This window comes from Odontesthes bonariensis, chromosome 9 (assembly GCF_027942865.1).
Source record: "Odontesthes bonariensis isolate fOdoBon6 chromosome 9, fOdoBon6.hap1, whole genome shotgun sequence".
Classification (NCBI taxonomy): Eukaryota; Metazoa; Chordata; class Actinopteri; order Atheriniformes; family Atherinopsidae; genus Odontesthes; species Odontesthes bonariensis.
The window spans coordinates 27,793,001-27,865,089 of record NC_134514.1 but is presented as its reverse complement, the minus strand read 5'-3'; the positions used below and the strand labels follow the sequence as shown (position 1 = coordinate 27,865,089).

Sequence of the window (72,089 nt, the reverse complement as noted above, 5' to 3'; positions counted from 1 at the left end):
ATCCTAACCAAGGGGCTTTGTGACTGTTGCTTGAAATGCTGAGGACAATGATCTAGCATCCTCCTATTCCTAGCCACGCTTTGAAAGCATATGAACATTTTGAACTGTCACTCATTCTCACTGGCGATTGGCGAAATGAACTCACCTCCTTCTCTCTTTCTTTCCCCCTGGCCAGTTGGCTTTCCAAAGCTGAGTTCAGTTTGTTTAGTAGATTTCTTCATCTTGCTTCCATTTCCTAGCTGACTTTCGCGTCGAAGCTGCGTGATATGATATACATGTTTCCAATGTCGGGTGGCGTTTTTCCGCTCAGTTTCAAAATATAACGTGATAATAAAGGGATTATTTTGTGGACTTTATTTTCAGAAAAACAAATGAGAATGCATCCTGATCTTTCCACCAATCAAAGTCAGAACGATTTCATCATATAGTAATTTGACATTTCTCTGAATAAAAATAAAAAAATATACCGAGGTCATGACCTGTGTGTCCTCAATGCGGGTTACGGCACTGCCCAAAACCACCAATCTTTTTGACCTTGTGTCTACTTAATTATGGAATATTTTTTTCAATGACAACCAGTTCAGTGATTAGCTAGTGACATTGTAATATCTCAGTAGAAAAAAAAAAATCTATTCCTACGCAACAGTAGTGAATGCTGACACTGAAAATTGGTTTCAAGTACTTTATGTTGGTAAGATTATTTTATTTATTTATTTTTCTTTCAAAAAAGGAGCTTTTGGACACTATTGGCTCTTATTCAAAGACGCTTGACAAGAAGAGGGTTGGAAACAGACATGTAGCAGACTGAACTGCTTTATGAAGTATCTATTTAACTTGTTGAGCTACACAATACATCTGATGTTGCTCTCATGGAAAACTATTTCTCTGATCATTTTTACGGCTTTACAATAAAAAATAGTATTATCATTTGAAGTCAAATTGCTTTAAATACTTTTGGATTGGTATCTTATCTTCAGTTACCATTGTGCCTAATTATAAGGCTCTGAGTATGCAAGGGCACTTACTGTTGATGAAAGAAGTAAACTGCAAAATACATCTTCAAATCTCAAAGTGATTATCATTCATAAATTGGATTTTTAAAGGCGATTGCCAATGTGCTTACAGAGAATGTCACTAAACATGCATGTACAAAGCAGTAAAGTGATTGGACAAGCAAACTTGATGTGGCTACACAGCAGTTCTAAAATCATTTTTAATCTGAAGTTTTATCATATAATTTTTCGTCTTTGAAATAATACAAAAAGCTTAATAATGGAAACACTTTATGACAGTGCTTCCTTACCCCAGTCTTCAAAGCACACAGCCATGCATGTATTCCATGTGTCCTTGCTCCAACACGCCTGATTTAAATAAATGTGTCAACTCTTCAGCAGGTTGCTGAGGACCCACTCATCTGAATCAGCTGTGCAGGGAACATGGAAAAAATGCATATCTTGGCATACATATGCAACAATGGTTTACAGCAGATGGGCCAAAGCTGAATATTTTGATATTTGAATGGTTGAAATAGCTTAAAGCACATAGGAGTAGTTAGAGTCCAAAATAGCCAAGCGATTGTGAGGTCTGACTTTTTCTGGCTAACTATTTTGTGATGCAAATGTATTACTCTTTTCAACGCATATTGTTTTGAGAAGCAAGACGCTTTATTTTTCTAGCCCCAGCCAACTACGGGTAACGGGTCCCACCTTCAACCCGCGGTGGAAAAGCTCCCAATCAGGGTAGAGTGGGACCGTGTAGAGCTGTGTTGATACAAAAATGTTTGGTGGAAAAGGGGCATTAGAGCCAATTACCAAAAACTTGTTATTCTACAACAGTTTTGTGGTAGTGATTGTAGGTATAAAATGTAGAAAATAGTTTTGAAAGGGCATCTAAATAATTGACATTTTTTTCATTCATTTTCTTTTTTTTTTTAATTTTCGCTAAAGTATTTCAATTTCTTTCCAGCCAGAAGCAACTTATGGAAAAAAAGAATTTGAATAATTTTTCATTGACGTTTTCCCCTCAGCTTCAGTGATTGTTGTTAGGTGATTCAGATATCATCCTCCTGCTGATAAACCTTGTGATTTTTCTTTGTTTGTAAATTAAAGCACAAGATTTGATCTTAAGCCAGTAAAAGAGAGTAAAAGAGATGGCCGTTTAATGCAACGGCCTCATATTAAAGGGATAGTTCGCCTCTTTTGACATGAAGCTGTATGACATCCCATATTAGCAATATCATTTATGAACATTTTCTTACCCCCTGCTGCGTCCTGTGAGCCGAGTTCCAGCCTCGTTTTGGCATTGATCAAGGTAGTCCGGCTAGTTGGCTGGGGTCCCAAAAATAAAGCGTTTTGCTTCTCAAAACAATATGCGTTCAAAAGAGTAATACAGAGCTGCGCTGCTGTTGATAATGCCACGGATCAGTGATGTTTTGTGTTCCGCAAAGCCTGTAGGAGGATTAAGCGTCCTCGCGGCTTGCACCGGTCCTCTATATAAAGTTTTAGTTTCCCCCCTCATGGTCGATTTACTTTTGCAATCATTACTATAGGTTAGGCCAAATTAGTGGTAGCCTCAGTTTATGCGCCTAACATTTTTGACCCAGATTTCCTCCACTCTATAAATGATAAACTTTTGGGACTGCCAGAATATAACTTGATTATTGGGGGAGACTTTAATTGCGCTATATATGATATAGACAGAACCACATTTTTCACAGATCATCGCCTCTCTTCAGCCTTGCAGAAATTTGTCACGGACCTACAACTCATAGATGTTTGGCGATTCCATAACAAATCCACCAAGAATTACACTTTTTTTTTCAAATAGGCACAAGTCTTTCTCCTGTATTGATTACATATTTTTAAGCCAATCTCTAGTTCATCATGCAAAAACAGACATCTTGTCCATTCTATTGTCAGATCACGCTCCAGTATTGTGCCTCATTTTCCCAAAAGGTGTTCCTCAAAAGGCCACTAGATGGCGCTTTAATGACTCACTATTATAAGACAAGAATTTTGACACCCGGATCGGCGAAAAACTGGTTGAATTCATTGAGATTAACAAACAGGGATGTGAGAACGCACAGATTCTTTGGGAAACAGTGAAATGTTTTAAAAGGGGTTTTTGCATTTCTTTCTCTGCTAGTCTGAATAAGGCAAGAAAAAGACGCCTTGAGGAATTGGAGTCCAACATCCAAACATTGGAGTTAGAATTAAAACAAAATCCAACCAAAACTACAGTCTGTAGACTTAATGCTTTATGTTCAGAATACAAACAATTAAATCTAGTTAAAGCAGAATTCATCCTTCAACGCACCAGGCAGAAATATTATTCTGAAGGAGAGCGGCCCAGTCATCTTCTGGCCCTAAGACTAAGAGAAAATTAATCAAAAGCCAATATTTTTGCCATCAAAGACCCAAATGGATCTATCCTTACGGATCCTGTGTCTATTAATGAAGTTTTTAGGAAATTCTATTAGGTCTATATTCCTCAGAAGTCAAATGGGACCACACCAATAGCAGATCCTTTTTGGATGAGCTCGAGTTACCTAAGCTTTCTCAGGAGGAAGCCGAACAATTAGAATCTCCCCTTACCCTCGATGAAGTTACAACAGCTCTTAGGTCTCTTAACAGAGGGAAGTCACCAGGTATAGATGGTATACCACCTGAGCTACTTTTGTTTGTGTGGGACATAGTTGGTCCTCTCTTTTTAGATTACATTAACTATGCACTGGAGACTGGCGTTTTTCACAGGGATCAAAATAGGGCTCTTATCTCTCTACTACTAAAGAAAGGGAAGGATCCACTGGATTGTGGTAATTTTAGACCCATTTCCTTGATTTGTTGTGATGTGAAAGTTTTTGCTAAGGTGCTTGTGAATAGGTTAAATGCATATGCAAGTAAATTAATAAATCATGATCAGACAGGATTCCTCAAAGGGCGCACAGCTTCAGACAATATACGTAGGGTTTTACACATCATAAATACTGCCGACACCTACACTGAGTCTACGTCTGTTTGTTCATTAGATGCTATGAAAGCATACGACAGACTAGAAATGCCATATATGTGGGCTGTACTGGAAATTTTCGGTTTTGGACCAACATTTTTGAGTATGATAAAGGTCCTGTATAATTCGCCAACAGCATGTGTGTTAACAGGTTCCAAAATTTTATCACCTTTTCAGCTGGAGAGAGGCACACGCCAAGGGTGTCCCTTCTCTCCTATTTTGTTTTGTCTTTGTTTGGAACCCTTGGCGCAAATGATTAGGCAAAGCAGGGATGTTAAACCTGTCACACTCTATGGCGTGGACCACCATATATCACTTTTTGCTGATGACATACTTTTGTTCTTATCAAAAATAGAATCATCAGTCCCTCGAGTATTGAAGCTTTTTGAGCAGTTTGGTCAGCTTTCAGGGTACAAGATGAACTGGGATAAATCCATCTTGATGCCACTTAATAACATTGGCAAGAGTAAAACCCCCCAGTGCATTCCGACTAAAGACTTATTCACTTACTTAGGTGTTCACGTTTCTCCAACAATTCTACAAATTGTGAAGGAAAACTTTGTCAAAGGTCTACAAAACATTCAAATAGATATTAAAGGAGCACTAGGTAGCATTTTCACCTAAAATTATAGCCTTCAGGAGTTTAACAAAGGTTAAACAAGTCAATGGTAAGCGAATGAAGCCTGTCTCGCTCCCAACAGGGGTCTGTATGCTGAAAATCCCATATGTAACTTTGGCAGGAGCGACCCGCTTCTGAAGTGTCGCGATGCGCGAGAAGAGTCGTTTGTGTTTACGGCACTTAGCTAGGTACTGTATGCTAGCTGTAGTTGAATGCTATGTGTTCGCTTGCGTTGAAGAGCCAACACCAAGCGTTTCATATTCTGCCTTTCACAGACTGAATATGAAACGTTCGATGTTGGCACTTCCCATCTTTGTGAAATTTTTCCAAGCGTGATCTTGTTCATCTACCATAGTGATCTGCGTTTTAGATCGTGAAGAGACAGGTGATGAGGTGCTCTAATTCCCCCCTGATTTCGAGACGTAGCCTAGCTTCAGAAATACACGGACTGACCTGATTAGAATAAGAATAGCGTTTTGATCCGAACAAGAATTGTTGTCTACTCTGCGTTTATTGCGGCGTGTGTTGGTAGTGCCTGCGCGCATCTGTCTAAGATGTAATTTTTGTAAGTGTCTGCTAATACAAAGGAATCACTCCACGAATACACCATGATGAGGGAAGAATCCCATTCAAGATCAGCAACAGTCCATCCATACATCCATACATCCATTATGTGCCGCTTGTCCGGGGATCGGGTCGCGGGGGCAGCAGCCTGAGCAGAGAAACCCAGACGAGCTGTCCCCGGCCACTTCCTCCAGCAACAGTATTATAGCATATTATCTTGAGTTCTCTCTTCAGAAAATCTCTGATTATAGTATCTTACGTGGGCAGTCTACACTTGTGAATCAGATGACCTAACTGCACTGACTAAATAACACAACGGCAGCATTCGCCACGATGGTTAGTTAGTGGGTGTGTACAGGTGGGCATTTTTACGACAGTGTAGAATTTCAGTTTGACCAATAGAGATCGCTATACTGCCGCTAAACTACCTTGTATCCCTTTAAAAGATGGAATAGGCTACCACTATCTTTGCAAGGAAGAGTAAATATAGTAAAAATGAATGTTCTACCCCGAATCAACTTTTTGATTTTTATGATCCCCTTAGCCCCCCCTCCCAATTACTGCAAAGATATCCATTCATCAATCTCTCAATTCATTTGGAATGGTAAGCGCCCCAGAGTAAAGCTAACAACATTACAGCGACCTAAATTATTGGGGGGGGTCTTACTTTGCCAAATTTCCAGTTTTATCATTGGACCTTTCAGATAAGAGCGCTACATGTCTGGATGGACCCCAGCTCAATGGTCCCCTGGAGATCTATAGAGGAGGCCATGGTTAAGCCCCATAGATTACAAGATTTTCTTTTTACTGGACTTGGAAGATCTAACACAAATATTAAACTTGGTTGTATAAATGCACACTGATTAAAGGTTTGGAAAGAGGCAGAGAAGTGCATGGGTGTCCTGCTCCATACAGGTGCACTAACTCCTCTATGGCATAACAGGAGATTCCTGATTCGTGGCAAGTCATTCCACAACTCACACTGGTCCGCACAGGGCATAAATACTGTAAATGATATGTTTGACGGTGATGGCCTGCGTTTATTTCAGAATCTTAAAATCACATTTAATCTACCCGTTTCATCATACTTTGTCTACCTCCAGCTACGCTCTGCTCTCAAAGCATATAGTGTGCCATGGGACCGTCCACCTATAATTCATCCACTGTTTAAATGGGTTCAACCCTCTAACAATTTAACAGGAAGAGTCTCTTTGGTTTACAATGCTTTATTACATAAGTCTGCTGGACAGCTAGCCATGGAGAAAATATGGGACAGAGAACTCTCCACATACAATCAAGAACTGGACTGGGATGAAATATGGATAAATCTCTCTCAAAGCTCAAAGAACCTAGCTCACCAACTGATCCATTACAAAACTATCCATAGAGCATATCCAACCACTTACAGAAGGTTCCAGATGAACCGTGCCCCAAGCTCTATTTGTAACATCTGTAATGCTCTACCTGGCACGTTTTTACATATGTTTTGGGAGTGTCCTATAATTGCAGATCTGTGGTCTAGTGTAGTAAAGGACCTCTCGAAACTGCTGGACATCAACTTCCCAAAAATACCACACATTTGCCTTTTGAATGATCTCACCGATCTAGAGTATTCCATTGTCCAACAGAGAATGCTGATGACATGCTTTACAGCCGCCAAAAAGGTAATTTTGCATTTATGGATTAATACCCAGGTTCCACCTCATAAACTTTGGATTAACTACTTGGACAATTTTTGTTCATTTAGAATATCACACAGCTAGAGTAAACAAAGCCATGCCTTCCACGTTACAAAAATGGCAAACATTTCTTGTTAGAATTCAAGATTTAAATGGTCAATCTTACCTTCAGTGAGTTTACATACGTGTATGTGGTGTTGTGTGTGTTTTTTGGTTGTATTTTTTCTAATGTTCTTCTTTTTAGTTCAGTGTGTTTTATTTCTATGTCACTGCATGTCTTGTTTCCTGTAATAACCTTGCGTGCCAAACCTTGGCATTTGGACTGAAATGATGGACTCTAAAGGACTATATGGACTCAAGGGGCTATATGCAGTTATTCACATGTACCAGAGCTTATTATGAATGTACCAAGTAACCGTCTACACCCCCCCCCCCCCCCCCCCCCCAATAAAATCAATAAAAAAGTTGATCACAAAAAAAAACAAGAGTAATACATTTGCATCACAAAATCGTTAGCCAGAAAAAGTCAGACCTCACAATCGCTTGGTGCTATTTTTGCCTACCTTCATATCAATGCGTTCAGCCACCTAGCGATAGCCACAACTGTCACGGTGTTAACTGCTCGGTCTGCACTTCGGTCTGCACGGTTTACACAGCCCGTAGTGATATTTTTGGGACCCCAGCCAACTACCTTCGTCAACGCCAAAACGAGGCTGGAACTCGGCTCACATGACGCAGCGGGGGGTAAGTCAATGTTCATAAAGGATATTGCTAATATGGTATGTCATACAGCTTCATGTCAAAAGAGGCAAACTATCCCTTTAACTTCAACCTTGTGATGTTATTGCCTTAACCAACCAGAAAATATTTTGTGCTGTTGTGTTTAGGTTTGTCAAAGAAAACACAAAAAAGGATACTCAGAAACTAATTGATAGCAAAAATGCATGTGTAAGTAGACAGCGGCACCTTCATCTCCTGTAGTTGACAGACAACTTCACAGCACCGCCCTAGATATACAGTTTCTACCTTTCAAATCAGCTAAAGACTGTTGAGTTGACAGATCAGAGCTGCTGTTGTTGCCAGCATAAAAGTAACTTCACATTGCATTTATTGTTGAAGGAGGTACAGACTCAAACCACTTAAGTGCATTTGTAACCATTTTGGAGACAGCCCAACGACAAGGCGCATTAGTAGATATTTCAGATTTTGTTTGTTTTTTTTCCCTGTCATTATGCAGCTGACGAAAAACCCAAAGGAAGCAAGAATCTGTTGGGTCGCTCTTGTATCAGTGAGTGTCTGTCTCACTCTCATCATAACTGTCTTCCTCTGCCTTTTAGCTCAGTTAGAAGCTTACATAAGGAAAAAACACTTTTTTCTTTTGTCCTGAAATGCCAGAAATTTGTTGTCTATTTAATAGTAAGAGACCAGAAAAGCACCTGGAAGTCAACAGTTGCCACCGACAAATTTAAAGGAATTAGCACAACTTTTAAAGCAAATTATCTTCTGGCACCTGGGACCAGTGGTAAGGAGGAAGATGACATCTTTCCCACTTTGGGATAGAAAAACACACTCCACTGAACATGACTTCAAGTAGCTTCTCACCACATTTTGAGTTGTGTTTAATGAGGACATATTATAGAGGGAGAAAAACATTAAAACAATTCCTTATTTTCTCTGTTTTAGTGAGAACAAATGTGGGTGTTGGTCCCACACCAAAAAAAAAAAACACACACATACACACACGCACGTACACACAAGTTTGGCATTTTGTTTTAGGCTGCTTTGACCTAAAAAAAAAATATGCCATTCTGTGAGTGGTTCAAATTTGCAGGAGAGAAGTGTAGCAGTCACAGTGTTGGATTAAGATGCCTGGCAGCCTCTGAAGATACCAACATTCCTATCGGGGAATGTTTATTTTCTGGGCAAGAACAGATCGGAAATTCTACACAAGTAGAGAGACAAAAAACTAATTTATAACGACCTTCGTCCCTTTGAAAGCTTTTGGGAGTGGGACTAGCAACAGACACTTGCCATAAATTGGAATAAGCTCAAATTAACAAAGAACCCTTCTTTTGGAAAAGTGGGAGGCTTCTATCTTATCTGGACCAATAAATCGAAGTTGACACTACCCCCATTTCTCCAGATAAGGGGACCAGATGGCTGAAAAGACCTTACTAAAGACTCACTCTTAGTCGAATCTTAAAACTGTATTAAATGTGTTTGATAACCTTATTCAAGTTCTTTCAGGTTTCCAGCTAGATTACAAGACGCATATAGAGACAATTTGTACGATTCTGGCTTAAATATTGATGGAGAAATAATCTTGTTTGAACATGACCAACCCGCCTATGGAACCACATTGCCCCCTAGTGGTCTGTAGAGTTGAACATTTAAATCCCCACAGACTCAGTAAACCGGACAGTTATATGCAACGATGTAACTTCTAACGATGTCCCTTCGGTATCTATTTGTATTGTTTGGAATCTCCATTGTTAACACAGAAAAATAACATTGTGTGGTTCGCTATTCATATGTCACGACTTTACAGATATTCATCTGAATTGTGAGACTCATAATCGTCTGTATCATGTTGTGTTATTTGATGTCTTTATATCACAAGTCTATGTTATATCTTTAATCTGCATATCTTAACAAGTTGTGGTGTTTCCAGAATCACCGAGACAAATGTTCTGAGACGGAGTAATGGAGAAATAGAGTTTCTTTGTTTTATCCATGAATCCCCAAATGCTGAGCAGATCACCTTACACAGAGACACCCAGGCAGACGTCACCACAGTTCAGGCATATCACTGGCTGAAAGAGTAGTGTAAGCTTACGTCATGACCCGCCTCCGCGAGTCAAACCACGGACCCTGCAAACTCAGATCAGAGTTGATTTGTTCTTCAGTTGTTCAGTTTTTCAGATTTGGAGAGATTTGAAGAGAGCGGAAAGATGAGAGGATGAGCTGTGCAGAAGACGACAGGAGAGAGGAAGAAGATGGCAGAAGGACCCAAGGAAAGACGAGAAAGAAAGACCCGAACAAAGAAACAGAATGAAGTAGTCTGAAGATACACGCTTTCTGTGTTTTGTTCGTCCATCGTCATCCATGTCCTTTTTACGTCGCACGTTCTAACCTCCGCTGTTGCACGCCATCACAGTTTTTCCTACCAAGAAAGCCAACTCCAAGCAACTTTTTTTTAATCTTCTGTAAACTTAAGTTCACTTCATCAGAGGCATCAGCAACCGACCAACTCTGACACTCGGAGGATTTTATCATCCTACAGTCCTTGGCACCAGCGTTCCTGTTTCCCGGTGAAGAAAAGCAACTACAAAGTCCGCTTAAATCAGCCACAACCAGGCCCTGAGAGCGGAACCCAGAAGAAATCCACTCGGACTGCGTGGCTACTACCTGCTGTGTTCCGACCTGACAAAAAAGGGACTTCAGTAAAGTAAGGCCGACCCGTTTTTCACCTTAAAGTGGTTTGATGGATGTCTCGAGACTTATTAGAATGATAAATGAATTCAAGATGTCAGTTTTTAGCTTCAAATAGTAAGCCAACCTAAACTATTTGAATAAATCCAGTACCCCTCCCATAATTTTATTTTCCATTCACTAAGCGTTTTATATAACCACCCATATTCAATGCATCTCCTGTTTGTTTAAGGTTCATGTCTTTGGTCATATCATTTTAATAAATAGTTCATATATCTATATATGTTATAATCACAGATTGTGTCGTATGCTTTCTTTACGTAATGTCTGTCCAACCAAACGAGAACTTCACGAAAGTAGCGAGATATGAGACTGATTATTAATTGAAACATTAATTTAACATACCAGGATCGTAAGATTTTGTTTTTCCTTCATTCGAAGGTGGTGCCCTACATTCGAGGTTTAAGGTTTATTGAGACAGTGAGAACGTCTTATAAATCCTTATATTTGATACATATAAATGCCCAATATCGCTACAGAAGTAATGTCACTTTCCCAGGTGATCCAGCCCATTTTCTTATTATCTCCAGCTAATTTCAACTTCAGATGAAGCTGAGTTATCAGTGCTTCGAAGTGGGATGTTGAAACTCTTTTACTGTTGCTTTTTTCTTTGCTATTAATATCCCATTTCACAATTAATTATAAAGCTCACTTAACTGAAAAAATGAATTAGCTAATAACGCTCTACCAGTAGTTTGTTGACTGTTTTATATCCTGACTAGGCAGTCAGACTTTATAGTGGTGTTCTTTCAATTTTCACCAGTCAGAAGCTAGACATTCTGATTTCTCCTTTGTCATTGAATGCACCTTCAGTGAAGCGCCAGTAACACCTGTTACAAAAGCAAACACTGGATGTCTATGGTATAATATTCTCATAAATAATATCAAATTTAATTAAAGGGATAGTTTGCCTCTTTTGACATGAAGCTGTATGACATCCCATACTAGCAATATCATTTATCAACATTGACTTACTCCCTGCTGTGTCCTGTGAGCCGAGTTCCAGCCTCATTTTGGCGTTGACGAAGGTAGTCCGGCTAGTTGGCTGCAAAAATAAAGCGTTTTGCTTCTCAAAACAATATGTGTTCAAAAGAGTAATACATTTGCATCACAAAATCGTTCTCCAGGAAAAAGTCAGACCTCACAATCGCTTGGCGCTATTTTTCCCTCCCTTGATATCACTGCGTGCAGCCACCTGCCGATAGCCGCGCCTGTTACGGTGTCAGACATCCCAAGTCTCCCGGAAGTTCCGGGAGACTCCCTGTTTTTGATAGTTAATCACGGATGCCCGCGAGTCGGATAAAATATCCCGGATTTTAGATTTCTTTTTGCGAGGGAGTGTTTTTTTTTTTTTTTTTCAATGCAAGTGAGAGCGTGCAGGCAATACAATAACTCGTGCACCATGCGCGTTTCGACTGAGCAGGCACGAGAGAGAGAGAGAGAGGGGTGTGGGGAGAGGTGTGAAACCTGTGCGTATCTGTCCAAAGCGATGCTCTGTTCAACGAGCGTTCAAGGTGACTGCCTGTCAGATGGCGCGCTGATTGGTTTAGTCAGCAAAATAAGCCAATAACGTTCAGTGTTGGAGGGCTTCAATTTACTCTCTGACAGTCACCTAAGTTACCACTCAAAACTGTGCATCCTGCCAAATGGCAGAGGGTAAAAAACAAAAATATAAGACGCATTTCACAGCAGAATATACTAAAGTATATCCCTGTCTGGTAAAGGTGAAGAATGATGACACCGTGGCGAGGTGCACTGTATGCCATAATGACTTCAGTATTCCCCACGGCGGACTTAAGGCTCGTGTATACTTCGCAGCAGTGTGTCGCAGTGAGCTTGTCGCAGACACGACGCAGTTATTTTTGATTTATGCCTTGAAGCGCTGTCTGCGCTATGTTAATCCCACGCCACAACGCAAGAGGGACAATCACGAACAAGCTAGGATTGTGGGTGTTACGGTTACGGAGGTCATTCAACAACAATGGCGACTGGACGAATGCGCACTTTGATTGAGATGCAGCTGATCGATCTAGAAATAGAAGAAATATTGCTACTACTGGAGCTGGCAGAGAGGCGAAAGAATCGTCACGGTTAGCACGGTTAGCGTCAGCCGGTTAGCAAACCGGAAATACGCTTAGTGTAGAGCGGATGTAGAGTTGACCAATCAGAGGCCTCCTTTCTCTCCTCCCTGCGGCGATGTCTGCGGCACTGTCTGCGGTGAGTTACAATTTTGAGGAGGTGCACCAGAGTGTCTGCGTAGTGTCTGCGTAGTGTCTGCGTTAACTGCGACACACACGCAGACGACCTGGTTTCTGAGTATAAATCAGGCTTTAATAATTGTAAAAGGCACGTGGAGGTAGGCTAAGTTGAACGCGCCATCATCTGCATTTTATTTCTGTAGGTTAAATGCTGTTATAAAATGAAGCAAAACGTATGAAAGACTTATTTAAAGTATCAATACACATTTAGTTACTAAATTGTGTAGGCCTATATCCAGCTACAGTATATAACTATCTATAGCCAGCCTGTCTTAGCCTTTTATAAAATCCCCAATTTAATATGTTGATAAATAGGCAAAATAAATTAAGCGTGAATTAATTAAAGAAAATATGTAGAAATGATAGGCCTAATTATCTGTTTTATTCTTTAGGGACCACACCATATTAGGGAGGCAAAGCGCAGGGAAGGCTGCTCCAATACATCTCAGTTCTTTTCTGCAGAAAAGCAAAGTCTTACTGAGAAGGTCACTGCAGCTGAGGTGTATTTCACTTCATTTGTTGTCGAACACAATGTGCCATTCAATGTCTGTAGGAAGATGTTTCCAGATTCAGACATAGCTAAACATTATGCCTGCTCCTCCACCAAAGCAACAGCCATAATGAATTTGGCCCTGGAACCTGAATGTTCAGAGGATATGTACAAACTACTTCACACAGAAAAAAAGCCATACAGCATTTTGGTTGATGAAAGCGATGACATCATGTGTGAGAAGGAATGTGCTATTTTAGCCAGGTACTACAGTGAAGCACAGGATAAGGTTGCAGTTGGATTTATTGATATGCCAGTATGCAATGATGCCAAAGCTGAAAATATATTCAACTGCATTGCATCATCCATGGAAGAGAAGGGCATTGAATGGTCCAACTGCATGGGATTCAGCAGTGACAATTGCAATGTCATGATTGGCAAAAACAACTCTGTCTTGTCCAGAGTGAAAGCACAGGCCCCTCACATATATAGTGTTGGCTGTCCTAGTCACCTGGGTAACATATGTGCCAAAACTTCTGCAAAAGAGCTGTCAATGTCACCTGAAGAATTGATCATTGACATTTACTACTACTTTGACAAAAGTTCAAAAAGAAGAGAGGAACTGAAAGAGTTTCAGGAGTTCTGTAATGTAGCCCAACAGAGAGTACAGAAGCACTGCCCTACACGATGGCTTTCTTTGGGGAAAAGCTTGGACCATCTGCTAAACCAGTGGCCCGCTTTTAGTTCTTACTTTGAATCCCACAGTGAAAATCAGAAGTCCCGTGATATTGAGAAGAGGCTGACAGACCCCATGATGAAAATCTACACTTGCTTTCTCCACAATGCCACACAGTCTTTTGATAAATTTAATTAGATATTTCAAAACAAGGCACCCATGAGAGAGCAGAATGTGCAGGAGATAGATGTGAGCAACCCTGAAGTCCACTGTCCAGATGAAAACCTTTTTGTTGGGTTCTTGACAAGGAGACACTTAGTAGGCGAGGAAGAAATCCCTTCTGACAAGACAAAGAAATTCTTCAAAGATGCAAGATCATTCTATGTCAAGAGCTTCCAAAAAGTAAAAGAAAAGCTCCCAGTGAGAGACCAAGTCTTGACAAATATGTCAGTTGTTGGCGTGACACCAGAGCAGATTTTGACTTTGGCAGAGAGATTCCCAAATGTAGTGACGGCAGAAGCAAAGGAACAACTACACTTGGAGGTGCTGGGTCATACCTCAACCAATTTGGAGAAATTACAGGAATTTGTCAGTAGATGAGTTCTGGGGGAAGCTATCAAGAATCAAATCAGTCAGCACTGGTCAGGTCAGATTCAAAGAGCTCTGCCAACTAATGAAGCTGTTGCTGGTTCTGCCCAATTCCAATTGTGATGTGGAGAGAGCATTCAGTTTGGTGCGTCACATCAAAACAGAATTCAGGTGTCAGATGTCTCACCAAACTCTTATGAACCTGATGTCCTGTAAGATTAACAAATTCAATGATTTTGAGTGCTATGACCTTGAAGTGTCAGGGAAATTGCTCAAGTCTGCAAAGGAAGCAGCATGTACATACAATGAAAACCTGAAGAAGTAGAAAGCATGACAGATGTTCTCTGCAGGCTGGAAGATTGAAAGGACATGCACATATATAAAAACTAAGACTGTTCTGTTTTGTGTTTGATTAAACAGTTGGTGAAAAGTGGCTGGCCTTAAGTGTGTATGTACGGGGGGCGGGGGGGTGATAACCATCTCCCTGAAATGAGTTTTTGGAACTTGGGATGTCTGCGGTGTTTAATGCTTGGAATCAGGGGACTGCTCGATCTGCACTTCGGCCTGCACGGTCTACACAAAACAAAGCTGGAACTCGGCTCACAGTACGCAGCAGGGGGTAAGAAAATATTCATAATTGTACAGCTTCATGTCAAAAGAGGCGAACTATCCCTTTAGATAATAATAAGTTTGGTGTGTCATCTGAGCTCTCAGGCCATTTACTGTATGCTTTCTTATACCATAATGATATTCTCCAACGGTTATTGAGTACTACAGATCTCAAAAGAGGAGGAGAGGAGTGAATTGGAGTTGAGTGTGTCACTTCTTGCTGAGGTTTAAATAATTGGAAGAAGTAGTTACTGTAGTCTCTCTGTCTTTTTTGACATTTAATCAACACCTCAAGTTTTCAGCTTGTGAAAAAAGGGCAGAATATGTCTCCTCTGAAAAGGGAAGACAGGATAATGAGGATGTATACAAGAAGTAAATGAACTTTCGAGTGCATCTGACTTTGGGCAAAGCACTGATTCAAGTCCATTTATTCCCGTGCCCCTATGGCTCTAAGATTGTCAGTTGCCAATGACGAACTGTATGGGTATAATTTTGTTGCAAAGCTAATCAAGCTGATGCCAGTGATGTTTGCTGCTGCAGCTTTTTTCAACATCCAAACTGTCTTCCATGACAAATTCAAAGTCAAGCCCAATCATAGGCTTTGCAGTGAGATGCACACTGTCACTCTCCTCATGAAGCAATGGCTCTTAGAAAATATAAAAAGGGTTAAAGAAAAAGGTATAGTGTGAAGGATTACGAGATATAGTGGGAGGTTTATGCGTAAAAAAATGGACGAAAGTTAGAGGACACTAAAAATACTTGATGACCCACTGGGAATAGATTTACTGTGAGAGGCATTAGATCTTTTAAGCATTTTTGTGACATTTCTCTCCTTAACAGCTCAATTCTGCCAGCAGATAAGAGATGAGGTGGTTATTTAAAACTGTCTTAAATATAAAAAAACCTAAAATAAATGTAGTCAGAATTTAACCAAAAACAAGACTAAGTAACTGTCAGTGCCAACTTTTAGTAGTTTACAGAAGTTACTTGTGTAAGTCACTTAATCATAAATACTAAATATAAGTGCTAACAGGCAGTTCATGGCAGAAACAATTCAGTAAGGCACCAAAATTTCCAGTCTTCCAGGGATGTATTTTAAAAGAATACAGCGATACTTTGTTTTAGTAGAAAAGTAATTATGAGAAACACAACGTACTCTGAAAGGCTATACATCCTGACAAGGACAATGAGCTGCCTCTGCATGATAAGCCCTGGATCACCAGTGAGCTGAAAAAACTGCTGAACACAAAGGAGAAACCCTCCAGGGAGGAAGACGGGGAGTTATTGAAGAGTGTACAATAAAAATTCAAATTAAACAGAAGATAAGAGAGAGCAAGGGGGTCTACATACAAAAGAGGGGAAATCAAACTTCAGGAGACAACACGAGAGATGCGTGGTCATGGATGAAAGATCACAGGCTTTAAGGAGAAGGGGCATCAGACTAATGGAAGTCTGGACAGAACCATGTGAACCAAACAGTTTTTCACTTGGTTCAGTTTAGAACAAAGGGTGTTCACCTGGACAACAAACTGAACTGGAAATGTAACACTGAGCCTGTCCAAAAGAAGAGACGGTGCAGATTAGTTCTTGAACATGGAAGCTTAGGTACTTCCATGTTTGCGGCAAGATATTCCATATCTTCTATAAGGACTGTGCCAGGTAGTGCCATCTGCTTTGCAGTCACCTGTTGGGGCAACACTTTCAGAGCCAATTACTCAAAGAAACCGAACAGACTGATAAAGAAGACTATGCTGCAAACCCTCTACATGACATGGTGCTCAAACAGAAAAGTGCCCTCAGTCAGAGGCTTCTTTAGTTTCGAACCAACAAAGAAGGGTTTAAGAGTTCAGTCCTGCTAACAGCAGTGCCTCCACACAATAACTTCCCTTTTTTTATTTTTTTTTTACAATCAATAGTAACTATTATTGACTCTTTATGCTGCAAAATTATTTCACTTATTGTATTATTGTAGTATTAAATTAGAAATATATGAAAACTGCAAAAAGGTGTTACTATAATTTTTACTTTCTTTAAAGGCACAATGTGCGATTTTTATGTCATTTTGAAGTGTATTGCATACAAAAAACACCTATACATACCATAAGAGTGTGCAGAAATAATCCTACTGGCATGTCCTAACCAAAGTTGATACGCAGCATAGCTGAGTTTTACTGCATAATTAGCAGGCTAAACTGATAGCGCCGGACCGGCAGTTTTTCTGGCCAGGAGGTGGCGATATAGAGTAAAATCAACCTCCGTTCAACCCCAGGCAGGAGAAGAAATCGCTGGTCTGGCGCTGGCCCCGCCCCCGGCGGCCCACCCCGCCCCCACCCCACTCACTCCTCCTCAGAGCAGGTGCTAGTGGCTTCAGAGAGGCTAACGAGATGGCAGATGCTAGCGGAAAATCCGAAAGAAGTTTGTCTAAAAGAATATCAGACAAAAAAAAGGGGCAAGCCCTCTTTTAGGCATTGCGATAGGCATTTGGGATGTATTATAGGCATTGCAATAGGCATTGCGAGAGCAAACCTCTCGCAATTGAACGGAGGTTCATTTTACTCTATATCGCCACCTCCTGGCCAGAAAAACTGCCGGTCCGGCGCTATCAGTTTAGCCTGCTAATTCTGCAGTAAAACTCAGCTATGCTGCGTATAAACTTTGATTAGGACATGCCAGTAGGATTATTTCTGCACACTCTTATGGTATGTATAGGTGTTTTTTGTATGCAATACACTTCAAAATGACTTAAAAATCGCACATTGTGCCTTTAACCTATATGAAAATGTGACCAAAGCAGTTTAATGCAAATTACATGAATACTTATTGGCCACAGTGTCTGGGGACATGTAATGGACAAGGGTGATAATTCAACTGAACTTAAAAACCAAAGGAGCATGTACATCCGAAAATGTGGTCGCTTCACAAAAGCTGCATTTCAGTAGATGTTATTGAATTACAGCATTAGCAAAGACTTTAATATAGAAAAAATACATAAAATGTACACCAGACACGACTTGTGGTATGCTTGTCCAGATATGAAATTAGTCACCAAATCTTGTGAGAAAATGACTTGATATTAAATGATCAATGATTCTGTATTGTTTTACTGTGTAGCAAAGTGCTGTTCGTTTCCAATTTCGTTCTCGATACAATGAGGGGAGAGTACCAGAAATGTTCTTATCTAAACATAAATCACTTCCAAAGATTTATAATACCATTAGAAATTTTCACAGTCATGGAACTGTGAAGATGCTTCACGGATGTGACATGAAGAAGAAACTCAGTAAGAGGAATCTGGAGTTTAGGCTTTGTGTTATACCACATGCTGCGCACTGAACAAGTAGGGCTGCGTAGATGAAAGCCAAGGTGGACAATACTATTGAAAGAACACAAAGGTACAGAAGGGAAAGATGTTTGTGGAAATGTTCATAGATGTTATATGGACAGATAAAACAAAAGTGCAGCCCTTTGGGAATGCATTTCACCTGTTTGTTAATAGGTGACAAAATGATGCTGAGAAAAAAAAGAACATCCAGACTATATTAAAACATGGTGGGGGTGTACCATCATCTATCATGCTGGGAGACACGAAACTTGAGGCAAGGAATGATGAAAGTAAAAGAGTAAAACCCCAAGAAAGAAGACTAGGTTTAATGCCAGGTCTTGGGCCTTTTAACAGGACAACAATTCAAAGTTTACAAAATCACAAAGGAAATGTTACAAAGAAAAAAATGGGCAGGTCAACAATAAGTCACGATCCAAATCCAATTTAAAATCTTTGAAGGAGTTGAAAGTGCCCTTTGAAAAGAAAAGTTCTTGTAAACTTAAAAGAGCTTCAAAGCACAGTGGTGGAGAGGCAGAAACTACCAGCAGACAGGGATGAGAAGCTTCTAAGAAGTCGACCAAAAAAGGTTCCGGCCAAATTTACATGTGGCATTTTGTCAGTGGTCTCACTTCTCATTCCCTTTGAATCAGTGTTCGAATTATCCACCGGGCTTCGGGGGGGTCGGACTATTTGCGGATGAATTGATGACGTCACCCCCCCCCCCCCACCTCCAAAAAAAAAAAACTGCGAGTGCTACCTTTTTTCTTTAAGTGGTAATAAATAAAATGCAAAAACAGAAACTTGAACTTTGAACACAACAAACCCGTAAGCTATGTAACATGATATGCAAACACAACGTTATCATTTGCAAACTCTCTGCTAAAGTGCTAGAGCCTTAGGCTATAATATAGCCGCTATATCATATGAATCAAGTGACCACGTTCGCGGGATCAAAGCACTCGTCTCCGTAAAAATGTTGCCAGATTGGGCTGTTTTGGATTACCGTCTGTGGGTAAAAATGGGTATTGGGCGAGTTTTTCTGTAGCTTTATGGCCATAGAAATAAATAGAATTCAGTTTAGACTGGTTTAGTTCAGATTTAGTGGCTCCAGGCGGGTTTTGAGCATGTTTGGAAATCATCTGGCAACCTGCAAAATCCGCTGCACAGTGGTGAATTTAGCTCAACTCGGCACACAGCACTGTCAAGTTCAACCACCTAGCCAAAGTTAACTGTCACACAGGTTGCTGCAACAGAAATGTTTCCACTTTCCAGTTAGCAACTGCACAACCAACACATGCAGAATAATACATAAATATTAAAGCTGCAGTCTGCAACTCTTTTTTAAGCATAATGCCTGGAACTGTCCGGGGATTCTGAAAGTAGTACATTAAATACCCCAATACAAAAAAAAAAGAGTTCTCTAGGTCCCCTATATGTCCCGCTAGGTCCCTCCAAAGCCAGCAGGTTTGTTTACAAAATTGCAGACCGGACCGGTAAAAGGTAACCTATCAGGTTACGAGCTGGGCTCTGCTGCCTGTCAATCACCGATTGTGCACGTGCGATACAAGGTAGGCTCGTCCCCACGCTTATTTATCTAGACTATTGAACTTCATTACGGGCTAGTCTACTTACTGTGTCTTCCATGATCGCAAATGACAGGTGAGTTGATGAATGAGGAGTCGTGTATCGCGCATCTGGCGTGCACGTAGAAGTGCACGAGTTCTCATGTGTTTTGATGGGGCGGGACAGGAAGTTGAAGAACTTTTTATTTTTCAGTTAAAAAATAAGCATTTCTTGCATTTTGCGACTATGGAGGTCACCGTTTTCAACTTCAAGCGTTCTGATAGATCATGTAAACTCTTAAAATGCCAAAAATGAGGACTTAACGTATGACAACAACAAATCCTGCAGACTGCAGCTTTAAACCTAGCAACGACCCAACTTCAAACAGCTGTATGGCTTACCAAAAGCCCAGCAAACTAGCAACTAGCCTACATTATGTAGTGCCCATGAGACGCAATCAAGAAACGTCAAACAGCAAAGTGAACCCAATGACGCATACAGAATCAAGCTGTAAATTATCAGACTACAAATGACAAATTCAACATAGCTTGTAATGTCCGCTGTAAAGTGTGCGCTTTTCTTGAGATTGAAAAGTGCTATCAGACAGCCCCGTGGTGCTAGTCATGGTACACTGCTAGCTGCTATATGAAATGGCTTCAAACACAGTCAAAATTATAATTAATCCTATATTTGTCAAGGCGGACATACGTAAAGGAATCCCATTTTTCCTACCTCTTTGTGGGCATGCTATCCTTTTTGCCTTCTTGCTAGACACTGCTATCCTTGCTTCTTGCTTGGTGGAGTCACACTATCCATTTGCCTTCTTTTTACTTAGTTAAAGGATATTATTCCAATTGTGCTTTAAACACATGACAAGCCTTGTACTTTATTTTCTGACATCAAGTATGTTGGTTGGTGTATTCTGGATTAGAGCAGTCCGCCTCTGTCTTTGAACTGAGACTACTTGTGCATGTTGACTCGATGGAAATCTGATGTAGGCTATCTTTTTTTCTCATGGGAGAAAGGGAAGGGCGGTCGTCTTGAGTGTTTGTAAGTTCAGTGCTTTAAAGTTGAAATAGTATTAGTTTGATTTGTTAGTTTCATTTAACAAATCACGGGAAACCTCCACATTGACACCTTAGCTCCACTCACTCACAGCTCAAACACATAACTTCAATGGGCATCAACAACCTGCATCTCAGTGCTGCCGATGTTTTGGACTATGCGCGAGCTGCCTGCGAACATGCGAAACGCCCGCTGGTGGTACAGTCCATCGAAGGGGTGTTCCAAAACGCATTTTATTTGGTTATTCATAGTACACGTTGAAAAATACTAAGTAACAAGACATTTTCAACACCTGATTTTAATAATAGATCATTTTTTCAGTACCCCCCAAAAGTGTAATTTAGTCCCATTTGGGGGGTATCAAGTCTCAATCGGGGGGGTCAGACCCCCCCGGTACCCCCCGTAATTCGAACACTGCTTTGAATGGGGTGAGATCCTGCTTTGCCAAATGGCATTGTGGTTGCACTGCTTTGCTTTGCTAGCGTAGCTTTCAGTGCAAAGTTGAGAACAGGTCATCTGTTTCAAGTGGCAGTGGAGGTGGCAGCCAATCAGGTTGCCTGACTTATCATGTGCCTGTTAATATGATTGATTGTCAGTACAATTCCAAATATGAGGCCCACCATCTGACATTAACACATCATATCCATGTTAGTCCTTTTTACAGGCTGTATTGTGGACTAAGTTTCCATCACCAAATTGTAATGAAGTTTGCCTATAACTATAGCTCATTAAGTGTTTTCATAATCTTATCGATTTTTTTCAAAAAAAGGACAGGCTGCTGAAAAACTTCACATGGTAGATCATGTGTTCTAATCTGGATGAAGAAATACAACTAGCTTCGGTCAATGATGGAAACTAATTGATGTCACGGCCATGGGGTTTTCCCCATGTTTTTAGTTTTATGTTTTATCATGTTTTAGGTTGTGTCATGTCTTGGTTTTTGAGTTCATGTTTTGTTTTAGTTTTGCCATTGTTTTTCCCCTCACTTCCCATGCCAGGTCATTAGTTTCACTCACGTCAGCTGTTTTCATTGTCCCCAGCTGCACTCATTTGCCAATCACTCCCAGTTTAGTATTTAGTTCCCAGTTTTCATTTGGTGAAATCCTCTTTCTTTCACCCCCCACGCCATGCCCTACCCTGACAATTGAATGCAGCCAATTCATTTTTGTGTAAGTTATATAATTCATATGGTGCAGTTCATTAATCTGTTAAGTAAATTGCTGCTGAGATAAGTCGGTGATCTATTACTGCGAAAACAAAAAAAAAATCCAAGAGCAAAGACGCACATTTTTTTTTTCTTTCCTCTGGATTGACCTTTTGGATGCCTGACCTCACTCCGAAAACTAAACTGCTGCATTTCCATAATTATGCATCTTGTGTTTGTCAGAAATTTAGCTTTAGTTCAGTTTCCGTCTGCGAAGCTTCTACCCACGAGACCTCCTGGCACTGCTGGGGACTGTGCTTGGAGAGCTTATTTACGTTCCCCAACTGTTTCTATAACTCTGCCCATATGTGTTTAAGACTGAGAGGCAAATAATGCTGTTTTCATGAGAACATCCCTGCACCAAGGGAAACACGGCAAAGGTAAGACTGACTCCCACTAAAACATTTTGGAAACATACACTTTGCTGTCAAAGCCAAAGATGTGAGTGTGATAAACGTCTGAAGCAAGTAAACCTTTTCTTATGGTGGATTTAAACAGCAAAAAGTTCAGCTGAGCACACGAAATGCAAATTAAGTCTGCATACAAGCTGCATAATGTCATACATTATTCATAGCCATATGATATCTCTATGTGTGAGACTGCCTCGTAAAATAGGATTCAAGTTGTCTTTAATACTGTAGGTCTTAAACTTTTGGCAACTGACACTAAATAACTTCAGTGTGATCTGAATGAGTTCTCACTGATTTGGATCAGAGATTAACTCTTAGCCTGTTTTGTGAATAAAACGCATGGTAAAAATGCATTGCAAGTTGTTTAATGTATCCGCTGGAAAGAAAGATGGAAACAACATGTTTTGAACAAGGCTTCATGTAACAAATGTCATTAATATGCAAATCTTCACACAGACTGCAGCTTGTGAAGAGTAAGTAAATGTATGGTAGATCGCAGAAAATGATTATAACATTGGATGTGTCATTGATTTTGGTGCCAAATACAGAATTCTTATCAGTGATGCAAGAGGATAATAATAACACAGCATGATGCAGGAAACAGTCAACACAGTTTATCTTAAACAATGATTTAAGACAAATTCTCTGACTTGCAGTTTTGGACAGTAAAATTGTCCAAGTCCATCCACTCTCTAAAAGCACTTTTACTTTCTACATGGGTAGAGAAAGACAGCCATGCATATGGACACTCAAATACCTAATAGATCCATTTAAAATAACCAGTAAAGATTGATTTGGACTTTGAGATTAAACAAGAGCACCCTGTACAAAATAACAGGCAAACTATATAGAAATTCCTCAACCGAGGTTTCAACAAGGGAACCGTCTTGTGCCACTGACTTTACGACCACTTCTACCCTGAAATAAGTCCTCCTCGTTTTTCTTTCAGCCTCTCCCTTTATCAGGGGTCGCCAAAGCAGGTCGATCTCGCATCATTGATTTGGCACATGTTTTACGCTGGATGCCCTTCCTGACGCAACCCTCACCAGTTATCCGGGCTTGGGGCCGGCACTAGAAATATACTCGCTCGTGCTCCCCAGTGTCCTCTTCGTTCACACTCTAAGTCCTCCTCATTATTTTAGTTTAATTAGAGAGAAAAATTCACATTCATTTAAGAGATCACAGACCACTCCTGTCTTACTCTGGACATGAAGGTCAAAGACGCACCTCTCTGTGTCTTGATACATAATTAATTTCCAGCCTACAGTGCTTCCAACTTCCAGCAAATCTGTGTGAAAGCCTAAAGCTAATGTTGGTGAATTTGCTGCACCACCCCTAAGGAGAAGATGTAAGATCCGGAGAGAGGTTCAGAGAATATTTGTGTGTAGTAGTGAATGTAAGGGACAATGTGTGAGACAAGAAAAAAATTACCAAGATACATGGAGCAAGTGGTAAGTTGGAAATGCTAAAAAGGTTTGAAGGAGGAACAGGTTCAAAAGAAGAAGCGCAGACCTGTTTGTCAAAGGTACGACAGGGAGATACAGTCAAGTCAATGAGATAGTAGGCTACCCCTTTTTATTCTAAGGTTTTATGTATCAGATCAAAAATTATATGGTTCTTATTGGGTCTGAAAATTCAACAAATACAACCTCAGATGAACAACACATAACATGGTTTAGATATTGAGCAAAAATGCAGAAACAATGTGTTAAAACCTAAAAACACCCCATGAATAAATAGTTTTCTATCTTTAGCAAAAATAAACTGGAAGAATTATTCTCTGTATAATGTTATCAGTCTCTTACATCATTGTGGAAGAATTTTGGCCCTCCCTACTTTACGACATTTCTTCAGTTTGTTGAGGTTTGATTTAGGTCGCGTGACTTAAGGCTGACCTGTTGTAGATTTGTTGGCATGGCTGGGATCATTGTCCTCTCACGTGACCTAGTTTTGGCAAAGTTTTAACTGTCAGACAGATGACCTACCAAATGTGTATTTGTCTCTACAATATCATGTTCGAGTTCATGGTCAATTCAACGGCACCAAGGCGCCTATAAACAAGTCCAAATCATCATCCTTCCAGCACACTGCTTGAGAATTGTCATGAGGTGTTTGTGCTTATTAGTGTGTTTGGTTTTCACCAAACCTCCACTTTGGTCTCGTCTGTCCAAAGTACATTGCTCCAGAAGTTTTGTGGTTTGTACAGATGCAACGTTTTACACTTAAGCAGCACTGTCGTATTCTGAAGAGGCTTTCGCCTGCAACCCATTCAAACAAACCCTACTTTTCAGCCTTTTTCTGATTCTAATGTCATTAACTTGAACGTTTACATGCTAACTAAGGCCCATCGTGTCGGGGATGCAGCTCTTGTTTTTCCAGTTTTTCTGAGCTTTGAACTGTCTGACCTTGGGGTGAACTTGTTGGAGCATCCACTCCTGGGTACTGGCAACTATGAAAAAAGTTTTCACTTGTGAATTATCTTCCCCTCAAGTTTTTAAAATGACCTTATAACCCTTCCCAGATTCATGAGCAGCAACAACTGCTTCTCCAAGATCATTGCTGATGTATTTACTGCTTGATGTTGTGTTAAAACACACCTAAATGCTACAGACCAGCAACACTACCAAAAAGGATAGATTTGATAAACACAGCACTTAATCTGCTCAACGTTTAAACCTTTTATTACTGTCCACATTTATGACTGCACTGTCAGGACTGAAAAAAAAATCAGATAGATGCCCCCCTCCAAAATCAACCAAGGTGATTGAGACCACACAAAACAGCTTCACATGGTGTTTGTAATTAACAAATTCACATTCACAGCATAGCATAGCAATTAAAACCATTATAAAGGCACAATTAGGTGCTGAAAATCAGTAGAAAGTGAAAGGTATTGGAGGGTGATGCAGGCCAACGTGACAACCTAAAAAATTTGACAAACAAGCATAGAATCGCTACTCAAGGTAAAGAAAGAGATTATACTGACTCAGGTAATTATTATGGAACGCCACATTGTCAGGAGGTTACAAGGAAAAATGTCAAATCACAAGAATGTTCTTTGAATGTCATTTGAATAGGAAATATTACAATATATTTGAAAAAAGAAAATGGAAAAGCTCCGTGTGCAGTAAATTAACCATCAATCCATTTTCTACAGGGCCACACAGAGACAAACGAGCCACACAACCATGCACGCTCACACTCCCTCCTAGGGACAATTTAGAGACACCAGTTAACCTAACATGCATGTTTTTGGACAGTGGGAGGAAAGCCGGAGTACTCATACATGGGGAGAATATGCAAACTCCACACAGAAAGGCCCCCAGCTGGGAATCGAATGTGGAACCCTCTTGCTGTGAGGCCACCACCGTGCAGCCCACGGAAAATTAACCCCTTCATCAAATAATTTTGTATCATCTTAGGATCAAATAACTCAATCCCTGATCAGAATAGCGATGGAAATTGGTCACAAGGAGTCTGCTGAGAGACAGGTAAATACCAGTTTAAACAATATATGTCTATAAATTAGTAGAAAACACACAGTGCACATGAGGATTCTATGATTTTAGATTTTATGGAAAACATGTCTTGTTAATCATGTTAAGATACTCCAACCCAGTCTGTTTGATTTATACATTTCACATACATAAATTCAACGTGCTCCACTGCAACTTGAATATATTATCAATTAGGGCTGGGTATCACTGCCAAGTTCCTGGATCGATTAGATTCTTAGGGCTTTAAATCGATTAATTTCGATCCGAATCGGTTCCATCTGCTCCTCTTGGCGCCAGAATTTAACTCAAATGTTGCATTTTGACATCAATATTTCAAAGGGCTGTGGCTTGACAGTGTTAAAAGATTGTTACATTATATTAGTAACACCTGAAGCCACCCAGTGGAAAGAAGTATTAGCAAGATTTTACACTATATTCAACGTGACAGCCTACTTAATTAAATACATTTGTAGGAGCCATTTTAGTCTCACCTATAGGTAGGTTTTAGTGTAGTTTTAGATTTAGCCACTTGGGGGACCACTTCACTTTTATGGTAGCTCACTTAGTTCTAGGTATAATTACAGGTGCCCAGAATTAGTGGGTTGATGACTGCTTGGACTGGGGAACACACGGTTCTTACCGTAGCCGTGTGGATTGGAACCAGCCAAGGCAGCACATTTTATGCGTAATTTGCACAGAGGTGAACTTAGAATTTAAAACTTCATTTTAAACTTCATTTGCAATAAACGGGGAAAACCCCCAAACGGATTATCTGCCTGGAACTGCACTTTTGGCTACGCGTCAGAGAACATCTCAAGTCAAAGCCGACGAGGCTAACAGGGTAGCCTCCACAATATTAATGAAATTATCTCCATGCAACACTCTGCAAAAGACCTGTTTTAATGACATTACAGGCAACTGTAAATAAAACTGTCTCCATCTTCCAAACAAAAACGTTAATCTAATCAATAAAAATATTAACCTGAGTATCATGAAACTCCTTAAATTAATATTTTTCAACATATTTACAAAAATTGTTAACATTAAAAATTCCTGCATCTTCCAGTAAGTAAAAAAGTGCAAATGAACATTGCAAAAAAAATATTTACCAATGTATCATTTCATTTAACTCATTAAATTCATCTTTTGAATACAAAACAGTAAAATTCAACTTTAAAAATAGTAACTGTCACACTTAGAGGTTCTTGTTTAGGAAAAGGAGCTCATTGACATGCTCTGGGGTGATGCAGCTCCTTTTTGCTGTGACAATATCACCTGCCATGGAAAATACCCTCTCTGATGCAACGCTGGTCCCTGGGACGCAGAGGTAGTGCCCTGCCAGGCGAGCTAAGAGTGGGAGCTCCCCTTCACGTGACCTCCACCAGGTCAAAGGGCTTTCATTCAGGGAAGCAGGTGGTTCTGCCCTGTATTTTGTCATTTCTTCCTCTGCCCGTCTAGATGGAGTTTTTCTTCCATCTGCATGTACTGGTGGTGTGTACTGGTTACAGCTGTGTGTAATGTCATAGAAGTACTATGGTAGTAAAATGTTTAACGACTATAAAGGTGATGATGCACAGAGCAACTTTTTGAGAAACGTACCTGGGCAACGATAATATAACATGTTGTTTAGACTGTTTATTTATTTATGTGTGTAGTTTAAATACTTACATCAGGTGCAGCAGTAGCAGCCTCAGTCTGCAGCCTGGAGAATATGTCATCTTGCTCTTCAGCAGTCAGGGATGGGAGAGCCTTAAAACGAGGGTCCAGCGCTGTAGCTCCATACAGCATCTCCTTCTGTGCATCATATCTTGAAGACATTTCAAAGACATTTTCAGCACAGTGTGAGGATAAACATTTGGCATTATGGCATTTATACACTTAACAATCTCGCATACAAACTAAAAGAATAAGTGCTTTGGATAAAAGGGTCAGCTAAGAGTATTATGTAATAAATCACCATCTACTACAATAACCTACTAGAGAGAGAGAGAGAGAGAGAGAGAGAGCTTAGCATACCTTGTCCTCAAGTTGGTCTTGACAGCAGCCTTCAGGTCCCTCACCACAGGGGAATCTTGTTGGCTGGGGGTCATGGCGTCCTGCAGCAAGGCGAGTAGTGGTGCGATGATTGACAGCGTTGGTCGCTTGTCCTCCGATATCGCTAGTGTGGCTTCCCTCATCGGTTTCAAGGTCCGCACCACATCTTCAGCAGTAGTCACATCATCTTCGCTTAGGCTGCACAAATCCTTCTCCTTCCTGCGCACATCTGGTGAAAGTAGAGTGGCAGAGATGGCCGGCTGCTGTTCCAAGAAACGCTCCACCCTATCCAGTGCGCTGTTCCACCTGGTGATAACGTCTAGTGTTAACTTGTGTGCAGGAAGTTGAAGGAGCTTCTGCTTCTCTTTTAGGACGTGGGTTGCCGTCGTACTCCGATGAAAGAAGGTGGCTATACGCCTCACCCGAGCGAGCAGACGTGACACTGCTGGGATTTTGAGGCCCGCTTGTGAGGCCAAGTTCAGGGTGTGTGCGAAGCACCCGACGTGCATCAGCTGCAGTAGTTCCACTGCTCGAACCATGTTGGCAGCGTTGTCGGTGACAACTGCTGGGGTCTTGCTGGTTAACCCCCACTCCTCTATGGCACTTGACAACATACCTGCGATGTTTGCAGCGGTGTGGCTGGTAAGGACCTCAGTTGTCTGCAACACATGGGACACGAGAAAACCACTCCGTGTAAATGTAATGGCACGTCACTGTCAGGTAAGACTGCGTAGCAAGTGAGGTCCAGGTGTCGCACGTAATGGCGACCCTGTTGGCTGCCTGGATTTTGTTTTCGAATGGCCTCCTTCACGGACTCGTACATCGTAGGTATCAATTGTTCAGCTAGGTATTTTCGCTGGGGTATCACGTAATGGGGTTCCAGTACCTTGAGGAGGCACCTGAAACCGTCGTTCTCGACAACACTGTATCCAGGCAGATGAATTTTGCGATTGCCTCTGTGATCTGTATAGCCCGCGGAGACTGTGGCGGTATCGCAAGCAGGTCCTTTAATTTCCGTTGAGTTGCTCCGGGCGGCTTGTTGCAGGCTAGCATTGTAGCATGGTACCGGGTAAGATGATTCCTGAGGTTTGTCGTGTTGCGACAGTAGCTGACTTCAGCTTGACATATTCGGCAAACAACCTTTGACTTGTCTTCTGCTCCGTCCTCAGTTCTTTTAAAATCGAAATGTTTCCACACATCGGATTTCATCTGAGCCGGCTTGTGGAACGGCGTTTTTCTCGCCTCAGCCATAACTTGTCTCCCAAACTAACTCCCGCCAGCAATGCATTCGCCGTGTGTGCGCGCGCGCATGAACGTCACGATGTACGACTGCGAAGCTGCGTCATCACACAAAAGACGGCTGAGAAAAGTGAGAGAAGCCAGAGAGGTTCTAGGTATGAGGCTGTGGAGAAGCACACAACCCAGGGTGGAGGCGGAAAGAGGGGGAAAATCGATCTCATGCCCTGTGAATCGATAGCGTGAAATTTAAACGAAATCGATCCAAAATCGATTATGTCGGTTTTTTTTAACCCAGCCCTATTATCAATATTAAAAAAAACAGGGATGAATAATATCTCAGTGGCTTAGAAGAGCTTATATACCTTCATGCTAATGTGCACTGGAGATGAAATCCTCATGTCCACTGACAATTATACAATTGTGAATTTGCAAAATAATGAATATATGAAATTGTAAAATGTGAACATTTGTCTGCACATCCGATAGCAGTTTCACAATCCACAAAGTTTTTTAGGCGTGTGTTTAGTGCCTGTTAGTCACATTACAAGACGGAAACCAATGTGTCTGTGACAGTGTATATTTTTCCAATCCCAGCCATGTGCTTTTACCTCAAAACCACCAGTGTATGGGTGCAAAGCAGAAAAGTGAATGGTTTGAGGTAAAGGTGTGGGGATTACAACCAGCAAGCTTTCATTTGAAGGTCAGCTGCCTTCCTTCTAATGAGGCATTTCTTGTCCAAGTCCAGAGTGGCAGCTGTCAACATTGTGAATGCGTAGAAATGTCGTCGGAAGTTTGACAGGTGTTGTATTGTAGCAGAGAATGGCAGCAGAAAAGCAAAACAACAAAAGATCCTTTTTCAGGCTTTATTGGGAAATTGCTACATATTTTTCCCAAAACCATCAAATGTATTTTACAATCTAGTAGACTGTATCTTTCCACCAATCACATATCAGGATACTTTTTTAGAAAAGACCTCCATTGAGCCATGTTCTAAATATGACACCCCGGTGATCTGGAGAGGTGAATAATTCACACTAAAGCTAAAAAATGGTGTGCACTGCTTGCAGTCAGATGCTAATGACTCTTAGAGCTCTACTTTCTAGTTTGGTCTCTGTCCTGAATAAAGAGCTCCTCTGTCTATTTCTGGTGGCTCCATCCCAGTGGTTTCCATCACAGCAGACCCACAGCTGATTACCTATGACTCTACTGAGAGCATTTGATTTATGGCTGTTTTGCTCCTATTATACTTGAGATTTCTGCTGCAATGCAGCAGCTCTCAGCCGGCATGTTTAAACTATGAGAGCTTATGAATTTTGTTGGATAATGCTTTGACTCTGACAAAGAGACAATGAAAGCATCAATCCTGGTTCAGATCTAGTTGGACACTGTCATTTGGGCTTCTGGGATCAGAAAGCGACACTAATTACTAACAGAGGGAGTCCTAAATGTGCAGGCAGACAACTTAGATGTCACTATACTGCTAAAACAATAAGACTAATAATAAAGAGTTGATAGTAAAGTAGTGATTAGGACGATTTTCTTTACACCTAATTTCCTTTCTAGCAGAAGATTCCCCAGTGTGGTGCATCATCAATTCAGTTGTAATAATAAAGATTATATCACAGTAGATGTTGCAGCATTAAAAAAATACATGTTTTATTTGTATTATCTGGAAATATTTGGTTAAAAAAAAAAAAGGATGGATGTTTTAAATGGGTTAGGAGTTTTTTCTTCCTCATGCAATAGAAGAAATGCATGCAAAATCTATATATTTTATTTAACCCTTAATGATTAGGTGCAGCTTCTTAAGAGCCATTCTCACAACATCAAAGCAACAGAGAACAACGTAAAAGAGGTACTGGTAATCAAATACATCTTACCCCAGTAAACACAGATAGTCTCAATGTTAACTACACTGTAATTGTTAGTGCATTTAAACCCACAATTCCCTCACATTTTATTTGCATTTTATGCCACTATCACAACAGCATATATTTCCTTTGCACTGCATTACAGGCAACTGGTGAGGTTGTATATATTAAACTAGTAAAATTGACAAAGTACATATCTGCAAACTGGAATAGAAATTAATTGTGGGCAAACTACAGCATATAGGTTAATGTTTGGTCTGCCTCAACAGTAGGTGTTTCTTTCCAACATGAACTACTCTTATTTTAAATGTGTCTGTGAAGCAGTAAGCAGAACTAAGTCAGAGGTTCTGGTGAATATAATAAACTGAAGAGTGTGAGAGTCAGAAGAGCAAAAAGACCACTTAACACCATTAATGGATATCCTGTTTTCACACCAATGTGTTGACACTAAATGAAAGTATATTCTGTACAGACTAGGGCTGTTTTTTTTTTTTTTTTTTTTTTTTTTTTTTTTTTATTAAAGTCTGAAAATCTATCCAAATGTGGGGAAACTACAAACTTCAGTACTCCTTTCAAATAAAAAAGTTAAATTAAACTCTTAAATGATGTCTGCTTTCATGTGGCATCAGTCATATAACTCATATTTCCCTTCGGGTTGCTTGTACGGGTGGTGTTTTACTTTATTAGCTGATTTAATGAGCTGCATTGAGAGGTATAAACAAACAACTTATATAATATTTTGGATTTTTGAAGTTTTAAGTGTAACAAACAAAGACAATGCAATCTGTCAACCTTAAACAAAGCAACTAAGTTAAACCACTGAAATGTATAAAAATATATATTGTTTTTACCTCATATTTGTTCAAGCTTAATTTTTTTAAAACAGGACCAGCCCTAGTACAGCACATATAGGCAGTACCTGTGTCATAGCTAACATGAATAGATTAGGTCTGTTAAAGTTAATGCAATGATTATGCTCAAGGGAGTAACTTTGATTTTGACATTGGTGGGGACACAAAAGTGCTCCACGACATTTTTTTTTTTTTTTTTTTTTTTTGCATTACCAATCATAAGTTAATGGCATGCAGATGCTATATGTTAACGGGCCATCCTAATGTTTAGGGAGTTGGTCTTTAAATCACAGGGTTGCAGGCTCAAATCCCACGATTAGGCTACCTCTGTTTACACCCCCATCCATGACTGGAGTGACCTTGAGCAAAACAACTAACCCAACATTGCTCCAGAGACTGTAACCAATAATGTGTTCTTATAAGTCGCTTTGAATAAAAAAAAAAAATCAGCAAAGTGTTATGTAATGTAACTCATATAATGAAAGTCAAGGAGGCAACTTCAGAGAGTTCTCAACTTTATTCTATTATAAAGGATGTTTGGGGCTGTGGTGGTGAAACAGTGCATAATACAGCCAATTTAGATCAAGATCAAGAACATTGAAACACATAACTACAGTATGTAGGCCTAACAGACACTCTGGTGCACCTCCCCAAAATTGTAACTGACCGCAGACAGTGCCGCAGATATCGTCGCAGGGAGGAGAGAAAGGAGGCCTCTGATTGGTCAACTCTACATCCGCTCTACACTATGCGTATTTCCGGTTTGCTAACTGTGCTAACCGTGACGATTCTTTCGCCTCTCTGCCAGCTCCAGTAGTAGCAATATTTCTTCTATTTCTAGATCGATCAGCTGCATCTCAAAGTGCGCATTCGTCCAGTCGCCATTGTTGTTGAATGACCTCCGTAACCGGAAGAGAAACACGCCACCCACCACACCCACAATCCTAGCTTGCGTTGTGGCGTGGAATTAACATAGCGCAGACCACGCTTCAAAATTGGGCATAAATCAAAAATAACTGCGTCATACCTGCGACAAGCTCACTGCGACACACTGCTGCGAGAGTATACATGGCCCTTAAACCTTTATGTGCCATAATAATGGAGGACAGCGGTTGTATTGGTCGTGATTACACAGTAGGGGGCTGAATATTGGTAGGGACGTGACCCTAGCGTCCCTACCCAAAATTACGCCCTTGATTATGCTTTACAGACTTGATTGTAATCCTGTTAAAAAGATTAATCATTAAATCAATTATAGTAATTTTTATATATAGTGAATATGTTGATTCCTCAAATTCACTCCATTGCAGCTGGCTGTGGTGATGCAATACAACAGAGGGAGTAGAAGAAGAGACGCCAGTTGGAAGGGTGTAAGTCAACAGGCATAAAAATGCTGTTGTCCCTCGAGCACCCAAACCAGGAAAAGTATGACTAAGCATACTGTTGACAAAATAAGACTAAATCAACAGCATAATGCCTTAAAGCGACATTAAGGGAATTTCCTTTAACCTTAGAACTACATCCTTCAAGCGGGGGCTGAAATACCATCCTTTGGTTTCCAGTTCTACATCATACCGTTTTGCTTTATGATAGCTTTACATTTTGTGGGTTTTTGATTGTTGTTGGAATGTGGTTTTATGCCATTTGCAACATCCCACAACTGAAGGGGAAGCAAAGGATCAAAACAAATTCCCAAATTATCCACCCATTTTCCATACCTACTTAATCAAGTTCAGGGTCGCTTGAGGGCTGGGGCCTGTCCTAGCATTGGGCGAGAGGCGGGGTACACCCTGGACAAGTTACCAGTCCATCACAGGGCCAAACAGAGACGAATGGGACAAACAACTGTGCACACTCACAATCACTCCTAGGGACAATTTGGAATTACCCAATAACCTAACTTTTGGACAGTGGGGGGAAGCCAGAGTTCCTGGAGAAAACGCACACATGCACAGGGAGAACATGCAAACTCCACACAGAAAGGCCCCAGCACGGAGTCAAACCAGGAACAATCTTGCTGTAAGGTGACTGTGTAAACCACCATTTTTTGTAATTACACATCATACAAACTGAAGTTAAGAAGATTTGCCCATAATATTGTGTCATGATCCTTTGTTGGCAGCATATGATGGCTAATTTTCAACATAAAGACCAAGACCTTCCATAAAGGATCTTGCCCAGCTGTCTTCGGTATCCATCCACAGCTGTACACAGCATATTAAAGGGATAGTTCGCCTCTTTTGACATGAAGCTGTATGACATCCCATATTAGCAATATCATTTATGAACATTGACTTACCCCCTGCTGCATTCTGTGAGCCGAGTTCCAGCCTCGTTTTGGCATTGATGAAGGTAGTCCGGCTTGTTGGCTGGGGCCACAAAAATAAAGCGTTTTGCTTCTCAAAACAATATGCGTTCAAAAGAGTAATACATTTGCATCACAAAATCGTCCATCCAGAAAAAGTCAGACCTCACAATCGCTTGGCGCTATTTCTCTCTACCTTCGTATCACTACGGCTATGTAAACTGTGCAGACCGAAGTGCAGACCGAGCAGTCCCCTGCTTCTGAGCAGCAAACACCGTAACAGGTGCAGCTATCGGCAGGTGGCTGAACGCATTGATATGAAGGGAAGCAAAAATAGCGCCAAGCGATGTGAGGTCTGACTTTTTCTGGATGGACGATTTTGTGATGCAAATGTATTACTCTTTTGAACGCATATTGTTTTGAGAAGCAAGACGCTTTATTTTTTTGGCCGGACTACCTTCGTCCCTCAGTCAGTGGTTTATCTCTTTGTGATCCATGCTTGTGTTCCTTCTCTGTTTTGCACCCTATCTTCCATTTTTTTTTTAAAGGTTTGCCTTTGTTAACGTAACATTATTAACATAAAATGCAGGCAGGAGAGAACTAGTTTATTAAGACCCCAAATAATGAAGGCTTTTGCAAAAGCTAACTATATTTCAATGCTTTCCAATCTGAAGCAGTACTAATTGCCTTCCATTCCTCTATTGATGACTCTCAAAGTGATTCTTTTCAGCCTGCCAGCTCCAAATTATTCCCCTGGACTGGTAACAGCCAGCCAGCCTCCTGTCACCAAAGTTCCTCCTTTGCCTGCTTCAAAATCTTTAAAACAGGCCTGTGCTTCAGCTCATAAGCACTGAACTGCTCTGTGAAGGGTTGAAGCATAGGTGAAATCCAACAGCTCCATAAACAAACAGCTGAAGTCTCTTACAAGCTGATAAGAGAAATCGACTGGAGCCACACACCCTGACCCTACTGTGTGTAAAACCCTGTGAAAAGGCACTCTGGTACTCTACCAGGCTTGCACAAAGCTTATTTAGACTCATTAAACTTTTATGTGGACTAAATAAAGTGATTGTCATTATCTAACTCTGAGAAAATATGAGCCTTCTTGTTTAACAGCCTCTTGACATTAATTGGTTGCAGGGTCAATCCCCTGTGCTCTTACTGGTCACCCACTGACAAGCAGTTTTTTTTTTTTTTTTTTTGTTGACTTTTTTGGTACTCAGTGTACCTCTTCATCCTTAAAACCAACATGAAATATTCCAGTCATGCAGAGTCCTGATAACTGATCTGCTGATCTCAAGACAACAACAAGATGGCAAACCATCACATAAGCTCTTTGAACAGATTTTTTTTTTTTTTCCTCCAAAGCTCTAAAGACTTCAAGTGAAGTAAAATAAATGCCACGAAATATCAAAGAAGCAGTTTTATGATGAAAGAAAATACTAACAGCTATTATGTGACTAGACTGCCGAGAGTCCCCTCTGTGCTGTGAAAGACAATAACTGATACACAATTCCTATTATCCTCCACCACTTTAAAGACAATGTCATTGTGCCTCTTGGTTCCAGCCGGGCTCTGACAGGGAATTAAGAGTGGCACACAAGGCTTTGAAGTGACAACTTTGTACATTTCAAAGACAGGTGAAATGTTTTTGATGATTAATGAAATTGCCCCAAAAAGCATCAGAAATTTGAACTTATTTTACCACATCCATGTAAAGTATCAAAGCATCCTAGATCTGGTTCATCATTCTTCCAATTACTGTCAGACCTTTAATGTCTGGTGCCTCCTGCCTTTGCCATCCTCACGTCCATAATTAGTGTGAGAATGCAACATTTACTGTATACTGCAATATTCGAAAGCGGAGAGTTTCTCAATTGGTGTCTAAATATTGAATGTGTGATAAAATAACAGGCCATTTTCTCTCAGGTGGAATTGTAAAGTGTAAATGCTCATCGAGCTACTCTAAATATAAGTAATCCAAGAGGACCCTGGGGCGGCTGCTTTACAGAGATGAAAAACACCCTGAAAGAAGAGTCGGCAGGAGGCTGACTGCAGAGGCAACATGATCGTGTACTGCATCGCTCTCCGGGGCTAAGAATTATTTCTACTGCATACAGTGATACACTCAAGGTTGAATGGAAAAAATTGCCTTAAGAAAATGTAATATATATATTGACAGCTTAAAAAGTGTTATACATATTGAACCCAGTATGATAAGAAGAAAAGGAAGAATTATGTTTGTCTACATGTCCTAAATGTAGCCTGCTCAGAAAATCTGAGATGGCAACATATCCTGAGCCTCTTGTCTTTTGTAAAACAGCATTGACTTGGCATGATGGGAACTGTGACCGGTGAATAATAAAAATGTCTAAGCCCTAATCATTTACATTTTTCTGACCAAAATCATGTTTTATACACTCCAAACCATTTTCATGTGAGAGGAAAATAAAAAAGTAAAAGGACAGAAGGAAAGGTTGTGTGTAATGGGTATTCTGTAATTTGGGCTCTCCGGCATGAGAGTTGGAGACCACCACCTCCGGCTATCCTTCCATCCTTCAAGCGTTTGTGACGAGATGTACAACGTTGAACATGTATATCGTCATATGGTGAGATGTCGAATGTCAGTGACATGACAGACATAACAAGACATTATGATTGTCCAAGGGAAATGACTTACAAAAACAAATCGTTGTTAAATTTTTGAGACTTTACTGTGTAACTGCACTCCGAACCATTGTAGCCATTCCAAAATCTCTCATGAGATTGTGTTGGGATATCTTGGAGTTTGGTAGCGCATTTTCTGCTACATACACTGATAAGAAATATTATTATTACTACCTGCCTAATATCGTGTAGTTAATTCATCCTCATGTCACCAAAAGAGCTCTGAGCAACCAGGTCGTTGTGCTGGTGTATCTCGTATTAGGATGTTTGCTATAAATCCTTTCAGCCTTGTGGGTTAGGTTCTACGCGGATTGGGCTTGCCTTCCACAGGTGCCGTAAGATCCCATCAGATTTGTATCTGGGAAAATTTGGAGCCTGGGTGAACACCTCCAGTAAAGTTTCTGGGTAAAACGCAAAATAGTAGCAAAATCAATATTTTTCTTGTGTCCAGATGCTTCGCCAGTGGGGTGGCAAAAGGATGTTTTAATGCAATGTTATTATAGTGTGAAAAAACGACAACCATCTAATATTTTGTACTAAACCTTAACCCCATAGTTTATTATGTGTTACACAGCAACAAAAGAATGAGTAAAAGCTCAAGGAAATAGAAAAAATGGCATTTTAAAGTTAAGTTATTTGAAACCGTAGAGGCCAGCATGGGACTTAATCTTTGCTTTCCTACTTGAGAGACATGTCTCCATGGTCAACCTACAACCTGTTCGACCTCCAACTGCTGACTTCTTCACCACTTAAATATGAAGCAACAGTACACAACTATTTGGCAAAATGCTGTAACATTGTGGGCAGAGGCATGAAAAAAACTGTAAAAACTGTGTCTGTGGACACAATAACATAAGATTAAGTTCATGTGACTGTTTCTCATTTTACCATGAGATGGTGCTGACTCCTCAAAGTGTGTTTACATGACACAAAAAACTAATTATTGCGTTAGTCTGACCAAAACTGGACTTTTAAAATGAATGTAAACGTGTTAATCCTTTCAAAATCCTCGTCTCCAAATTCTTGGTAAAGCTTATCTAATTCACATAATTATATGTCTTTTGTCAGACAGCTTAAGGCATCATAAATTGTGATTCAAAATCAGCCATTAAGAGTATAAATCAGCTCGTGGTAGCTGTAGCCAGCTCAATTCAACAGTGCATGTCAGACTCTTTATCGTCCTCTTTAAGCCCTTCCTAAGCAGTTTTTGCAGAGCCCACTTATGTTCTGCTACTGCAGGCGACTGCTGTTGCCTTTTGTGTTGGGATTTTGACAGGTTTGTAAAAATGTTTGGGTAAATGTCAAAATAACATCCATGTGAATGATAGAATGAAAGTGTTCCCAGAAGAAAAGATGGGCAGTGTTTCTCACTTCACCTTTTATTAATCTGAATGTTGCAGCTGCCCAGTTTAGCAGTTAAATTACATTTACAGGGTATGTGGTTATCACTATATATGTGATCTCATAGCAGATTGTAAAATTGTCTATATCATATGCCGTGGCTTGCGTTGAAACGGTTGTGTGCAAATGGCATCGTCACATGTTCATGTGTCTCTGTTGAAGCCTGATGGCTGGCAAGACCCTTTACCTGGCACCTGGACCACCAAGGTTTCGGGTATGTGTGTGAAATGAATTCAATGTAAAAACACTTGTTGAATCTACCCAACACTGAATGGCTTTATATGAGTGCAGCTCATTTACCATTCTGTCAGCTTTCCTTTCATTTTCTCTAAGCAGAGAAAAAGCCTAATGAGTCATTTATTGATTTTTTTCGTTTTGTTGGAGGAGGTGACAAAGTTTATTCTTCCTCCCTTAACATATTTATTTCTTTCATTTTTGCATTCCTCTGTCGGGATTACTTTGTTTTACTTCTTAATCACTATCTCACTTGTTCTTTCTCCCTCTACCCTTCCAAGTGTCCTCCTACAAGTTATCTTGTCAAGTGTGATCCACATTTCCCACTACTATTTGTGTTGAAGGCATTTTTTTTCTCCTTGGAAGCTTTCATTCAACAGAAACATGGTCAAAAATCAATCTCCAATTTCACAGTTTCTTGCAGTTTATTTAGTTTTTCTCTTCCTCCTACATTTTTTTTCTTTCCAGCTTTTGGCAAAAAGGATGTTCGATTCAGCTCTGTTCAGAGGGTGTGAGAGAGAACTGAGACTCTGTTTTGGTTACTAACAAAGTGTAACCAACCCAATGAGCCATAAAAGGCAAAAGTTGCCAAAGTATTGGGTTCCAGGCTGAAAAATGAGAGGCTGGAAGTCTTTTGGGATATGAGAACAAGCACCAGGCAAGTTTTGAGCACTTTGTGCTTTTTAGTGATTCTATTGGGATACAAGAGTTTTATTTTGCTACAATTATGCTCTCACTTTGGTGGTATGAAACTTTTGGGCATATTATTTCAAACACACAGCAGTTTTTAAACACACATATATATATATACTTGCTTTTATTACAACACATCATAAGTCTTTGATAAAAAGGGAACTAAATAATGACAAGTGCATGAGGAGGGAAACTGTTGAACTGAATTAATTCCTCATTAAACTCCTCATCTATGTTTCTCTTCAAAGCTGTCTCCACAATAATGAGTGGAGTGGGTTGTGTGGCTGCTGTCTGAGTGAATCTCACATTCCTCCTACGCACTATACCCCCTTTCCCCTGATGTTGGTCTCCAAACTGAAACACAGCATGAAATTATTCAGAGTGGAGCCACTGTTTCAGGCTATTTTCCGAAATTACTGCTTGAGAGGCTGAGGCGGGTAATGGCTGTGTGTACAACAGGAGATCTGCATTCATGGTAAGAAAATGAACACAACTTGTGGTTGTGATTTACAGAGAGTCAGGTCAGCATGTTTTAAGATAGATGATCCGTGCTTATTTTCTGTATGTTTTCTGATTGCTGTTAAAGAAACTGCAGTTTTAATGAATCCCTCTGGACTCCCGCCTGGACCCTCTTGCTGTGACAGGAAGTTCCGTATCCTTTACCATGGCCTGAGGCTGTTAAAGCCAATCAGTTGGTCTTGGAAGGAGGAACTGTCATGGCAGCCAGTTGAGTAACTTCTGGTAGTATGGAGATGATAAAAAAGGGCACATCAAGCAAGCAAGGCCAAGTGCAAAGGCACATGTCCACTCTAGGAAATGCTTAAATTCCAGCCAGCATTATCATTTTAATTACTTTGGATAAACAGACATTATGCACTTTTTTGTCCCCATATGAAAAATATACATCTTATATGACATGGATGAGTTCAACTGTCTAGTTTCAAAAAGTAGGGAGCCAAAAGTGAATGACTTTAAAAAAAAAATTCTGTTTTCAAGAACATGCATTTGGTTGTTTGATGTGACCATCCTCTCAAAAACATTGGAAACACTCAACTTTATCACCTCATTTGTGGCTGTCAACTGGTGTTACGTCGCACTCAGAGCTCAGAGTAGAACTATCCAGCCTTACCATATTTATCTCAACACAATTTTAAGCTCAAACCATGCTCCATTTACCTAACCTGGTTCTCACGCAGATGGATGTTTCTCATCCATCTGGAATTTTGTCGGTTGCCTAGCTGTTCTCTGCTGTGAGTAGGCGGGGGTTGTATTCAAAAACCTCTCGAACCTGATTGGAGAATTCAATGTGTGTGTCACGTACTACTTCGACCAATCATATCGAAAGCGGACGTGACGCGTTGGAGCGCGACCAGTCTCTCAGTCTGTGGTGGAAAATAAACAAAACACACAACAGCAGCGAGCAAAGCAGGAGCTAGCAGCAGCTAATCGTCCGGCAATGGCGGTAAATGATAGATGTTTGACTGTGTTCGTTGTCGCGCCGGATGCTACGTCATACCTGTTAACACCCCGCCCCACGATTGTGATTGGATCTAGGCATAGAGGCGGGCCCGGTTATGGGGTAACCGAAGACTTCGGGCTCAACAAGGCGAGCCCAGACCCTAGTGCGAGCTCACGAAGTGTAACGAAGATGCACGAAGCACGAAGGGTCTGTGTGAGAGCCAGGCTACCATTTACCGCCTCTCAGTCCAAATCCAAATTCTTTCTGGAATTAAATTTTTTTTGCCCACACTGAAGTTGGAAATTGGAAAGAGTTCTCGTTTGTGGTTTAATGCATGATTAAAAATAAGCACTTAGTGACAGTTCCCTCCTTGAATCATGTGGGTGTCATTTTCTGTATGGCAGGTAAGGAGTGAAAGACCACCGAAACTGTTTAGTTCCCTTTTACTCGCCTCACTTTGCTTATTTGTATCTTGTGCTGGCTGCTTGTATTTTGTTTTGGTTTTTGAACTATTTAAAACCAGATAACAACACATGAGCTGGGATCTTGCCTCAGGGCAGTATAAATAACTGTTTTTAATCTACTTTTTTTGGCTTTTCGTCAGTGTAAAGCCTTGATAATGTAGGAAATGCACCTGTATAAGGTCTCATCAAATGAACAAAAACACAATGTGGTTTGACTTTGTATAAGAAATCATTAAATATCTCATCATAGTCTATACTTTAAATCTCATTATAGATAGTGTGTGCTTTACATTAGTCTGAAATAAGTACATACTGTGTACTCTACAACATTCTGAAGGAAGTTACTCAATTTATTATGAAGATAAGTTCTACATTTAACTAACTCACATGTGTTGTGAAAATGTACCACACTGAGTGGATTATGAAAATATATACTAATGCACAAGACTGAAAGTTTTAGAAGGTTCAGTGGGATTTGCCCTCATGGGAACTTCCCTGAAGGTATATCTAATTTTAAAAAGAAATTAGGAATTGGCCCAAAAACAGTGGTGAAAAACAACTTTTTTTATCACTGTGAAAAACAGTGGTAAAAAACTGCCTGGTACAGGTTGGAGTCGGTTTGGTCCGGTCCGAGTACACACGTGACACCATTACCACAGACAGAAGGAATCTGAGATGTTGGTTGAAAGCCAAACTAAGAGGGGAGGAGCGACGAGTGCAATCTAATTTTTTTTCTGAGCAGAAAAGAGGTTTTTCTTTGAGAAAAGGCAGGGCTTAACCAGAAATTGAGTGAATAAAACCTGTATAAAGTGATGTGACTGCAGGGACGTGCACAGGAATCTTGAAGGGCAGTTGCTCTAACCTGAAGAAAGGGCAACCCCCCCCCCCCCCCCCCCCCCCATAAGCACACTGTCTTTATTGTAATAGTAAGTATGTGTGCAGTGTGGTTGTCGGTGTGATGTTGTGTGTGAGTTTATGCATGAATTGATTTGATTATTGATTTTTATTATGTAAAGCACTTTGTGCTGCTTTTTTAGTATGAAAGGTGCTATATAAATAAAGTTTGATTTGATTTGAATAGTAAGCAGTGTAGCGGTACACAGTGTAAGGTGTTAACAGTGTAGCAGTGTACTTTAACACTAACAGTGTAAAAGTTCAAAAAAGGAGGCGCCTATTGGGAGCCATGTCAACAAAAATGTTCAGCACCTCGTGCTTGTTAATTTCAATGTCCTTCTCTATGGCAAGGAGGAGGAGGTCGGACAGCCGTTCTTGCCTACACTGGTTTCTAAGCCTGGTTTTCACAATCTTGAGCTTTGAGAAGGACCTCTCCACTGTTGCTGTGGAGCAACAGTGGACTACAACTTAAAGGACTTATGAAACGAATTTTAATTGTTGGAATTTCACAGTTTTTGCTGCTGATTCTAAAGGTTCCAAGCCTTGCGATTAAAATGAGATATTGTCTGGATAATAATTTATCCGGGAAGTCATGTTAAAACGGGCTCAAAAGGAGCCACATTTTGTCTTTTTGTGCGAATTCATTTTTTTATGCGTGACGTCATAGGGTTGACACAGAAGTTCTAGTAGTCTAACTGTAATGGTGGCATCTATGGCTAAGACATCAAAGCACAGTGGAAAATATTGTGTTGCTGGAGGGCCAAATGGTGTTAGTTGCAAAAATAGCAGCTTCACTGAAGGCATCTCTCTGCACATGTTTCCCAAACTAAAAAATACTGGAACTGAGGCTGACAAGGAGAAGGCAAAGACAAGAGCACGGTGGATCGTATCACTGCCTGCTGCCACCTGCCGATAGCTGCACCTGTTATGGTGTTTGCTGCTCGGAAGCAGGGGACTGCTCGGTCTGCTCTTCGGTCTACACACATATCCAGCTATAATTTGGCGACGTTGTGAGTGGCTGGCCGTCTACCTCTGCTAGCTTTTTTTGTGTTTTGTCATGTTTTTATCGTTTTCATCACTACTGATGCATGATCGCCTGAGTCTCTTGAAAATCAGAGATTCTGTGGACATAATATCGATCACGTCAACGATCAGACAAAGCCACCGCCACCTGTTTTGGCGTCTGTACCCTCTTACCTATGGCATCTACCTGGTCGGTTGCCACGCAACAGCCATCGCAGAAGACGTGGAAAGAGAGGTGGAGTAATATGCCGGGTGAAAGCCCACCTGGCTTTGCCCTCCACCAACAACGCTCACCATCTGTTGTCTGGTCTCTCCGGTGATTGCGCCGGCTACGACATCCGAGGCTCCGTGGATCAGTCCTACCGATGGCTGCTGTCAGTCGTGCCGAGGCCGGGTGCCCATCTCCCTGCCGCCGACCCGTGAGGATCCGCACTGGGGCCGCGCACTGGAGGATCTCCGACCCATTAATCCACGCCATTGTTTATTAAGCTTACATTAAAACCATGTTATTATCACATACGTTTTTTTTAAGTGGCTGGATTTCAAAGTGTCACTTCGTTAGGTTTCAACGCGTCAAAGACAGCGCAGCAGAATGCCATATCTGCGAAACCGGCATGTTCAAATCTTTTCCAGTTTACCACAGCAAACATACACTATTGTGTCATTTGATTGATAACATCTTAATAATAATCAGCATGTAGTAGGAGCGATGGCTGTTTTCTGCCCGCCGATCCTGTGCCAAAAATGGTAACTTTCATTTCCATTACCCATACGGGAGGTGCAGAGAGCCTCTACAATATAGATACTAAATCGGAGGCAGCTAAATTAGCTGCCTCCTTAAGTTGTCTCTCTCTCTCCTGTATGTGTCTCTTTTCCTTGGGCATTTCAAATGCAGGTGAATAATTCGAATTGTGCTTTATTTCCATCATTCATCTTGCTTGATAAAACAAAATGTCATCAGCTGCATGTAACTTAGTTTGGTAGCCTACCACAAAACAACCTGAGCCATGTAAAACGTTGACTGCAAGCTAGCTGGCTGTCGGTGTTTTTTTTTGCTACCTAAACGTGGCACAGTAGCTGGCTGTCAGATTATTTATGGTCACTAAACGTCCTAAAGTCGACATTGGATTTTAGAGAAGTTGATTGTGATCATGTCTTGTAGCCTAGGCACTGTGTACACATTCAAGCTCACCTTTTCAGGCCGTCAGGGCAGTCGCTGTACTCCCACAGCGTCTCTGCTTGGCTCAAGCGCCGCCCGGTCGCGTGCGCGCTTGTTTTTTTTTTTTCTAGTGAAGCGTGCTGCTTGCCCCCTCAACGCCCGTGCCCCTCCCTTTTGCCTAAATCTCTAGGTGTCTGGTGAATCTGAAGACTTTATTTTAGGAAACTTCAATCAAAATTACGAATTATACAGAAAATCATGTTGAAATATGAAATCATATTTGCCTATATTATTTTTTCCCCTCCCTCGGAAGGGCAGCATCAGCCAAGGACGGCAAAAGGGCGGTTGCCCTGGCAACTTGGGCCATTACCTGTGCACGTCACTGTGCGACTGTAATATCAGTCTCCTTCCAGAAGAGACTCTGGTTCATTCATTTTTCCTGAATAAACTCTACTGTACACTCTTTCCAGTGTCTTTTTTTTTCGCTGTTTTTCTGACTCCAACAAACACTTTTTCTTCCAGTATTGCTGTAATCAGGCATTTTTGCTAAACGTTCATGTAGTCCAGTGTTAAAACTAGCCCTGACGTTGATAATTTTTACACAAAAGCTCCCGCAACAATACTGGGATCAGAGGGTGATAACTCACATGATTTAGCCTCCAAGACCATTGTATTGGTTTTGTGGCTGGAGTACAAACTGTATCTCCCCTACAAACTCAGAGAAGAAGGCAGTTCCATTATCTTGGCTTGCATGAATCACTGCTAGTATCTGGGACCTACAGGGCACATAATTAAGATAAAACACTGTGGACTAGTGGAGCATTGTGGTTTCCATAGAAGGGTAGCTTCACCCTCCGGCATCCAAAGGCTGTAAAGGATACAGATAGACTGATAACCCCTTTTGTTATTCTCCACTCTGTTGAGAAGGGGCATTGGACCACTGTTGACCAAAAGCCAGTTTTGCCAAAAATAAACCGACATTTAAACATTCATTCCTGTTGTCTCCTCACTGTCCTAAGTGATGGGCAGAGACCTGATGACCTAACTTGTAATAGTGCTAACATCCACGGAAACAGCCCTGGTGACCAGCAGATTGAGTTTCCGAGAGCACTGTAATTTACAATCTGTGCTCACTGGTAGTTTCTGTCTGCAGGCAGAATCCTGACACTCCTACAAACACGCACACAAGAGAAAATAGTGCATGTTAGATGCTGAATGTGGAATGAGAGGAGCTGAATAAAGAAAATACAGTGGATATGCTTATTGTAAATGGGTTGGGATGCCTCATTCGCTAAATTAAAGTAAAAGGTGATTTTACCTGGCTGTGCAAGCTGCACATGGTAGCCTAATATCCTGGATGCTGGGGTCAGAGAGGAAATTAGTTGTAAAACAATGTGAAAGTTTCTGTTGTTCATTAAAACTGTGACTTTCAACGTGGGGCTCAAACCCACAATCCTGAGATTAAGAGTCTCATGCTTTACCGACTGAGCTATCCGGGCTTCACACATTTGGAAACACGCCTTCCGAAATAAAAAGAAGATGAAAAACAAAGCTAAGTCTACTTTCAGAGATTTAGAATGGCATCGGAACACAATTGACCCTTTTCAACTCGTGACGACTCCACTCGACTTGATCCGACTTAGCTTTTAGGGTTTTTCATGAGGTAGTAGCACCTGGTAGCAGGAACATTTTTAGCACCTACTCAGCCGGGGTTCGAGTTGAGTCGAGCTGAAAATGTGACGTCAACAGACTGCAGGCCACTGATTGACCAGTGATGTGTAATGAAAGTCACAAAGGCCAGAAGCCATGGGTTGTAATTAGTATTTTCTTTGTAAAGCTTTAAAGTGAATGGTCATACTTGAGCATACAGAAATGACATGAGCCCACAGAAAGGCAAATGTAATGCTCTTGCGCAAGTTTGAACATTTTTTACTCATATGGGGTATTTCAGGAGGTTTGTGTCCATTCAACAAGGCACCGGAGGATGCTGAGATGGTGGTAACAGAGCTGAACTTTGACTTTAAAGCGATACTCCGGAGTAGATTCAACCTGGGGTCATTTGAACCGTGATATCCAGCCAAGTAGACCACCCAGAGTTTTTTCGATATTGGCTGAACATCAGCTGAGTTACTGAGTTATCCCGAATAGCTTCGTACAAGGGTTAATGGATCCTGGCAGTATCTCCAAAATTACCACACTAAAATCACATGCCATGACACCAAACTTCTACAGTAGTACAAATATGGTCTGTACTCACAAAACGATGCATTTGGAAGTTTGAAAATAGTCCAGGAGTTTATTATTATCAACACAAGCCTAATAGCTTCTCTGCTGCTAAAGCTGAGTCGACGTCACTTCTGGGAGCTGGGAGCTTCAAAGTAAGATGAGGGTTGATCTACTACTGTAGACAACAAAGCAAGGCTGCTCAATTTCTCCATTGATAAAATAATTTCACAACTCTACAACATACAAATTCATAAAAAAAACATGTAGAATATAGCATATACTTTGTTGTCTACAGTAGTAGATCAACCCTCATCTTACTTTGAAGCTCCCAGATCAAGGAAGTGACGTCGACGCAGCTTTAGCAGCAGAAAAGCTATCAGGCTTGTGTTGATAATAATAAACTCCTGGACTATTTTCAAACTTCCAAATGCATCGTTTTGTGAGTACAGACCATATTTGTACTACTGTAGAGGTTTGGTGTCATGGCATGTGATTTTAGTGTGGTAATTTTGGAGATACTGCCAGGATCCATTAACCCTTGTACGAAGCTATTCGGGATAACTCAGTAACTCAGCTGATGTTCAGCCAATATCGAAAAAACTGCGGGTGGGCTACTTGGCTGGATATCACGGTTCAAATGACCCCAGGTTGAATCTACTCCGGAGTATCGCTTTAAAGTGACCATCCGGGATTTTGGACACAGGACCTCATTTCCGAGTCAGCCAGGGTGTAAGAAATGTGTCCAGAACGTTTTTTTTGCATTCCATGCAGTCCTTGTGAAATCCCATATCCCTGTTGCTAAGCTAGCGAAAGTGAACGGCTATGCTCTAGCCTGTCCCAAAAACAGTCTTATCCAGTTTAAACAACATTCAAAACAAAACCGTAATTATGCCAGGCTCCGAATGTAAATGTTTGTCTTCATATAATGAGGTTTGAAATAAAACCGACCTAGCACTGCCTGGATTTTAGAATGTTGAGGGACTATTTTCTCGGGGTCAGCGGAATTTTACCTCGCTGTCTTCAGTTGTGATGTAACCACACTGTCATCAACAGGGAGCCGCAAGAGAGATTGATGGTGATCAAACACAATTGCAAGGTTGGTTAACTTCCTAAACGCCCCCATCAACACATATATTTGCATCGATAACCTGCCATGATAATTGAGTTGCTTTCAGTGTTAAATAAATAGGTTTAGAGTGTTTTCGGGGCAGGCTAGAACATAGCCGTTCACTTGCGCTAGCTTAGCAACAGGAACACGAGATTTCACAAGGACTGCATGGAATGTAAAAAAAACCACCTGGACACATTTCTTACACCCTTGCTGACTTGGAAATGAGGTCCTGTGTCCAAAATCCCAGATGGTCACTTTAAGTGCTGGATCAAACATCTGTTGTTTATTGAAACTGTTACGACCAACGTGGGGCTCGAACCCACGACCCTGAGATTAAGAGTCTCATGCTCTATCGCCTGAGCTAGCCGGGCTATTCACACATTTGTAGACATGCCTTCCAAAAAAGAAAAAGATGAAAGACAAAGCCTAAGTCTACTTTCAGAGATTTAGAATGGCATCGGAACACAATTGACCCTTTTCAACTCGCGACTACTCCACTCGACTTGATCCGACTTAGCTTTTAGGGTTTTCCATGAGGTAGTAGCACCTGGTAGCAGGAAGATTTTTAGCACCTACTCAGCTGGGGTTCGAGTTGAGTCGAGCTGAAAATGTGACGTCAACAGACTGCAGGCCACTGATTGGTCAGGGAGTGATGTCACTGGATGACTCATGAAAGCCACAGATGGGCTTGCCTTCCAAAATAAAAAGAAGATGAAAAACAAAGCTCAGTCCACTTTCAGAGATGTAGAATCAGCTTTTAGGGTTTTCCATGAGGTGGTAGCACCAGGCACCAGGTGGTACATTTTTTGCACCTACTTGTTCGAGTCGGTGCACCTCACAGGGAAAACATGTATAAAGAATGCATTTCCGCAAAGTGTGGAGTATAAGGCTGAGTAGGCATTTGCTTGTCAAAAATAGAGAGTGAGGCTCCTTGACCACCGCTGTCGTGTTGATATCAATACCATAAGTTTCACACATTAGTAAAGAGCGAGTGAAAAAGCAGCAAACGTTTGTAGAATGGAGAATTAGCAGCAACACACTCACTCAACTTGGTCAGTAGCAACAAATGCTACGGGATACTTGCTGCTAACTTTGCATGTTGGCCCACCGACTGATGTTCAGTAGCCACTGCTCAAGTACACTTCTAGAACATTTCGGGACTCCAGTACATGAGAGAGAATCGGCTTTACTGTATTTCAGAATTCTTCCAAGCATCCATCGTGCCTTAGTTTGCTCAGTTCGGCCTGCCTAATGCTTTGGGGTTTTAGAAGTCGACAGTTTTGATTGCTAGAACATTTATCTTTTGCAGAAACATTCGCTTAAACGTTCTATTTAACATCTAAATGCACAATAAACAGTTTCGTGTTTCAATTCTTCACGGACAAGTGCAAGTTTGTTGTGAGTAGATATCTTATCACATATAAAAAGTCCTTATTCAAGTACATTTCTACAATTTAAACCTTTCCTGTGAGCCAATATAATACAATACAATACAATTTAGCTCAAACATAAATCTCTTTTTGGGGTAGTACAAGGGGCTTTCACATAGGATGCGGTATGAGCTGCGCTCACTGCACCAGTAGGGCATAGAACAGAGGAGAGGTTGTACATACATCTCAAAATTAGTTTTTTTTTTTATAGCTGTAGACTTGGATGCAGAGTGTATCTCCCAAGCTAGAGGAAAGTTCTGGTACTGCCAGAAGAGATTGTGGGTTCAAAGTATCATTTGAGCAAAATAGCAGTTTGGAGAGTTCAGTCATGTTCAGGAGCTGCGCCCGTACAGGGACCGCTTCCTGTTATATTTCAGGCTTAGTGTAGGGATCAGTTTGACAGCGGGTTGTGGAGAGTCATACACAAAAATTACACAAAAAACTACTTCAGGCAGCCAATCACACTGTAGAGTGTCTGGTAACATGTCTGAAGTGGGTGATATATTCAGAACTGACAGATTCCCTTCAACTGGACACGTTGATGTGTCATCACAGAGCGCAGCGCCCAAACTGAACTTGTTTTAACTTCAGCAGAAAGCGCACAGATGGCATGCCCGACCTTGCACTGCGGGTACCAAGCTGGGTGCAGCGCAGCTCTGCTGTCACGATGCGCAACACATTGGGTTTGGAAACTGACATCTGACAATCTGACAAAATTGACATATTAATCATTAATCAAATGACAAGGAAAGATTTTCAGACTTGTCTTTTCAAGAGACTGTCAAAACAAATGTTCAAGTTATGCCTTAAGTGTCTTTTTTTCAACATTGAAACATTAGAAAATTAATTTCAAATGACATATAATTGGGCTGCACGGTGGTGTGGTGGTTAGCACTGTCGCCTCACAGTGAGAGGGTTCCAGGGAGTGAGTGAGAGCATGTGTGTGTCACAGTTTGTCTCTGTGTGGCCCTGTGACGGACTGGCGAGTTCTTTTTTTTTTCAGTTTTATGGTGTGGGTTTGTAAAACAAAAAGTATCTTAATTTTCTTAGTGTCTCTGTTTAACTTCCTTTTTTATATATTTTATATATTTCCAAATATCTTATTTTCTTTTCTTTTTTTCTGCTCTTGTACAGGCAGATATATTTCACACACACTAGAATTATTTGTGAACATTGATTTAGAAGGCCAAAATCTTACAGACCCTAATTTGAGCTCGTATAAGTACATTATTTTGAATACCTCTTGAGCAGAGCAATGCCTTTTTATTATCTACACAATCCACTTTATCCTGAGATATAGGGGGACGGGACTGGTTCTTATTGCGTGGAAGAAATTTAGTAGGAATATTATGCTAGTAATAATTTTAACAAGTTGTTGACACCAGATTATATATCACCAATATCATAAGCTACAAATATAGGATAATGTTTGACAAAATTAGAAATAGAGAAGTATGTATTTAAAGATTTGCAACTAACCTGAGATTCAAATCTCATCTGTCTGTTATCAGCGGCTTTTCTGCTTCACTCCACTCTGCTTCCTGGTGTATCTCCTTAAGCCCCTTTGTGCATCAGATCCACATATCTAAAGCTCTCTAGGTACTTTGGAAAACCAACAAAAAAATTGAAGAATTTAAATTAAGACTAAGAGTGGGTGTTTTTGTATACATTCTCAGTATGAGTCAAATCAAAGTTTAATCCAGTACCGAGTATAACAGAACGGTTCGAGTGCAGAACAGCATTTCTTTTTCAACTTCTCTGAGAGATGCAGGAAAAAGCCGCAGCAATATTTTTTATATTTCACAATATTCTCATTATCTTCACCAATAAAAGAAAACTTGATTCCTTTTCACTTTTCTTGGCTGCAGAAGTGTAAGAAGTGTAGGGCCAAAATCCTTACTTAGAATAGTTATTTTAGCTGAAATATCAGAGCCATAGCAGAGCTGTCTGAACCGGTTAGTGTAAAGAGCCCTACAGTGCGGTAGCTTGAGCAACCCAGAAGACAGGAAGGAAGAATGAATTGTTCAGCAGAAGTAAGAGCTCCTCAAGGAGTTCAGGTGTTTGTTGAAAATGCTTTAACTCCACTTGTGGTTTATAAGGTTGTAGGTCATTGGGATGGAAAATGACCCTTGAAAATGCTGAAATCATCAAACAGAGAGAGAAAGTTGCTCACTCGACAGGTATTTACTTTAACTGAGGAAAAATAGGTACAGACCCTTTTAAATCACAGCTATTATTTGAAATTGTGCCTACATTTGCAATCTATCCCAATTTATGTGGAAAATTACAGATATTTTCAGCTGATTTTGAAATGTATAAGGCCGGCTTTATTAGCCCTTTGTTTTCAGGCTTTAGAAATTACAGACATGCAAGGCCAGACTTTATTAACTGGATGAATTGTCCTTCGTTCTTTTAGTCACTTTTTCCACCAACATGCACAACACATTCGAAGAGATGTTCAATTTGATGTGACCTGTACCCAGGAACATAGGTCCAAGAAGTAGACATTGTAACATTCCATTTAACAAAAAGCAGCACTTTTTAAAATGCGCACTGTAAGGTGTTCAAATGTCAATGCAAAGGTCACTTGGAATAAACGAGAGGGGAAAAAATGAATTGGTGAAAGCTGTTTTAGTTTGCTTTGGGGCGACAGTGCTAACCACAACACCACCATACTGCCGACTGTAATATATGGACAACTAATTACATTTAATTTGTGAAAAACTTAAGTGTGTATATACATACTAATCACAAAATGGATCCCATTACATGACTGGATCAATTGAAATCTGTGTCAGTGTCTTAAAGGAAAAAACAGGTGTTTTGAATAGCAGAGCAAGCAGTAAATCATACAGACAAAACATATCTTGCATATTTGTTTCACAACTAAACACATTTACATCTCCACACATCCCCATAAAAAGTTTCTGCATCATTGAATGTTAAGTGAAAGCTCTTCCAAAAGAGTCTGAATGTAAGGGTGCCCTTAAAGTTAAGTTGACAATGGATGATTGAAGTGCACTGCCTGAAAAATTTGTTTTAATTATTTCAGTGACAAATATCATCAAGTGACAGATAACAAAGGAACAGGGCAGGAAGTAGAATTCAGTGTGTGTGAGTGCGTGTGAGTGTGAAAAATGGCCGATGATCAATTCAGGTCTATCAAATGATCTGTAATTCTTATTGTGAATAATTAAGTATTCTGTGCCTCCATGACAGCTACCCTCCGCGCTCACATTTGGGTGTGTGAGTTTCTGCGTGTCTGTGAAGACAGTGGATTAGCATAATGATGATATGTAAATAATGCTTTGCAAAAGTAAATCCCAAATATTTGTGGCGGGGATGGGATTTACATCCATCTGCAACCAGAAAACTCCACCAACATTTACACTGACATGCACATATGAACGTGTGAGCTTTGTGGACACTGTGCTGCTCAGGAAAACAATGGCACATTGAGCCAGCTTTCAGCCTGATTAAGGCTGATAAACTATCAACAGACTAAGCGAGATATCTACTGTGTACTGTGTGGATGGGATTCTTTTTCTGAAACCATAAATCAGCTCACATACAACCATTTTTTCAAGCACTCACTGTTCCATTAACAAGTTATTTTCATCATATACTATGATGACAGACTTGCACAAATACGTCATCTCCGCCCAAAGACACTTTATCTTCACGGCGCTGTGTTCCTATTTAAATGTAAATTTTTTGTGTCTGAGGCAAAGATTTATTAAAATACTGCCCTGTAACACTTTCTAAATAGAAATCAGGAAAAAGGAGGTTTTGCTTTTATTTTAACTAAGTCAGATCTGATGCAACATATGAGTGCTTTTACATTTTAACCCTGGAGCGACGTGAGCGTTGTATCATCAATTTTAGGAAGAATGAACAATGAACTTCTAAAGAAACATAAATCACAAAATAAAAAGACAGAACCAATCATTTACAATAAAAGTGGGAGGTTAACCGACCTAAAAAGTTTTGCTGAAGAGTTTTAAGTTTATCAGACCTTCATACGGTGGCCGACACGTGCAAACGCGCAGCAAACGGCAAAATGTTTGCAGTGCGTTTTTTTCTTGCATGTGTTTTGATGTTTGCAGTGCGTTTTTTTCTTGCATGTGTTTTGATGTTTGCAGTGCGTTTTTTTCTTGCATGTGTTTTGATGTTTGCAGTGCGTTTTTTTCTTGCATGTGTTTTGATGTTTGCAGTGCGTTTTTTTCTTGCATGTGTTTTGATGTTTGCAGTGCGTTTTTTTCTTGCATGTGTTTTGATGTTTGCAGTGCATTTTTTTCTTGCATGTGTTTTGATGTTTGCAGTGCGTTTTTTTCTTGCATGTGTTTTGATGTTTGCAGCGTTTCTGTCTTGCATGTGTTTTGATGTTTGCAGTGCGTTTTTTTCTTGCATGTGTTTTGATGTTTGCAGTGCGTTTTTTTCTTGCATGTGTTTTGATGTTTGCAGTGCGTTTTTTTCTTGCATGTGTTTTGATGTTTGCAGTGCGTTTTTTTCTTGCATGTGTTTTGATGTTTGCAGTGCGTTTTTTTCTTGCATGTGTTTTGATGTTTGCAGTGCGTTTTTTTCTTGCATGTGTTTTGATGTTTGCAGTGCATTTTTTTCTTGCATGTGTTTTGATGTTTGCAGTGCATTTTTTTCTTGCATGTGTTTTGATGTTTGCAGTGCGTTTTTTTCTTGCATGTGTTTTGATGTTTGCAGCGTTTCTGTCTTGCATGTGTTTTGATGTTTGCAGTGCGTTTTTTTCTTGCATGTGTTTTGATGTTTGCAGCGTTTCTGTCTTGCATGTGTTTTGATATTTGCAGCGCGTGTGCTCCGGTCGTTTTTGTGATTGCCGAATTTTTCTCTTGCAGCATTTTATTGTTGGATTTGTTTCGCCGTTTGCAGCGCGTTTGCACCTGTCGGCCACCGTACCTTCAGGTCTAAATAGATGAAGGTAAACCAGAGTCCACCCCTCTGTGTTTTTGATATCTTCCTTTTTTTTTCTCTGAAGATGATTATTATGGGAGGATAGTGTGATCTGGACAGAGCATTTTGTCAATCACTGACAAATAACACTTGCAAATAAAAAGCTACAGCAGGTAAGCTCTCCGTTTTTCTGAAGTTTAAATTCAGTTTTTTTTTCTTAACCCTCTGGTTAAGGAGAGAAAGAACAACTCTTTCTGTTCATTCAATATCATGCACAAATTTAAGTAACTCTGGGAACCAATGGGAAGAATAAAGCATTACCACATCAAAAAAGAAAAAAAACAGCTGATTCGTCCGTTAAAAACAGTCTCGGGTGAAAATCAAGTTTTTTGTGAGGTTTCATGGCTTAAACGCAGTGCTAAAATTATGTATGAAACATCACCCAAAGCTCAAAAAAGAGGCATACGCATGTTTTTGTATTTTCCTGTAGAAGGAACTAATTTTATCCGGCAGTGTCAAACTCACACTCAAGAGACTTGTTTTTCTACATCTTTTTAACTCACATTTCACAGCTGATTTCCTTCATGGTGATATTCTCCAGGCAGTGCGTGCCCATGGGAGTTAGAGCATGCATGTTAACCAACGAAAACAATCTAAAAGCAGAAGTTATCAGGCAGCAAGGAGTAAGTGATCCACTATTACTTTTCTGGGCATGGTACTTTATTTTTAGTTCCGAGATGTTTTCAAGAAAATGTGTTTTTGGTTGATCGTGAATGAGTGGATGAGTGGTTTTGTTTTTCCTGGCCAGCAAAACAGTTGCAGACGACTGTTTTATGAAGAAGCCAGTAGGATGCAAGGTCCAACATCAAAAGTCTGAACCACAAACAGTGTTTGAAAATGTTTCAAATGTCTGTATTTTATTGGCATTACACATTTAAACATGTTTTTGGACAACCATTAGACTGAGAAAAAAGGGAGTCAAGGGGGCAATAACAGTACTTTGTGTTAATAAATACAAGACAAGAATATTTAAGTATCCAAAGTGAGGACAAGGCTTATATGATCTTCTCCCAAAGAGAAAGCTCCCCCTTGTTCTGAACTAATCAGAATTTAATTGGAGTTATGAGAAGTGCAAAACTAATCTAGAGGTACCCAAGATTTAGAATTCAGTGACTGGAAGTAATCATGCCATGTCCACTTCATCCCTTTTCACATATTTATATAGCATCTTCCATTGTACTAGAAGAGAAATCATGACAGAAAATTGCAGTAAATGCTATTGCAGAGTATTTCCACCTTGGAACTTCAGTGCACCAATAAGAGTGTATTCAGATTCAGTTATCAATTCTAATGAACTAATCCTATCAAATTACTGGTTGTAGTTCATATTTCTGGGCTGAAAAACAGTTTAGCTAGTGTTAGCATTTAGCAACACATTGTTAGCTATGTCGTACGAATGTAGTCAAATGTATACAGTAACTATAAGGAAACTGCACAGCTGCACTGAACACTGAAAGTCAGTAGCCCCTTTCACACTGCGACCTGCTACCTTAGCGGATCCAAATTGCACCTTCGACCCGCGTCGAGCAATGTGAACGCTTGGCGTGTTGGTGACCCGTGTCGCCTGAAGCCGAGTTCAGGGGGCGTTGCCTAGGGGCAGAGCGTCACACGAAACACATAAAATGCTGGGCGTGTACAATGACGTAGGCACAAGCCATGTGTCGGAGGTAGGGTTAAATACACCTTGAGGACTCGTTTTTGCAATTGTATATGCAGTTCATGGAGATGTTATTTTACGGGGTGTGGATGGTTACAACGTGGGATGCCGCCGAAGAACATATGCGGAGAATACAAGAGCACTATAGTCCCCAAAATGTGGCGGTAAATAACGTCCTCTGCTCGGAGGCTGAGGAGCTCGCGGACCTCCTTGTCTCCCCAGTTGGCCATATTAAAAAATGTCTCGAACTTGAGGTAGGCTAAAACAGAGTAACACTTGTCCTCACCTGTCGCTGTTGTTCTGAATCAGCTGTCCATTCTGTCTTTTAAACTCCTCACGTCACGCCACGCCCACGTCCGACCCGCGTCGATTGCGTTCACGCCAAACTTGGCTCGGCAAAAAGACTAGGGTCCGACGCGGGTCTAAAGGCGAGTCGAGTTGACGCGGCAGCCCGGGTCGGCAGTGTGAACGCAACAGAGGACAGGCTAAATTCGCGGATTAAACGCGGGTTATTCGGCAGTGTGAAAGGGGCTAATGACTGCATCATCACCCCAGCCACCTCCTGTAACCGTGATAAGAAATCACCGGGCTCGGCTCTGTCTCTTGGAACTTTGGACAGGTCGTTAGTACTGACCAACATGTGTTCTGCTAAGCTAGACACACAAACCTTCTTGAGTTCTCGGCAGACGTAACTACAACTGGAGGCTGCAAACTGACTTAATAAACCAACAAGCAACGTAGGCTATTAAAAAAGCTGTGACTCTGCATAAAGGAGTATCTAGTTGCTGTGACTGTTTTCCTCTCAGAATGACTGGGGGAACCACCACAATAATATTTCTTAGGAGATGCAATACCAGGAAGGTTTAAAATGGAAATATATTACTCCAAGAGCATAAACTCTAAACTCGAGTATGCCATTGCCTTACATGTACGCTCACACTGAGTCCATTTTAACTCACAAGGAGTTCAATCTAAAGGCCAAAATTTGCCGTGTACTCATAAATTGGCAAGACAGGGAGAGTTGAATGATAAGGCTTGCTCCTCAAGCGTTTGTCCAATTACATTTGTTTCAGAAAGACAGAGGCAATGCAAAAAGTCATAAATCATTTCCGTCACACAACCGACATGTGCACGCTCAAACATACATACACACATTATTAAGGACCCAAAAACAAAGAGACTTTAATAAAACGTAAAAACAAGAGACGCTGCAGGTCAGGAAGTCGAATAACAGAAAAATCCAAGGATAGGGTTAAACAGAGCAGAGAACAATGCATAAAGTGAGCCTGTTAGACTAACAAGGATCTAAAGTGTATAAGACAGTGGGATGTACTGTGTATATACCACAGAGGACGATGAAGCCATTGGAAACTGGAAACAGGGAACAGGTGCTAAAAGACTAGATGAAAACAATAGAGGATGATTGAGTATATTTGATGGCTAAGAACAGACAAGTGACAGAAGAAACCCAAATCAGACATTTACCACGCCTCTACCTCTCTAACCTCCTTCCAAATTAAAATTGGAGTGACCAAAGCAACCACAAGTACAGCGAGAAGACAAAGCAGGTCATGCAACAGCAACCTGTGGAGGTAAGAAGTGGGGGCCAATTGCCATATTCACAGACTTCATAATACTAAAAGGGGCGAGTTACAACAGAGCCATTTTATGGCATGAATGGATTCATTTTCATTAAAAAAATATTTAAAAAAATCGAAATATGTCATTTTAATGAGCAGCAATTAGTTTTAGGGAGTTTAATCAATGACCAGATAAAGACTTTAAACTATCTATTATGATGAATTTCCGCCTCAAGGTATTATGAAGTAGATAAAGGATGTGCTGAATTCCATCTCAAAAGCTCTCCAAACATTTCTGTTACACTTATATTCCTCCTGTTGTGTCCTACAAATTGACGTGCAGAGGTTCTGCTGACAAGCTAAAAGACGTTTCTTTGTCATACACAAGTAACCCACGGATACGTGTGCAGCTGCAGAAACATTATGAAAGCAAATCTAATTTCTAGATTAATCTCCAAGGTCTGCTCAGCAGAAACAAAACAGATGTTTTAGACATTTGTTCTCCATTTGGTCTCCACCCAAACAGAGACAGTTAACGGAGGGTTTCACAGGTATCTTCTTTTATTTATCTATGTTGTGGCAATTTCAAAATTTTGTGTACAGAGAAAGCACTGGCAGAAAGTGTCTGCCTCTTCATGTCAAAAGGCATCGAAATACTGCACCACTGAATGGAGGTTTCCAGTGAGGAGATTTAGCTACGGTTGAACAGCTAACTGGATTCAGAGGAAGTGGAATTCTGGGCGAGCTTGAATTACTCAAAACTTTACATGATGTACAGTACACCTCGTCTCTGTTAGATAGCAGATTTTGAAGAACTGTGAATCCGAGTGTCTGAAATGTCTGCAGGAGGATTCATTGTCATTGGCCAAGTTAATTAACATTTTAATTCATATTACCTCTGCTTATTACAAAGTATTTTGTCTCTGTCATTTAAAGGTCTTCCCTTTTACATGGTAATACAGAAGAAACAAAGGCCTATTATTGAACATACTTCTTCCCTTAATGTAAAGGTGAAAGGATATCACTCTCATCATCTACAATTCATTACTACCAGAAAGCTACAATTATCTCATCAAGCACTGATGATTTTTACTGCAGCTACAATGCATTTTCTTTCAATCTCAACATACAGACAAAGCAGGTAAAGCACTTGTAAATGCAGTTCTTGCACTCAGAAACAAATCAAGATTGCGCCAAGAACCAAAACTGTTGGCAGAGAGAAAACTCAAATAACTTCTCCGTCAGCAGTTTCATGTCCTAGCCTGTCATTCTCCATATTTTCTCAATATCCTAGTGTTAGGAAAGTACAGAATCTTCCAGATTAAATGAATAAATGAATAACGAATCACCCATGAAAAGTGGTTCCATCTGTTTTGTCCATCCATTATTAGTCTTTTCTATTTGTTTCCTTGCAAGAAATTCAGCCACAAAGGAGCAGAATCAAGGGTTTCTTTTCCTCTCTGTAAATGGCAGATCCATATCAGTTAGACTGTAGGTAAAAACTATTGAACCCAGTGCACCTTTTACTGTGGAGCCTTTCACACAGAGGCTGACTGGATGAGGCAGATTAACCAAAGAAGCTGTTCATGTTATTCATGAGCTGCAGCTATGAGCTGATAGTTTCAATTCCCATCAACCTCCAGCATATGATAAGTACGTCAAGCTGTTTTGTGTTTGTATTGGTGTCGGGTTTAGTTCCATAGGGTGATTTATAGCCCTTTCTCACACCGTGTACATCCTTTGTTGGCTCTCAAATCCATTTATCCTGTAGTTTTGAAGAAACTGGATTAATCTTGTTGACAGTTAAAATGGCCTGATGGTAATTCTGAAGTTGTGGTTGTTTCATAGTTTAATTCCCTGCTTTATTTCAATGCCATAAAAATACAGCACTCACTTGAGGTGAATGTTCTTAATGATTTTACAATTTGACTGTTTAGCAGTCTTGCATTCTCCCTGTAATCACTGCTCTGAAACTGAATCCGTTCCAAACATTGTTTCAAATAAAATATTTGTCAAGCATGTCACTTTGTCACCCTACTTTTTTTTTCTCCAGTTAACATGCAATCAATCCAACCAGTTTTTACAATAAACTGTTTTATGGGTACATTTGTCCACATCTTGTGCACAAAATGTTGTTGTGTCATAGTACACGGTTAGAAATGCAGGCAGGTGGCACTTTCCAGGTGGAATATTGTTGGACCTAAGCCTTGGATGCTGTGAGCCTGACGCACTAATTTTTGCTCTCTTGTTTGTTATTGTTTCTTTTTATCTTTGTGGGGTGCTCTGTTCTTAAATTAAAGATTCAATTGCTTCTGTTACTTTCCTTCCGGTAGTGATTCCAGAACTGGGATCACCAAATAGGGATATTCTTTTCTCTACTTTGACCGATGAGTAGCTCGCTTTCTCATTCAACAAAATCCTGCTCCTCCTCTGAGTTTGCGTTCATTGTCATCTCTAATCCATTATGGGGCAGACTATGATTCATATGCAAAGGACACATTTGAGGGATGTTTAAACCCATTCATAATGGGAATAAAAATTTGTCTTGTGCATGTGAATATAGTTTCCTAATAATGAATATTTATAAAAGAAAACCATACACTATATACTGCTTAATAAACCTGACAAAACATAAGTTCAGTATAAGATTACAGGGTATAAAAGACACACAGCGTGCATGGTTATAACATGCATAATGAGTTGTTATTTTTCCACAACTTCTTTACAATTAGTTATCAATGTGATACGTACATTATTGATCGTGATCATTATATGTAACAAACTAATGCAGTCATTTTTCTGCAAGATCAGATATTGGATCAGCAAGACTGCTTAATTAAATCCCCATGAGACCGACGGTTTATTCATATCAGAATCAGAATCAGAATCAGAATCAGAAAAAACTTTATTTATCCCCGAAGGGCAATTCATCCACCTTTACACACGCTTCCATGCCCATAAAAAAACTTCAAAATGCATAAAGTTCTTAATCCACTGGCCTTCAGACAGTTGAATGAGATTAAACAGACAGATTCTGAAAACATGCCATTAGCTGGACTGAACAGTTACAGATATGAGATCCTTCAACTTGACCCTTTTGAGGAAGTCAATTGTGGATTTTGAGTTCTGTTCAGGATCATTATCCTGTTGTACTAGCAATTTTCTTAGGGTCATTTCCATTATGGGGGTTTGCTGAAGGGTTACTGACAAGAAACAAGTTTCCATTGACCGGTAACATTTTTTGTTTTTTTTATTTTTTTTAAGATTTATCAGAAATTCGATTTATAATTGAACAGTAAAACAATGAAATAATGTAAAAATTACTTTCTCAAGGATTATAAATAAAAAAGGCAGTTTAGAGATAGGGCTGAAATTAGAAAGTTACACAGAGGTTGAGGTCCCCCTTTTTCACAAAGGCAGAAGAGCATGTTTAAAGGCAGCTGGACTGCAGCCAGAAACACGACTGATATTTATCAGAGACAGATTACATGGTCCGAGAGTGCCAAAGACCTCCTAAAGTTGAGAGATGATGCTGTCAGAGGGGGAGTTTGTGGGTCATACATAATGACTCACCGAACATTGGGATGACAAAAGAAAAGGCTCAAATTGCTCCGCAACAGCACACCAGGAATAAAGGGGTCATGGTCTGTAAATGGCAAAGTGTGTTTAGTAAGAAACGGAGGTGCGCATTTTCTTTTCAATTAAGAATTTAAGAAAAGAATTACAGAAGACAGAAGTTTGGTTTTGATTCTGAACCAGGAATAACCTATTAACATGTGTTGGCTGTTTAATCCAAATCACATTCTCTTTTTCCCTGAAAAACCAGAGTCAGCAGCAGATTTGACAAACACAAAGACACAGGCAGAACTGTTTGACAAAAGTCTTTGCAACTCGCAGTGAGGCCTCATCCTCAGTCTCATGGAAGAAAATGAAAATTGCAGCTTTCCAGCCGACCGCAACTGCACGCCATAAATCCCCAGTCGAAATGGATGGTTGAACCGCTCAACATGTCTTCGCCTCACCTGTGTCACTGAGGCTGGATCCCTCACAGCTAAAGGATGTCAGACTCAGTCAAGCATATCCCTTACACCACTTCCCTTGTTGAAAAGTGCTGCCAGAAAAACGACAACAAGGACACCTTTATCCTCTTGGGATGTACAAACCGAAGCATATGGCTAAATATCCATTTGCTCTACACCTCTGCAGTGAAAATACAAAATAACCTGACATGCAAACTTTACATCCTTACAATATTGGGCTGTGTGTGTTCAACTCCCATCAAAAACTGCCCCTATGAAATATGAAAAAGTTAGAAATATAATACACGGTCAAAGATTTGAATCCGATCAGGTAACAGGGCAGAGCTGCCTGGTTGGCTACAAAGTGAACAAGATGAAACGGGAAGCCTTCTGTCAAAAACCACACAAAAAGAGAGCGCACCCAACATGATATCCAATAGAATAATCGCAATGTACTTTCTATACAGTAAATGATCCACACTTTGGAAACTACTTGGTAGGTAAAACTTTTTTTTACTCCTCTCTAATATAATTAAACAACTACAAATAAACTCAGTCTGTCATGATGTGTTTCGGGGAGGACCCAGGTGCAGACACGACGGGAGGCAAAATAAAGTTAAAGGGTTTATTTGACAAAGGAATATAAACTAAAAGCGCAGCAAAGCTGGAATATCAAATACTAAACTGGACAAAACTAGAAAACAACAAAACACTAGCAAAAGGACAGACGAGGAAGGCGGACTAGAAATAACAGACCAGGGGACATGACAAGACTAAAGACCAAAGTATCGAAGACCAAAGTTGAGAAGGAAATTAAGAGGATCCAGCAAGGAGTGGTTGGACTAGACAGACATATATACTGGGGAGGTGATTACTGGAGTAGGAACTGGTGGTTGATTGGAAACGGGTTACAGGTGAGTGAATGAGAGCAGGAGAGAGACTGAGGAGAGAGAGAGATGGCAGAACACAGGGGGCGAGAGAGAGCACACCAAGGGAATACACAAGGAGAAAATAAAACATAATTGAATACTGAATAAACAGAACTAGAATGAAACAAAGACTAAATCTAAATACAGAAAACACAAAGTACTGAATAAAGACAAAATAACCAATATAACCAAGAATACAGATCCTGACACAGTCTGATCGAAGGATAGAAAGATTTAAGGCTAGTTTTTCCATTACTTCAACTAATTTGATGTGCAGATAGTGAGGTCTTCATAGCTTTTTGTAAGAGGAAGACAAGCCTTTTCTTTAAATTTCCTCCACCAAGGTGATTTTCATAAAGTCTCCCAGTATTCCTCTGGAGATGGTGACAAAGTAGGTGGAACAGTGTACCTGAGTGATTGCAATGACACTCAGGAGAGGATGAACACTTAAAGAATCGCAAAAAGCAAAGTGAATAATAATAATACCATAATAATAGCATAATAATACCTGAGCTCAGCTAAGGGAACAAATAGAAAAACTGACTTTTTGTTCACACTCTAGACTATTAAAGGGCATCTTTTCCATTTTGTCAGAGCTGTGTTGTTTGGTGGCTAAAGTCCTTTTAACAATCTAAGATTGGACAATGATTGTTTCTAACTACCGCGTTGGCAATGTGTTTTCAGCTAGGAAAAGTAAAATGTTCTCCTCATCGTGAAAATAAATGATAGTGCTTCGTATTCACATGTGAATCCTGTTCTCTGGAGCTGAAACACTTTCAGCTTGACTTGCTGGTCTATAGGGGTTTGGTTTGGACCTGCTAGGGTTTTCTAGGAATTTGGGTCTCTCTCTCCTGCCCTTTGCTCTCATTTAGTAACTACAATATTCAATCCAAACAAAATGCACTGAACATTAACATTTCAAATAAAAAAATAAAAAAAAACTCAGGCTGATTCCTAAAACTTAGTCTGATGACAGCTTCTGAAAAGATGTTCTCCTCTCTATCCGTGCACTGTTGATGTGCAGGGGTTACTGCATTTACACACACTCCTTGAACTGGTTTGTAACAATCATCAAAACACTGAAGTCACGGCTCCTGCTATAACTATAACTAACTACTATAACTGCTATAACTATTATTTCATCCTGACTTCCATGTCTATGACATGGACGTGGACGTGGAGCACATGGAAGTAGAGCAAAGCAATGCACACATATAAGCCACCATTCTCTCTTCCTCTCTGAATACACTGTGAAATTATTGCATTGTGTTTTTGACCAAGGCTTCAACACATGCTACTACACTGAATGTGAATGCTGCAGGTTTAAACCACAGACTGATGACACACAACTCCAAAATCTTTAAATGATTCTTTACTTGCCACTAATTTGGATGTAGCTATATTTTCAATTATTAATAAGAGTTACTGCAAATATGCTAAATTCAGTTTAGCATGTTTGACAAGATCTTTCTTTTATTTATTCCAAAATTTTGTCTGATTCTCTTCAGTTATTTACCATTATTACTTGGACCTCAACAAGACACATTAACAGGGATGCAGGTAAAACATGTTTTTTTGTGTAATCTCAATCTCAACTGTGTGGAGTTTGCATGCTCTCTCCAAGCAGTCTGGCTTCTGAACACTTCTGCTAAGAGGAAAGTTGCTCTCAGCCAACAGAAATGTCCCTCTGACTCTTTGAACTTTTTACAATGTTTGATGAAGACTGTTAATCACACCTTTTTCTTAAAGACCCAGGTAATTCTCTATTAGCTGCAACATCCCTTCCTCACGATGTAACTCAAAATCACTGTGAAATTTGCAAAAGTTTCGACATGACAAAAACCCAAGTCACACTCAGGAAAAACGCTGGAGGGGCTTCAGGAAACCTCTAACAGGACTGACCCAGTCAAAGTCTTGACATGAAGCCAGAAGACCAGAAAATGGCTGTGCACTGATGCTCCCCATCCATCCGGCTTGAGGTTGAATGATTCTGATAAAAAGAAGCCATCAAAAGGTGCTGCCAAAGATGATGCAGCAGACATTCACCTGTTCATGCAGAAGATGAGGCTTTGGATTGAGCAATGGAGCTTTCAAATAACTTAAAAGCATTCCATTCCAGCAACCAGCAGATTGTAACCCAACACTGAGCTCCACAAAAGGCCTTTGACTCGATGCATATGTTTTTTTGGATGAGGATTTCAGAAGGGGAGAAACCAAGAAATACCATTTCATTTTTCCATTGGTAAAAATCACAACTGAGTTGTCTCCGAGCAGAGCAAGGGAACATTTCAGAACCTGGACATTCAAGCCTTGTCAAAACACACCCTCATGCACACACAATTCTTTCATTGCAGAACTTGTTAATCATGAAACCAGAAAATCGTCAGTAATCAGACGATAATCAGTCATTTAATCAGCAAGCTTTTAAGGCTGGTCATCTAATTGCACACTGTGTGTATTATCTCAAATTGACTTATAGCATGTGTAGTGAATAACAAATAGAGAACAAACAGACGAAGGATGGGTCCATCTGAAACACCCGGTAATTTTCTTCTAATATACCACTAATACTTCAGGGGAATCGATAATTACAGCTCAGGCTTAAAACTATGCCATCTGTCTTTTCTCAGAGTTGCTCAAGGCCCATCTGATACAGAGAAAAAGCTTACCAGGGAATAAAGCATTCCTCCGAGAAAACTTAGAGCCCGTAAATAACATCCACACACCTGTTGTGGGGAAATATCTCGGGTGTGAAGACATGTTTATTTGAATTTTTCCACAAGAAAAAATAAAAATATGAAGAACCTTTAGGGAAGGTTAATTGACATCTTGTGGAACATTTTGATCATATAACCAAGAGCAGGTAATACGCGGCTGTCGCTCAGGAGGAAGAGCCGTCGCCCACCAAAAGTTCCGGCTTCCCCGGGCCACATTTCGAAGTCCTTGGGCAAGACATTGAACCCCTCGTTGCCTCGATGCTTCCATCGGTGTATGAATGTGTGTGAATGACAAGGAAGCACTTAGTTAGGTATAGACTAAGACGTGCTTTATGATTGTGTGAGAATGGGTGAATGTGGCATGTAGTGTTAGAAGCGCTTTGAGTGGTCAGCTAGACTAGAAAAGCGCTATACAAGTACAGTCCATTTACCATTTACTCAGTTTCAGCTTATTCATGGTTAGTATAACCTTATTACACAGATGAGTTTTATTGTAATCAGTTACCCCATAAAAAAGTTTATGTTTTAAACTGGAAAACTTAATTAAGATTAGAAATTAATTAAATTTCTAATTCATTAAATTCATTAAATTAAAATTTAAATTAGATTACAAGGCAAGTTTATTTGTATAGCACAATTCAACAACAACAAGGTGATTCAAAGTGATTTAAAGAGACATTAAAACAGTAGAAATAAAAAGCATGATTTAAATCTTAAACAGAAAAGAAAGAAATAAGAACAATAGATCCAATTGGTAGTTAAAATATGATTAAGTTTTGAAAGTCAAGCTTCAGATTTAGAGCTTTATTCAAATGCAGCTGAAAATAGGTGTGTCTTCAACCTGGACTTAAACACACTGAGTGTTTCAGCTGATCTGAGGCTTTCTGGGAGTTTGTTCCAGACATGTGGAGCAAAGAAGCTGAATGCAGCTTCTCCATGCCTGGTTCTGACTCTGGGAACTGATAAAAGACCGGATCCAGATGACCTGAGGGGTCTGGAAGGTTCATACTGGGTCAGGAGGTCATTGATGTATTTTGGTCCTAGACCATTCAGAGCTTTATAGACCAGCATCAGAACTTTAAAGTCTATCCTCTGATGGACAGGCAGCCAGTGTAAAGATCTCAGAGCTGGACTGATGTGGTCCACTTTTTTGGTCTTAGTAAGGACTCGAGCAGCAGAGTTCTGAATAAGCTGCAGTTGTCTAACTGACTTTTTTGTCACTATGCATCAAGTAAAACTCTACAAAGGAACCATGGGTTTAAGTTCATTTTTAACATTTTAAAGTGTAGTTTAGATATGATGGAGTAAGGCATGTGTCCCTCATGTCTCCTAAATGTATCAAACATATTTACTTTTTTCATAGAAAGTTTATTGATCAAAACGGGAACAAAAGGCTTGTGGTTTTTATTTTTCTAAGATGAGAGCAGGGAGGCTAGAGTTGCCCAGCAAATTATCTCTGTTGCAGTCCGTTGTTTGGACTGAGTGTAGACTAATCAAGAGGTTTTAGAGAGCCTGTGCTTCACTGTCAGCAGGTAATTACTATTTTCATTTCTGTTGTAGTGTACAAGAAACAGTTGGAGTGCTCAGTAGCAACTTCTTTCTATCACCACAAGGCAGTTATGAATTCATCATTACATTTAAAAAATCCTTCAAACCAAAGAACTTGTGATAGTTATTTCAGTGCACAGATAGAAATATCCCATCACAGTATTTAGTCTCCAGAATTATTGTTCAGCGCCCACAAACTCACACTTGCGACAGATAAACCCCTCTTGCTTTCTTATGCTTTTTGCCCACGATATGCATTGAATGCATCGGAAGTTCTGGGACAAATGAGACAGGAAGGAACATAGGGCGAAAAAAGGGACAGAGACGAGCGAGAGGATTGAGAGATAAGTTGCAGGAAAAAAAAAGAATACAGGACAGAACTTCCAAATCGCTCACAGTTTCCAAATATAGCTTTAGGATTCATCAAGTTTCCAATACCTTCAGCAGACAAAAGCAATAGGTTGCTGTTAAAAACAAGGGGGTGAAATATGAGATTTTTCAAGCTTTTGGTTTTATTAACAATCATCAAGGGCACATGGAGGTTTCAGGAAACAGCGTTATATGATCCAGGTTTTTCAACCAAATTGCTTCAGTGCATCAATAGACTGTTAATAAAAAGTGTCCATTTTAAGAACTCAAGTCTGGTATTCGGCCGCTGGCGTCTTTGTCATCTTGGAGGCAGAAGTGACCATATTTGGATAAGTAGGTGAGGCATATGACAGCTGATTGTTGTTATTTCAGATTGTTGGTCAATTGAAAAAAGACAACAAGAGTGTTAGTTTTGTGTGTGTGTGTGTGTGTGTGTGTGTGTGGGGGGGGGGGGGGGGGGGGGGTATTTGAAAGGTTACGAATTGACCTTTGATCAGTCTTTCTCACCAAGCACTCAGCTGGCATTAACCGAAGCTAAATGGCATTCCCTCTGTGATTTGAGACACAAAAGGTCCATCTCTGCGTAATCACATGCTGGACTATCATGTTCCAATGAAAAACCTGAAGCACTTAATGGCAAGACTGAATGGGAATGATCTCAAATAAAACCGGCCTTTTAAGTATTGTGTGATGTGCACTGATAACAGTCAAAAATCCAACTGTAAGCAAAACATTGCGTTTCAGTTTCTGTTCTACAAGTGCTAAAGTAAAGCTGCCAACTGAGGCAGCCGCTCATTGGCTGGGAAGCTGCTTATGTGAGCAGATGGCGGTGCAGTGGATGTTTACCTGCACGTCGTCAGTGTTTAAGCAGTTTGTCACAGTTTTGAATTGCATATACGACAGCTTGTGCTTCCATTATGTTCTGTGTTCAATATCATTTGTTTTTCCCTCTCTGGGCCTTCACCGCATAGCACTCTGATGAAGACAGACTCTTCTTTCATTTATATTACCCTCTTGTCTCAAATTTCTCATTTGTATTTTAGACTCCCAGGAGAGGGGACTGGTTTCAAAACAATATGCAGAGAAACAAGAATTTCCCAAAGGTTCAGGTGATTCAGTACATAAATGTGATGGAAAATAAACTTTGCATCACAGCCAGAGAAGAAAGACTGCTGTGCAGTCAAAAAAGAGATCTAGGTGTGCACACATATTTGCATACATCATCCATGTGAATGTTTGAGATTTTCTTCGTGGTTAAACAGAAAATTCATACAGTTTTCATCCACATCCAACCACTGTCCAGTCACATTTTTGTCATGTAGATGTAGAAAGTCTGCATTGAGTCATTGTTCTATGACCGCATGCCCTCCTGAAGACTTTTCTCTATGAGGAATCCTGCTGTGAACGGACACCGCTGTGTTGTACTATTCAAATTGCCAACATCCATTTATGACGTACATATGTAATAGCTTCTAAATGGGATTCATCGTTACAAAAAACACATTCAGTAAAGGCAAAGTGTAATCTAATCCTATTTCTGTCACACCGCGGTGAGGTCAAGCAGGTTTTTTGTCTCGTCTCCAAGTCATGTCTCATCATTTCCTGTTTTATTTTGAAAGATTAACTCTCCTCTCGTTTCAGGTCACTTGCCCTTCCTCTCGTGTTCCAGTCTGATTGTCGCATGAATGATCCCACCTGTTACCTGTTCACCCTGTGTGTATTAGAGTCTGTGTCTCCCCTTGTCTTGTGCCAGTGTGTCGTATCTGTTGTTCCTAACGTGCTTCACTCTCGCCTTTGTTAAACCATAGTCCATGTACAAAGCCATTGTTTTGATCGAATCCTCGCTAAGAGAGTTTTTGTTTTTTGATAACTTTAATAAGATAGCCTTGATTAAGCATAGTTTAAGTTTTGCTAGCGTTCTTGCTTTTTCCTCCAAGTGGAGTGATCTTTTGTTTGGATAAGATTTCATATTGTAGTGCCTCCTATTTTTCAGTAGAGGTTTTTTGTTTTCCTCCGCAGCAAGAGTGACTTTAAGTTAAAGATCAAAGTTTGATAATCTTTTTCTTTTCCTCCTTAGTGGAGTGATTACTGTTTTGATACATTTTCATAGATATGCTTCTCTCATTTTGGGAGAAGTATATATATTATTAATAACTTATATAGTCTGTTTTGTTCTCTCTTGGAGAGTTTTTGGAAACACCTGCTCCTCCAAATAAAGCTTGTGGATTAAACATCACCTGCTCCTGCGTTCTGCATTCCCTGGGTGTGACAATTTCTCTAGATATGCAACAGGTTCAAATCTCTGATCTTACAAGGACAGTAAAGATTAAATCTACTGAGCTGAAGAACAGTTAAATCCATGCAGGGTAATACTGTTAGTTTAAATCAAATTCAAATTTGAACTTGAACCATAATAAATGTGTCCCATAAGCTCATGTAATACCACTTTGACTAAGTATCCCTACAGGGCCCTTAGATGTGATAGCTGGTCAACATGGTGTCTACCCTGCCATCCATCCAACATGAAAGGAAGGACTGCAAGCAGAGGCAGTTCAACAAAACAAATGAACATGGTGTTACTTTTCACCCTTAGACTATACTGTAAATGCAAAAAATGGATGTAGGATCTGACCCTCGAAAAAAAATCAGGGAAACTTTGGGTGCTTAAAACCTGCTATCTTTATAGAAGCTGCCAGGGGTCGAGTCCTGTGGCTGCAAAGTTTATTTGTGTAGAAGTCTATTGGAAAATTACTACTTGTCACATAATCTTTGAGCCGAACTAAGCCTTCTCGTAATGAATATGTATTAGTCACCATCGCAGTCTTATCAAATCGAGCATGATGTTTATTTGGTGAACTATGGCTTTGATTAGAGGAACAGAGGGTATGCATTAGGCTGGGGATATGTTGTGATTGCCAAAACTAGCTACCCACATGAAGTGTGAAGCTTCTGCGTCTTTCAGTCAGATCCCCTGCCTGAGCATAGCCTCCAGTTTCAAAGCAGACCAAGATTGTGATGGAAAAACATACAAACTTGAGGCTTCGAAATGAAGTGAGTGATGTCACAACTATTGCTCTGCTAATGTGGTCTTGCTAAAAACTGAGCTGAGCTATGGTGTGAACTGAACTCACATAAAATTATAAGATAGCAGTGATACTTTAAGTAGTTATTGGGGCTTCAACAGTTTAGTCCAATTCTAAGTATTCTTGCCTTGTTGGTAATTATTCCTCAACTATATTGTATAATGGCTCATCAAAAAATCTGTACATATGAACCCAACAGAGGATCAACACTCGTGAAAAAGCAATATAATAATTCCCTCCCCTTACTGTCAACCCTATACAACAAGAGTACACATTCCATTTAAACAGTCAATAAATTACAATATAAACAAATTATTTTCTGTGATGGACTGGCAACCCGTCCAGAGTGTACCATACCTCACATCCAGTGATAGCTGGGCTCCAGCAACCCCACAACCCTAAATTGGGCGGGCATAGAAAATGGATGGATGGATTTGTTTATTTATTCTGAAACTCAGTGCATACAAACCTATACGTCTGCCATACATATATGCAATATGAGTAAACAATATTACTTAAATCTAATATATATCTATTACGTTTATATTTCTCGTCTTACTGGTATTACTGTATTTTGAGAAGGTTCACAGAGAACTACTGCTGCTGCTGTATGTTAGTCTATGTTTGTCCAAAATTAACCTTGGCAGTCCAGTAAGGTGAAATCTGTCCTTGCTGTGGATATTGTGAGAACAATCCAGTTGCATGGACAATTTGGTGGCCTGTAATGTTTTTCAAAACCACAATCACAGGCCAAGTCTATTATCCTTATGTAGGTATTGTACTTTTTTGTGTGTGTTTTCCCTACATGCATGCAATTTTTACATTCTTTTTGAGGCTTTTTACATTTGGGGCAGAGTTACATTTAAACTCAAGTATTTCTACATTTTTTAATGTATTTTCATAATACATTTCCACTTTATGTTCATAGACTTCAACTTCGGTGAGCACATAAATACAATCAGCGGCGGTGAAAAGAACAGTGTCAATAAATATTCTAGTAACCAAATAATATTATTAAAATATTAAGATACTGTGAATTCACAGTGAAGTAATTCATTATATAGTTTATATTAGATTTGATTTCAGTAAAATAGTTTATTTCAAAGGACAGAGGCAGAGTAGAACTGATATGAGACCAGTTTGGCAGCAATAGGACTAATCTGTCAATCAAAAAGGTTTTGAACCAGCCAACAGCTACATATTACTGACAAAATCCACCCATCTTATTGACAAGCTGTTTTTGTTCTATTCACCAATTTACATGCAGTTTTTCTGAGAGGCAGGACTTTATGATGGCAAAATTTCCAGATAGATAATAAAAACCTAATGGATATCGGAACATGATACATAATACAAAGTGAGGTTAACATTAATGTTTTTATCTTATTGTAGGGATATTTTCTAAAGATCCAGTGAAGACCAGAATAGATGAGAACATTTTCTTGACAGATTTTTTACACACAGCAGGAAGACTTCTTTCAGCTTTTGACCTGAAATGTTGCTCGTTATAGAATTTTTTAAAAAGGGGTTATTTTCTCTTTGATTAACTTTGATCAAATAAAAATGTCCATTACAAGTAGCCTGAGCCAGAGTGCCTTGGACTTTTTTTGCTTGAGAGATACAAAAAAATGTAGAAAGAAGCAGTAAACGGAAGAACTCGGAAAGGTCAGGGTCTTCTAGAAGTAACACAAACATGCTGAGTACTGCAAGAAAGCTCACAAGGAGGATTTAGTGATTCAGAAAATCTCCATAATTTATGGTGAAGTCATTTTTCAGACACTTTCAAAACTGACTGGAAGATTTATGGGGTGTGTTAACCCCAATCTGGGAAGGGTTTGGACAGAAATACAGATCATATGCCAAAGTTATACACTGTGTCACTATCCATCACAGCCGTGTTACAGACTGTATCACTCTGACAGGGTTGCTTGACAAGGACTCAAGACAGGCATGAGCTGGCAAGTATAAAGTAGCTGAAGTGTGAGCAGGCAGTGAACACTGACACAAAGAATTAGCTTAATTTAAGACCAGTGAGAGCAGAGCCAGTGACTGACCAATGGCTGAGAATCAATCACTGCGCTTAAAAATGTCAGAGATGT

At 40.1% G+C, this 72,089-nt stretch overlaps 1 non-coding gene across 1 annotated transcript; it reads right to left on the bottom strand.

The window, feature by feature from the left end:
• Positions 1 to 47,973: 47,973 nt before the first annotated feature.
• On the bottom strand, positions 47,974 to 48,046 carry trnak-cuu (transfer RNA lysine (anticodon CUU)). The gene has a single exon. It is a non-coding gene; the product is annotated as a tRNA-Lys (tRNA).
• Positions 48,047 to 72,089: the final 24,043 nt, after the last annotated feature.